The sequence below is a fragment of the Mercurialis annua genome, linkage group LG7, assembly GCF_937616625.2.
Source record: "Mercurialis annua linkage group LG7, ddMerAnnu1.2, whole genome shotgun sequence".
In the NCBI taxonomy this organism is placed as follows: domain Eukaryota; kingdom Viridiplantae; phylum Streptophyta; class Magnoliopsida; order Malpighiales; family Euphorbiaceae; genus Mercurialis; species Mercurialis annua.
The window spans coordinates 42,828,435-42,893,038 of record NC_065576.1 but is presented as its reverse complement, the minus strand read 5'-3'; the positions used below and the strand labels follow the sequence as shown (position 1 = coordinate 42,893,038).

General features: G+C 34.6%; 4 protein-coding genes across 4 annotated transcripts; 2 read left to right on the top strand and 2 right to left on the bottom strand.

The window, feature by feature from the left end:
• Nucleotides 1-8,063: 8,063 nt before the first annotated feature.
• LOC126657215 (uncharacterized) lies at nt 8,064-9,111 on the top strand. The gene is made up of 3 exons (XM_050351876.1): nt 8,064-8,180; nt 8,244-8,513; nt 8,593-9,111. Exons 1-3 carry the CDS (start codon nt 8,064-8,066, stop codon nt 9,085-9,087), a joined length of 882 nt encoding a protein of 293 aa, XP_050207833.1. The 3' UTR covers nt 9,088-9,111.
• A 6,533-nt stretch (nt 9,112-15,644) lies between these two features.
• On the top strand, nt 15,645-19,403 carry LOC126657639 (probable WRKY transcription factor 31). The gene is made up of 5 exons (XM_050352352.2): nt 15,645-16,115; nt 16,209-16,307; nt 16,409-16,870; nt 16,945-17,058; nt 18,476-19,403. Exons 1-5 carry the CDS (start codon nt 15,822-15,824, stop codon nt 19,193-19,195), a joined length of 1,689 nt encoding a protein of 562 aa, XP_050208309.1. The 5' UTR covers nt 15,645-15,821; the 3' UTR covers nt 19,196-19,403.
• A 7,508-nt stretch (nt 19,404-26,911) lies between these two features.
• On the bottom strand, nt 26,912-31,642 carry LOC126656032 (cyprosin-like). Its single transcript, XM_050350481.2, has 13 exons — nt 31,548-31,642; nt 31,127-31,468; nt 30,950-31,010; nt 30,603-30,697; nt 30,402-30,514; nt 30,076-30,244; nt 29,952-29,991; nt 29,769-29,833; nt 29,022-29,135; nt 28,768-28,832; nt 28,381-28,657; nt 27,607-27,695; nt 26,912-27,191 (listed from the first exon to the last, which is right to left on the bottom strand). The coding sequence occupies exons 2-13, from the start codon at nt 31,457-31,459 to the stop codon at nt 27,107-27,109; spliced, it is 1,506 nt and encodes a 501-aa protein (XP_050206438.1). The 5' UTR covers nt 31,460-31,468; nt 31,548-31,642; the 3' UTR covers nt 26,912-27,106.
• A 3,757-nt stretch (nt 31,643-35,399) lies between these two features.
• LOC126657214 (uncharacterized) lies at nt 35,400-36,169 on the bottom strand. The gene is made up of 2 exons (XM_050351874.1): nt 36,041-36,169; nt 35,400-35,660 (listed from the first exon to the last, which is right to left on the bottom strand). The coding sequence occupies exons 1-2, from the start codon at nt 36,167-36,169 to the stop codon at nt 35,400-35,402; spliced, it is 390 nt and encodes a 129-aa protein (XP_050207831.1).
• Between the last annotated feature and the right edge of the window lie 28,435 nt (nt 36,170-64,604).

The following is a 64,604-nucleotide window of genomic DNA, read 5'->3' as shown; positions in this document are numbered from 1 at the left end:
GACACCAGATTCTTTCGCATCATAGGAGTGTGCATGACATCCTTTAATATTAGCGTCTTTCCCGAAGTGAACTTCAGTTCGACACTTCCAATTCCAGCAACAATAGTGGTGTGAGTGTCACCCAACAACACTTTCTTGTCTTCAACAGCAGAGTATGTCTTAAACATAGTACGGTCCTGGCAGACATGGCGAGATGCACCAGTGTCTACCCACCACCCATCAGATCCACCAACAAGATTGATCTCAGACATCATCTCTGTGATCATAGCCACAAACGGCTCTTCAGTCAGGTTAGCCTGAGGGGCTGTGCCTGGTCTGTTCCGACACTTGCGTGCCATATGACCTGGTTTTCCACAGTTAAAACACAAAAATTGTGGCAGGTCATTTCTGACAGGTGGTTGCTGTCTCACATTCTGATTTCCATTCTGTTTAGCTTTGTTACTGTTCACAGATTGGTTTGAGTTCACATTGCGATTCTGATTCTTAAAATTTTTGCCTTTCGGCTTCAGAACCGCAGAACTGAACTTTCTAGTGCTGTTAGATACAACAAGCACTTCATCTTTCTGGTCCTGTTTTCTTGCCTCTTCTTCAATTCGAAGTCGAGTAATTAGACTTTCCAAAGAAAATTCCTTAGTTTTATGCCTTAGAGAATTCTTAAAATCCTTCCACGAAGGAGGCAACTTATCAATTAAAACAGCAACTTGAAATTGTTCGTCTAGTACCATACCTTCTGAAATGATCTCGTGAGCGATTTTCTGCACTTCATGAGATTGCGCCTCTACAGACTTATCATCCGTCATTTGATACTTGAGGTAGCGACTGACTGCATATTTTTTTGTCCCCGCTTCCTCGGTATCATACTTCTTTTGCAACGCTTCCCAAGTTTCCCTTGCAGATTTTCCATTATTGTAATAATCGTATAGATCATCACATAGAGCATTGAGAATGAAATTTTTGCACATGTAATCCATGTTCATCCAGTTTTGAATTTCTGCATTTTGTTTTTCTTTTTCTTCATCCGCAGCATCCTCATCAACCACTGGCATATCAGTGGTAAGCACAGCAGCAACTTTCTTCATTGTTAAGAAGAACTCAGTTTTTTGTCTCCACCGTTTGAAATGCAGACCTTCAAACCGGAATGGTTTGTTGGTATCAACGCCGGAGGAACCGAAGGCAGTGACCTCTTCAGAATTCATAGTAGCAATTGTTTAAGGGACGCGTCTAAAAATTGTTGGAACAATTGCTGTTGAAACTTATAATTCTGAAAAGGCTGAGTCGCGGACTAGGTCGCTCTCTTTTAGACGTTTCGCGGCTCAGCTCGAAGGTGCAAAGCTGACGATCAACCACGTCGTCCCCAGGATAAAACAGCCGAACTACTGTCACCACTGCACTGTGATGACAGCTCAAAAACACTTATTCTGATTGCTCAAGATCGGAATTATAAACACTGATGTGTTTTTCTTTACTCAAGACTGAGCTCTGGTTTCTGGTGTCTTTCACAAATGAGAGGACTGCCTCTATTTATAGGAAAGTTGAGGGGGACAAAACATTAAAAGCCAGTCAAATAAAATTAAATGTGAGGGAGCTGATTCAGGGATAATGTTTAGTTGCAAAAAATTCAAATAAAAACGTTACAAAAAATTAGTGCTCGAACCGAACCAACCAAACCAAACCAGGGCAGGCCGGCCGACCGGACGGACGGCGCGCGCGTGTGTGGTAAATCGGTAAGGATTTAACTCCTAACCCACTCACAAAACTGGGTACCCCTTGGGGCCCAAACCCAAGTGAGTAAACCACTCCATATAAACCCATGATAAGTCACACTCCTTACCAATGTGGGAATTAATGCACTTTCCTTATTTTGGATTTTTCACACTAAAGTGTGTTCACACACACTTATTTCAACAACTTGTTAACATAGCCGAGTCCAATCCGAAGTAGATCGCACATCGTTAGGTGATTCAAACTCAGACTTGGAGGCGATCATGACAAAAGGTGACAAGTCAGGGTTACAGCTGCTTGGGGACCTACGCACCCCCCGCTGGAACAATGGCCGTCGAGTTACAGCTGCTTGGGGACCTACGCACCCCCCGCTGCGACAAAGATCGTCGACCTCGGAGTCAAGTATCCGAACCAAGTACATGAGGAGGAGACAAATGACTATGTCCGCGACCTACCTCTCACTCGCTCCTCAAGGTCACGTGCCGATTTCATAAGTGTTATGAGATAGACGAAAAAATCGGCGGGTACTTGATGGGCGATGAATCAGATGGGTGAGGCCATCAAAACAATGATGAAACAAAGAGAGATAAAGGCGGATCTTGGTAGCTTAACAAGTGTTTATGAAATTATCGGCAAAATTTTATCAGGCCGATACATCGCCGAAACTGCCAATAAAATGGTCCAGTTGCTCCGAACATCAAATAGACTCGGAGTTCAAGGGCATCAAGGCAATGTCAGCAAATGAGTCAGAATACTGGGGGGCACGGCCTGTAATCATTCAAATTGTTAAACACTAATTAACTTGTGATTGTCGAGTCAATATGCTAGAGGACACTATTGAAGGGGCGATTCAAAATCAAGAGAATTTATTGCGAATAAAGATGACGTTAAAATGTGGGCAGACTTAATAAAAATGACGAGGATGATCTATCATTGCAGCAATCAACAGGTGGCATTTGAACTTTCATTATTGGAATGGATTGAGTGACAGGGGCGATAAATTGGTTGTCAGAGTAGGAATTATGATTAATCTGTTTTCTTAGCCAAAATGCATGGAAGATGGATATTGATCATATATCATAAGGTAGTGGACTTCAGATTAAAATTTTTATGCATTTAGGGCCAATTAGAAGGCTAGCCGTTTGGCTCACCTCGCCAATTGCAAAAAGAAATTTCAAGAGCATCAAAGTGGGCTATGCATGGATCGGCATAGTGATTTTCAATCAGGTCACATTCTAGTCGGCCAATTGTCTTTATTTTCACTTTATTGTGGCCGATCTAGTACTGTGAGGGACTATACTTATTGCCCGAGTATCGACTAGGACGATTTTGTGATCGTTGTTTTCAAGACACATGATAAAATTACGTCTCTTCACCTTCCTTGACATCCAGCTAAAAAGACGTGGGGGGCATTGTTTGCACTGGCCCAAAAAGAGCTCATATGGGCTAATTCGGGTTTTTGAGCCCAAAAGCCATCAACTATCCTTTTGTTCCTATCTTAGCTTAGTAGTTATCTTTTTTAGTTATTATCTTATTTTTAGTCATTATCTTAATTATTTAGTTTAGTATTATCTAAATAAGAGATTGTATCTCATTAGACTAGGTTTTCTATTTTAGGGTTTGTCCCCTATAAATAGCTAGCTTTAGGTTTGTATTCTCGACAACTCAAATCAATCAAAAAACAAACTTCAAAGCCCTGTGCTTTTCTATCCCCAACCTCCGCGGTTGGTTAATTTAGGAGTAGGAGTAGTTCAAACAATAATCTCGCCTGAGTTTCTTAACCTCCAGATTAATGTTTTAATTTAGATAAATCAAACCCTGTTCAACTTTTTAGACCGAACCGGTTAAAGCGTCGATCCACACGGTACCCATCTATAAATTCAAAGATTCGAGTTTGGAAATATTTTCCTGCAAACAATTATATATATAAAAAATAAAATAAAATAAAATAAAATTATTTGGTGATCTGACATGATACAAATATTTTGCATTATTATTTATTATGTCTAATTCGCATATCTACTTATAAAAATAAAAAATAAATTATTATTGTTTCGTTAAAAAGATGCAGTCTTCAATAAAAAAAGTTATTCATACAGTCATGACATCTGATTCAATCACCATTAAAAAGAAATTTATAAAAAAAATCTTCATAAAAAAACAACAATTCATTTTTTATGGAGAAAAAATTATGAATTTTACAATTTGAGCCTTATAGGTGTTGAATAAATTATGAATCCGCCTTTATGAGTAGCATGTCCTACATATGGCATACATTAATCCACGTTAACTCTTCTTAAATTTCAAACTTTTATTTAAATGGCAAAATTTATGTGTCACAGTATGAATATGTGAAGATATATATATGTATATATATATTGCCTAGTGTTTGACCTTATACAAACTTTTAAAATCGACGTTGCGTTATGTTAGGGTCCATTATGTGTAAATATTTCACGTGACTCACGTTTTTCCTTTATTTTATTTTTGGAATGAGGTTGAAGTTTGGTTATTTAAGCTTCTAATTTAAATCAAAAAATAAAATAAATTATATATAAACTCCACTACTTCATATTCCGAAAATGGTCACACTTAGGGGTGTAAATGAACCGAACTGATGTCAGCGTTCGAGTGTTTATGTTCAGCTCGTTTAACAAGCAAAGTGTTCATTCGGTTTATGTTCATTTGAACTTCGAACAGGGTGTTCGTGTTTATTTCGTCAGTGTTCATGTTCAGTTTGTGTCCAGCTCGTGTTCGTTCGTTGAGCTGCTAAAAGAAAAAGCTCACGAACATGCTCGATGAGTACCAAACGAGTTTGTTTGCGTATGAGCCCTTTCGTTTAACAGCTAAAACATATAAAATCCACGCACAAAAATACGTTAGTTTCTTATATTAAAACTACGTAATTTTGTTAAACTTGTAATTTTAGAATTATATAAGATATTTATATAAATTACTTTAAATTATGAGTCAGTTCACGAACACCTAATCGAGTTTTAAACGAGCTCGTTCACAAACTTTTATTCGAGCTCGTTTCACGAACCACTAATCAAACTGTTCGCTAATATAAATGAGTTGAACACCACTATGTTAATGTTTCGATTCGTTTAAATTAACGAATATAAAATCAAACTCGAGCTCAGTTCGTTTAAAATGCAAACAAACACGAACCGAGCTCTTATCGAGCTGAATACCGAGCTGCTCGGTTCATTTACGCCTCTAGTCACACTCACACCTTTTATATAACTTGGGTTCATCAAATTATGATACCATTAATTGTAAAATTAAATATATAACATCCACTAAAATACATAAATACGAATGTGATCAGAAAAAGCATATATATTAGTTTATTATTCATGTGGGACTGCTTAGGTTAGAGGAGAAGAAAGAAAAAGAAAATCAGAGAAGGGAGGCGAAGATTCTTTAAACCTAATTTTGACAAACTCTTTCAAAATGCGGTCCACTACTGCTATACTAACTACACTTAAATGTAACGAATTTAATTTAAATTGATTTTGTCAAATAAATTATATTTAAATTAATATACAATTTTTGAATATCTATGTATTTTAAAAATTAATCTTTTGACAATTTTAAATATATTTTTACATACGATTATCCATTAAATTAAAAGAGTGATAGCTTATAGATTAATTGTTTTTATTTTAATTAATTTTTAAATGAGAATTGTTGAAAACTATAGTAAATTTTCCTCTCACAGAAACTCACAAAAAATATTAAGTAATTAATTTTTTAAATATTTAAATTGTTAAATGAAATTTTAAATTAAATATATTTTATATCCAACATCTTTAAATAAAAAAATACTATTATTTAATTTTGGATGTAACTTCGAGGGCTGGAAGATTTAATTTTTATGTAGACTGATTTTTGTATTCAAAATGAACAAATCAAATAGGATAAATTCACTTTTAACTCGCTTATTTTTTCTGCGAGCCGACGGGTCAATCCGGTGTATAATGAACCAACCCAATCCTATGTGTCCAAAAAGTCCAAATGGTGGGACCCACACAACATTGAAAAACAAAAGTGGGGCCCAAGTAGGGAATGGTTGACTAGGGCAACCCTTTTTCAATGAGAAGCTAATAGGTGGGGCCAGTGGGAACGCGTCAATCTCCCACTTGATCTGATTTTGATGCATCAAACGGTTTCCGTTCGTCTTCTCCTATTTCTCTGTGGTCCCTACTGCCACTTGTCGTTCTATCTGTTTTATTTGACTGATCAATCTTTAATTACTACCCCGCCCTATTCTTCCTTAGAGAAGAGAGATTTTATTACTTAAACTAACAAAACAATTAAATAATACTGACTAATTATTACTGATGGAGTCTGCCTTCTGAACCGGTGAGTGAACCTGCAAAACAGGGTAGAAGCTAACCGGACGGTGGTTGTCCGATTAACTCTCCGATGCTAAAGTCAGTTTAGAGCTTTGAGCAGCGTTTTGAGTATATGAATGTAATTGTGATTCTAGGCATACCTCGTGCTCCTTTTATAGTAGTCGAATATACCTAGTAGAGTTGTATTAGGTAGGTGAATCCTACTTTGTAGGGATTCGGCCGTATCTTAAGGATTCTCCTGATTTGTCGAGATCTACCTTAATCTGATAAGAGTCCTATTTAGGAACGTCTTCCTAAATAGTCTTATCTTCCTAAAGTAGAGCTTATCCTTCCATATGTAGTGTTTGTGTCTAAATAGGACAAGGTTTCCATATTTAGTCGTTTATCCGAATCCCGGACCTGACGCGCTCTTGGCGGATCATGTGGGATTCGGTCTTTATTAGTGTATTACCGAATCTTAGAGATTCGGTATCTCCTTCATATCTTTCCGTCTTCAGGGGGAGTCCGGTGTCGCCTGAGAGTGGATCTCCTGCAACTCGGCTCCATTATACTTACAGTAGGATTCGGTATCCATCATTAGCCCCCCCGCAAATGAGCTGAAGTAGTCTGGCATTTATGCCTTAGTGGATTTTAGCTCTTTTGGAGCTGAGTTCTTTTATGCGGGCGAGTCGCTTTGTATTCCGGGCGAGTCGTTTCATATGTTTGTGGGTGACGTTTCTTCTTTAGTAAGATTCTGTATTGCCACGTGTTGTCCATCAGTAGAGGGTTATGACTGGATGAACGACAAGTGTCTTCGTGCGCCATTAGTATTATGGGATCTCGTCTTTTCAGTTTCTTTGGTTCAGGCTATATAATAGTTCATTTTCTTTCATTTTCTTTCTTTTCCAACCTTTGCTTTCTCTGCAACTGCTAACCTTCAATTTCTTCAAGCTTTTCGTGGGTTTCCTTCTTCTGCTGTCAAGATTCCTCGTTTTCAAGTTGCTCCTTACCTTTCTTTTGATCCTGCGTATTTGCTTGCGAGGTATTTTACCTTTTCTTTAATTTTAATTTCCTGGTAGTTCTTCGTTTTTGATTTTGTTCCTTCTGTTCTTGTTCTTCGCATTGTTCTTCGTCTTGTTCTCCTTCTTTTCCCTTCTTTTGATCTTTTAGAGTTTTAATTTTTTCATCATTCCGTGTTTCCCCCCCATTTAAAAATTTTAAAATGTCAGAAGTAACTGAGGGGGCGAAGGGTGCTCGTGATGAGCTAGAATATACGCGGAGCTCCTTGTCAAGAGAGCAGATACTCGGTTATGCCGAGGATTTTAGCTTCCCCGGGTCGTATGTTATTTTGAGGCCGGCGAAATCGTATCGGGCGAATCATAGCACGGATTCGCCTTCTAAGATAGTAATTTTTCACGAGCAACTTTTAGCGGGTCTTAGGTTTCCCTTAGAGTCTTTAATCGTAGAGGTCTGTCATAATTTAGGTGTTCCTTTGGGCCAACTGCATCCGAACGCGATTCGCCTTCTTTGTTCTTTTATGGAATCGTGCAGGGTTCGGATGCAGGAGCCTTCGCTTGCTCTTTTTAATTATTTTTATGTTTTCTCCCGCCGAAAGGGTGAGGAATTTATTTTTGCTGGTGGTCGACCGAATCGGTCTCTTTTTAGTCTTCCTTCTTCTTTGAAGGGCTGGACCCCTAAGTTTTTCTTGGTTCAACACTCTTCTTTCTCCTCTTTTTCGCGGAGTTTTACTTCTAGTAAGGTTTCGCTTACTAATGTACCTGATTTGGATGATGGGGAGAAGGACTTCGCCCTGTCTTTGCTGTCGGATTGTCGTTTTGACAAGCCCAAGCACAGCGTTCTTTTAGAGCAGTATTTAAGTCGCCGTGAAATACTTTTGGCGGATCTTCCTTTAGAAGGTATTTTTCTAATCTTTGTTGTTATGTTTTGTTTTGTAGGATGTCGACTTCTCTTGAACATTTGCTTGATAATTTTCATGTCGATATGACTGTAGATATGGGCGAGGTGACTAGCGGCGTTCCTAATCCCTCTACAACTGCTGTGCCGAATCCGACGCCTGATTCGGTGAATCCGGATCTTGATCCTGCTTCTGGAGATCAAGTTCCTGCTGCGACTTCCGAGTCGCCTCTGCTTCCTTCGAAGGAGTCAGGTCCTTCTCTGAAGGGGTTGCCTACCGCCGGCCAGAAGCGTCCTGCTGGGGACCAGGCTGGGGCTTCTACCAAGCGTCCCAAGAAGAAGAAATCTTCTGGGGTGTCTTTCGAGGAGGCACCTCGGTTTGCTGCTTGGGCGGACGCGCAAAATCCGCCTCGTCTTTCAAACGTCGCCATTCTTCATGCTTGCATGGAGAATATTATGATAAAAGAGGACATTGAGTCCATTGATCGCGAACATGGCGATAATTTGGCTGAGTTCGCCTGTCTCGGCGGTTTTTCGGTATGCTTCTTTCTTTTTTATATTATGATTTGTTTCTCTTTTTTCTTTTGTTTTTCTTATTTGTTGTTTTCTTTCGCAGGTGGTCCAGTCCATCGCTGTTTTGGAGCGCCGCCGAAGGGATGCGGTGGATCAATTGAAGAAACTCCAGAGAGATTCCGAATCCTGGCTCTCCGAGAAACAAAAGATGGAGGAGGAGGCTGGCGAGGCGACCGGTCTGATCCAACAGCTGAGGTCCTCCGTATCTACCAAGACTCGGGAGATTTCCGCTTTAGAGGCTCGGGTTCGAACTTTGTCCGAGGAAGTCGAGTCTCTACAATCTTCTTCAGGTGCTCTCGCTAAGGAGAGGGATGATCTGAAGAAAGAAGAGGGGCGTCTCCGCCGGCGATTGGGTGACTCTGGGAGCTTTTATTCCCAAGTCATGACTCAATACCGGTTGGCGATCGGGGCAAAGCTGCGGGAGCAGAATCCTGGCGTCGATCTTTCTGGAGTCAATCAGTTGGATCCTGCTTCTTTAGCGAAGGAGGTGAAGGCGAAGCTTGATAAGCAGAAGCAAGACGCTTTGAATAAGGCTTAGTTTTTATTTTCTCCTTTTTGTATTTTTTGCTTCTTTAGTATTTGTTGCTTTCGCCTCTCTTTTTTTGTATTGGATCGTGGGCGGATCCTTTGTAATTTTTCTTCTGTTAATATAATGATCTTTTGACCATTGCCTTTCTTTATTTGTAGAGTTAATCTAAACTCGTTTGTTATTTTGAGAAGTTAATCTAAACTTCTGCTGGTGTAATTTATTTGTAGGTCCGAATGGATCCTTTTATTTATTTGACTCGGACGAGTCTAAATTATTTTTTAACTAAGATTCAAACGATTCTTGTTAAGTTGTATGTATTAGGTCTCGAGCGAGCCTATAAGATTTGTTTCGCCGAATCGCTTTTTATTTCAAAAATGGGAACAAGTACAAGCCCTGAATTTATTGATAATACTTTCTCAGGTGTTCTATATTCCAATATCTGGGTACCATGGACCCAGTTATTGTCTTTAGTCTATATGCGCCTTTGCCAGTAGCTTCTTCTATGATGAAGGGGCCTTCCCAATTAGCTTGCATTTTCTTTACTCCTGCGTTTCCTCTGCCAACTTCCGCGTTTCGTAAGACCAGATCGCCTCTTTGAAATTCTCTAAAATTCATTCTTTTGTTATGGTATTTTGCGGCTTGCTTCTTGTATGTAGCGGCTCGGGCTACCGCTTCATTCCTTCTCTCTTCTAGTAGGTCTAGACATAGTCTTGTTCTAGCCTCATTGGTTTCTTCTTCTAGATAGTTTACTCTGATACTGGGTATTCCAATTTCTACTGGAATTACTGCTTCAGTGCCGTAGGCGAGCCTGAAAGGTGTTTCGCCAGTTCCTTTTCTAGGAGTTGTTCTGTATGCCCATAGAACGCTGTATAATTCTTCTACCCAGTTCTCCTTGTACTGAGAAAGTCTCTTTTTTATGCCTTGTGCTATGGTTCGGTTGGTGACTTCTGTCATTCCGTTTGTTTGGGGGTGCGCCACCGAAGTAAATTTCAAATTGATCATTAGTCCTTTGCAAAATGCCTTGAACCGCTTGCAATTGAATTGTTTGCCGTTGTCTGCTATTACAGTGTGGGGTATGCCGAATCGGCATATTACTTCGTTCTTGAAGAATTCCTCTACTTTGGCTGCGGTGATGGTTGCGACAGGTGCTACCTCTACCCATTTTGTGAAGTGCTCTATTGCGACGATTAGGAATTTCGCTTGATGTTTTCCCGTTTCGAACGGTCCAACTATGTCAATCCCCCAAGTGGCGAACGGCCATGGGCTTTCCATTGATCCTTGAGGTACTGCCGGTACACGACTGATGTTGTCGTGTCTTTGGCATTTATCACATTTCTTGACTAATGCTTTTGCGTCTTCTTTGATGGTTGGCCAGTAGTATCCCTGGAGTATTGTTTTTCTTGCTATGGTGACTGCTCCTTCGTGCGCGCCGCATATTCCTTCGTGGATTTCCTTTAGGATGGATTCTCCTGTCTGAGGCGAGACACACCTAGACCATGGATGAGTTAATGAGGTTCGGTAAAGAACTCCATTGTGAAAAGAGTAGTTGGCAGATTTTCTGATGGTGCGAATGGCTTCGACTTTGTCTATTGGTAACTCGCCGCAGTCTAGATATTTGATCAGTGGAGTCATCCAGGAGTCGGCTTCCTCGATTGCCATGACCTCTGTTTTTCTGGTGCTTGGTGACTCGAGAATTTCCTTTAGCTGCATTTTAGTGAATAGATCTCCGAGTTCTGACGCTGATTTGGCGATGGCGTCGGCTTCGGTGTTTTCCTCTCTCGGGATTTGAATGATTTCCCATTGTCCTCCTTGTGCTTCTAGCTGTTGAAGCTGTGTTTTGACTTGACTCAGGTATTCGATCATCCCTGTTTCTTTGGCTTGATATTCTCTCTTGACTTGATTTACCACCAGCTGGGAGTCGCTATAGATCTTTAGGATTTCCGTTCTTATTTCTAATGCGAGGCCGAGGCCTGCGATTAGGGCTTCATACTCAGCTACATTGTTGCTGGCGGCGAATTGGATGTTTACTCCATATTCAATCTTGATTTTGTCGGGTCCTTTGAGGATGGCTCCTGCTCCAGCTCCTTTTTCATTTGATGCTCCATCTACGTGGAGTTCCCATACCAAGGCTGGTTTGGGTTGGCCGGTCTCGGTTGGAGTTATTTCTGCTACGAAGTCCGCCAAAGCTTGTGCTTTCAGAGTTGGGCGAGGTTCGTATCTTATGTCGTGTTCGCTGAGTTGGATGGACCAGTGGACTAATCTTCCGGAGGTTTCTGGTCGTTGGATCGCCTTTCGCAATGGTTGATTTGTCCTTACTACAACATTGTGACTTTGGAAGTAGTATCTCAGCTTTTTAGCTGTGGTCAGTACGGCAAGTGCCATTTTTTCGATCTCGGGGTATCGTGTCTCCGCGCCCTTCAGGACTCGACTAATGTAGTAGATTGGCTTCATCTCGTTATCTTCTTCCCTTACCAGCACTGTCCCGATGGTCTCGTTCGTGGTGCTGATGTATAGGTATAGTGTCTCCCCTTTCAGCGGTCTGCTTAGCAATGGTGGGGTGACGAGGAATTTCTTTATTTCTTCAAAGGCGTTCTCGCAGTCTTCATTCCATTCAAATTTTTGTGTTCCTTTGAGGGCTTTGAAGAAAGGCAAGCATCTTTTTGCTGAGCAAGACATGAATCTACCGAGTGCTGTGATTCGCCCGTTGAGTTTTTGAACTTCATTTATGCTTCTTGGTGCCTTCATGTCCATAATTGCTTTGATCTTCTCGGGGTTCGCCTCTATTCCTCTTTGAGATATCATGAATCCCAGGAATTTCCCGCCTTGTACGCCGAACGTGCATTTGTCGGGGTTCAGCTTCATTCCAAACTTATTCAGTATGCTGAATGTTTCTTCAAGATCTTTTGCATGGGTTTCTTCCTTCTCGCTTTTGATGATTAGATCGTCTACATACACCTGGACTCGCTTTCCTATCTCGTCTTTGAACATGAAATTCATAAGTCTTTGGTACGTTGCTCCAGCATTTTTCAAGCCGAAAGGCATTGCCGTGTAGCAGTAAGTTCCTCCCTCCGTGATGAATGAAGTTTTTTCTTGGTCTTGCTCCTTCATCTGGATTTGGTGGTAGCCTTGAGCTGCGTCGGCTAGGCTATACATCGCGTGTCCAGCAGTAGAGTCCACTAGTTGGTCGATATCGGGGAGAGGGTAACTATCTTTAGGACACGCTTTGTTTAGATCGGTGTAATCCACACACATTCTATTTTTTCCGTTGGCTTTCTTTACGATAACTACGTTAGCTACCCATTCGGGGTAGTGGACTTCTCGTATGAATCCTGCTTTCTCCAGTTTTTCTACTTCTTCAGCGATTATTTTCTGTTTTTCTTCCGAGAACTTCCTTTTCTTTTGCTTCACTGGGTTCGCCGCTTCTGCTACATTTAGATCATGAGTAATGACGTGGGGGTCTATTCCGACTATTTCTGATGCGTTAGCAGCGAAGGTTTTGACGTTGTTTTTCAGCATGGCTGTGATTTCGCTTTCGATCTTTGGGTTCATGTTTGCGCCGAGATTTACTCTTTTCTCCTTGTCGAGTTGGAGTTTCTTTGTTTCGCCTTCGGGTGCTGTTTCTTTTTCTTCGATGTCGTGATTAAGGATTTCTTCTATTGCCATTGCTTCGCCTGATTCTCTTATTGCTTGTTCGTAGCACTTTTTCGCCTCGGCTCGGTTTCCTTGTATCGTGATAATTCCTTGTTTCGTCGGTATCTTCATGGTTAGCGCCTTTATGCTTGTCGCGGCGGCTGAGTCGTGGAGGAAAGGTCTCCCCAGTGTCGCGTTGTACGGCAGGTCGATTTCTACGACGCTAAACCGTGTAGGTAATTCCTCGCTTTTCCTTGTCCTTCCTAGCTTGACGTCGAGAGTAGTTGTTCCATTGGGCTTAATTGGCAAGCCCCCAAATCCTACCACAGGCGTGGCATTTCTCTTTAGTTTCGCTAGGTCTCCTCCTAGGCTTTCGTAGGCCTTTTTTGTTATCAGGTTTATTGCGCTTCCTTCATCGATTAGGATTCTCTCAACGTTCCAGTGTTCGATGATCATGGCCACTACCAGAGCTTCGTTGTGCTCTTCGGCTATTCTCCCGAAGTCCTCTCCGTCAAAAGTCACTGGAGGAGGAGTTGAGAGTTCTGTTGCTTTTCGTTTTCTCTGTGTCGTTTGATCTTTCAGGTTTACTCTTTCAGAAGTCATCTTCTTCAATGAGATTTGTTTTTGAGTTCAGAAAAGCTCCTTCTTTTGAAGTTTAGTTAAGCTTTTCCCACAGACGGCGCCAATTGATGGAGTCTGCCTTCTGAACCGGTGAGTGAACCTGCAAAACAGGGTAGAAGCTAACCGGACGGTGGTTGTCCGATTAACTCTCCGATGCTAAAGTCAGTTTAGAGCTTTGAGCAGCGTTTTGAGTATATGAATGTAATTGTGATTCTAGGCATACCTCGTGCTCCTTTTATAGTAGTCGAATATACCTAGTAGAGTTGTATTAGGTAGGTGAATCCTACTTTGTAGGGATTCGGCCGTATCTTAAGGATTCTCCTGATTTGTCGAGATCTACCTTAATCTGATAAGAGTCCTATTTAGGAACGTCTTCCTAAATAGTCTTATCTTCCTAAAGTAGAGCTTATCCTTCCATATGTAGTGTTTGTGTCCAAATAGGACAAGGTTTCCATATTTAGTCGTTTATCCGAATCCCGGACCTGACGCGCTCTTGGCGGATCATGTGGGATTCGGTCTTTATTAGTGTATTACCGAATCTTAGAGATTCGGTATCTCCTTCATATCTTTCCGTCTTCAGGGGGAGTCCGGTGTCGCCTGAGAGTGGATCTCCTGCAACTCGGCTCCATTATACTTACAGTAGGATTCGGTATCCATCAATTACAAAAATAGATTATTATTTTAAATATATTATAAATGTGAAATTTTGGTATAGTTTTCTTTGTAAAAATATGACAATATAAATGACGAAAAAAAAGCTCCCGTAAAGATAATTTATTGACAAAATTATTGTATTTAAATTCAAGAGTTTAATACACAAATTTTTATTTTAATAATTATAAAAAATGCTTTAAATAAACTAAAATATATGATGAATACAAAAAAATAAATAACTATAGATAACATAGAAACAACTACTATATGTTACAATGTGGTCACTATTAGTAATATATAGAGCTTATATGTTCACCTAATTGAGTCAAACTAATGATTCATTATGACACTAAAAAATTAGCAAAGAAAAAATGGCCTACTTTTATACATTATTTTTTTAAATATGAGTTAATTAAAATTCAAATTACATCATTCATTTAATTAGAGATATTCACATTCATAAGATTACTTCGTGTATATATAGTCGTTAATCTCATCAAATTATTATTTGTAGTAATTTTCAGCTTATTACTTTTAATTCATTGTTATAGTATTATACCCATTGTGCAATTTTTTTTAACATTATTATTTTTTGTTTAAATTTTAGTATTATTATTTAATTACTTATGACTTGCTGCTAATAAAAATATTCCTATTAATAATCAGAAAATCAATAAATACATAAATCTTTAAAATACTACCTACTTTATATAAAGATTTGATATATTTCAATAAATAGTTGTAGGTATATTTAATATACTAATAATTTTTCATAGCATAATAAATATATCGAATAATAACTTTTTATTAATTTTTGACCTTTTATTCTTAATTTTCAAAAAAAAAAACATTGCATAATAAATTTATCATCTCAAACAATTATAACATATCTTACACATAACTGAAATTAAATACAAATTTAAAATATTTTTATCAAAAAAGTATTAAATATAATTATAAATATATCTTTAAAAAGATTAATAAAAACTTTGTCTCTATCCTTATCAAATCTTACTAAATCTAAGTCATATATGACTTATTCATACTATATTCATTTTTTTAATTAAAATGATAATAATTATAAATAATTCAACACAATCAAATCTTAATAAATTATAAATTGATTTCAGTAATATGTTATTTAGATAGTAAACAATTAATTTAGTAAATTTAAATTACTATCTTGCTTAAATACACTATCTTGTAGCTATTCTATCTCTATGGAAAAAGTTTATAAATAAAAACTCAGAAAAAATTAATGTAATGTTATTAAAATTAAAAAAAATATGGGAATTATTAGAGTTAAACAATAAACTAAAAATAAACAAAAGTTGAATTTTTATACTTTACATTTTTTTTCTTGATCTCTTCATACTATAAGAAGTTTTCTAGTTGCTTTTATTATTTAATTATTTCATTCTTATCAATTCTTATTGTTCTTTAATTATTTCATTCTCATCAATTATTATTAAATTTCATATTTTTTTCTAATTTCTTCACAACAAGCAACTAATATTGAAAAGTAGAACAAGACAATAAATAAAGGAAAAGAGAAAAAAAGTGTATAGTAAGGTAATAGCTAAATTTGGTACAGTAGAATAGTCCAAATGTAACAAAAATTTCCAAATCCAAATCCCGAAAATGTACTTTTGTCTAACAAAATCCAAATGTAAAATCAAAATATACTCTAATATTACTTACTTACTTGCACAAGAGTGTTTTTTCTGTTGGGTCTTCTCTTCTCTAGAGTCTCTCTAACTCCTCCATCTTTATTGCCGAGTCCATTGCACCACATCTCTCTCTTTTTCTCTCACTTAGATCCATTTTTTTCTTCATTTATGGCCAGTGGACTCTCCATTGATTCAGATCTCATTACCTTCTTCCACAAGCCACCTCTAATTCTTAATTCCTTCTCTCAAACTCCCCATCAAACCATCACTAATAAGCTCAATTATATGGATTCCAATAATAATTCTTCTCCTTCAGGTTTTCAGTTTCCTGTTACCCTTAATTCTGATGATCGTAACCGGACCGTCAACGACGAAATGGATTTCTTCGCTGAGAAACACTGTAGTGATCATGATGTTAAGCCGGTCAATAACAATGATGATTATAAACAAGTGAATGTAAACGTGAGTTATACGGCCCGTTTTAAATTCTTGCTAAATCTTTCAGTTTTTTTTGGAGTTTTGTATAATTTTCTTGATTTTTTGTTTTGTTTGCAGACTGGTTTGAATCTTCTTACTACTAATACTAGTAGTGATCAATCCATGGTGGATGATGGAATTTCCACTAATATGGAAGATAAACGAGCAAAAAATGAGGTATGAACAAGAAAAAAAATACTGTTTAGCGCTTATATCATTTGAGTTATAACTTGTTGGTTGCTGATGAATTTTTGTTTCCGTGTGATGAAAATTCGCAGTTAGCGGTTTTACAAGCGGAGCTAGAAAGAATGAAAATGGAGAATATAAAGCTGAGAGATATGTTAACTCAAGTTACGACCGATTACGATGCACTGCAGATGCATTTAATGACAATTACTGATGAGGAAAACAAGAAAATACACAATAACAATAACGGAAATGGTGCACCGGTGGCTCCTCGGCAGTTCATGGATCTTGGTCCGGCTGCTGGTGGCGGAGGCGGAGGTGGTGATACAGATGAGCTTTCACTCTCTTCATCGGAAGGGAGGAGCGGGGACCGATCAAGGTCTCCGGGGAATAAGAATATCGAAGATGGAATTGAAAGAGAAGATGGTACGGATCAAGGGTGGGGGTGTAACAAGGTGGCGAGATTTAATCCGGCGAAAAATAGCGTTGATCAGACGGAGGCGACGATTCGGAAGGCTCGTGTTTCGGTCAGAGCTAGATCGGAAGCTCCCATGGTAGTGGAATTTTTAGTTGAATTTGAAGGTTTGTTGTGTGGGATTTAATGAAATTTGTGTGATTAATTGTGTAGATAAGTGATGGATGTCAATGGAGAAAATATGGGCAAAAAATGGCTAAGGGAAATCCTTGTCCTCGAGCTTATTATCGCTGCACCATGGCTGCTGGTTGCCCAGTTAGAAAACAGGTAATAATTCATAAATTAATTATTTCCTTTGGTAGATTTGGCATCATGTTTCATTAAATCGGATGAAAGTGGTACTCCAAGTGTTGCCAAAACTTTAATTTGTTATTAAATTTCTAATTTAATTTATATCAAAATAGTAGACTTAATTGCACTAAAAATCACAAACTTTCCGTATTTTTGGTATTTAACATAATTTTTTTTCTCATAAAAAATCATCAACTTTCACTTTTTAGCATATTCGTCCACATAACCATTTTATTTGAAAAATTAAGCGCAAAATGACCGTTTTTGCGCAAAACGGTGCCATAGTATATTAAAAACGGCGCCGTTTCACAACTCGTGGACTAATATGTAAAAAAATGAAAGTTGCTGATTTTTTATATTAAGAAAAAAAGACCATGTTAAATACTAAAAATGCGCGAAAATTTGTGATTTTTAATGCAATTAAGTCAAAATAGTATCATAATTTTTATTTCAAATCTATATATTTCAATTTGTTGTACATCAAAGTTGACATGTCAGTTGATGGCAACATGACGAATTATATGGCAACTGAATTAAAAAAATCTATTTAAACAATATACTTCACTTGATCACTATACTATATCAGAATGTAGTGAGTTACTGTCATAAAAATAATAAAAAGTAGACTTCTAATAATACTTTAATATGTATTGAAATTTTGATACCAAATTAAAATATGTGAAATATTTTATATAGGGTTAATTTCTATCAGCCTATAAATTTAAATTTGAAATATTATTTTTTCATGAATTTTAGAAAATTGTTATTTTCCCACTTTTTTTAACTAAAATTTTCTTGATATGTCGACCGACGTGACAATATTTTTTATAGGAAAAATAATTTAAAATATTCATAAATTTGACCTTTTTGACAAATGTATTTCAAAAAAAAATTGAACAGTTCGGTTCGTTAATTTAACAAGTCGGAATATTTATATTCAAAACCTCAATTCAATTAAAGTTATAAAGTTTCTTTTTTCTAATTGAACTTATTAAACAAATTAACGTCGGATCACGGAATTTTGAATATAATTATTTCAATTTGTAAAATTAACGGACCAAATTGTTAAAATATTTTTTTAAAAAATAATTCTATCAAAACATATACATAAAATTATTTTCTGTTCTAAAATATGTTTCACTATGTTGCTATATCATTTTAAAAGTGAAGATGTGTTATTATCTAACATAAAACCAATTAAATTAAAAAGTGATAGTGTAGTATAACTTGACATAAAAATTAAAAATCTGATACCACTTAGATATAAATTGATTTTTTGGTACTAAAAATTTGATACCGCTCAGACTTTTAATCCAAAAAACTAAGTTCTTGAGACGAGTTTAGTATCAATTTAGCTACATATATATTAAATTGGTTAGTTGTCTATGAACAGGTACAAAGATGTGCAGAAGATAGAACAATTCTGATAACAACATACGAGGGAACACACAACCATCCATTACCTCCGGCAGCAATGGCAATGGCCTCGACAACTTCATCGGCAGCACGAATGTTATTATCAGGATCAATGTCGAGTTCTGACGGACTAATGAATCCAAATTTTCTAACCAGAACAATCCTACCATGTTCCTCTAGCATGGCCACCATATCAGCTTCAGCTCCATTTCCGACCGTTACATTAGACCTAACCCAACAAAACCCTAATACAAATCCTTTACAGTTCCAGAAAAACCAAACACAGTTTCAACTCCCATTTGGTAATCAAAATCTTGCCAGTGCACAAGCTTTGTTGCCTCAGATTTTCGGACAAGCACTTTATAACAACCAGTCTAAGTTTTCAGGTCTGCAAATGTCTCAGGATATGGAAACAGGTAATAATAATAATAAATTAGGTCACCAGTCACAGCCTGCAATGCAGCAAAATTCATTGGCCGACACGTTGAGCGTGGCGAGTGCTGCTATTGCAGCTGATCCTAACTTCACTGCGGCTTTGGCAGCCGCGATTACTTCGATAATTGGTGGCGGTAGCGGCAGCGGCGGTAGTGGTGGCAGTTTAAGTAATGGTACTAATAACAACCACCTGCCAACTACCGGCAATAGCAATGGCAGCAATAAAATCACCAATTCAACTCCAAGGGATCAATTAAAATAAACTATTTCCTTTTTTTTCTTTAAATTTTTCTTTATTTTTTCTTTTCAGAAGTTTTTTTATTATTTTAATTTTTTGATGGAGAAAAATACAAAAAGTTATACATGTTCATTTGGAGATCAAGTAGCTATAGCTAGCTAAAATAATAATTTAAGTAAAAATGTTATACACTTTATTGTTAATAAATGGCATTCTTGATTTTTTGTTTCAATGGTATGTCAATACAAAGTCAATAAAGAGAAAAAGATAGAAGCCAAAATTTTGTGAATTGTTGTTTGGCCCTTTTGTATCTTTTCTGTAGATGAAACCAAAAATTGAGAAAGGAACAAAAATTGAAATTACAAATGAGAGAGAGATATCATAATTAAATATAATTAACTACTTAATTAAAATTATATTATATAAAAATATCATTTAATTATTATATTCAATAACATCACTATTATATAATTAAATAATTATTTATATCATACATAGTGAATGAATTAATCTATGTAAAATTGTCTCCATAAAAGAAGGAAGAGAAATGAATTAAATGTTTTTGTTGGAGTTACGTATACAAAATGGCATAGTCAAGAAAGGAGTCAAGAAAACCGTCTAAAATACATTACTAATGGTTAAAAAATATAAAAATAGGGTTTTAAAGATGTGTTTGACACGTAAAGAAAGAGATAGATTTGTAATTTGGATGTATAATTAATTTAGGCAGACACTTACATCCACTTGATGACAGTAGTTAGTAGATAGAAAGATAAGAATTTCAAAGTCTTTTAAGAGACTCAATTTCAATCAATATTCTTGGTTAAATGTCAATTTGCTTGAATTTGTATTTTGTTTATGAATTTTTGTCATGGTCTTGTACTGATGTTTTGATGCTTTTGAAGTGATGTTCATGCATGCAAAGTCATAATTATGATGTATGGTAAGGAAAAACTGATGGTCATATTATTTCCATTGCATCACTCGAGGTCACGGATTCGATTCAGACACTGACAGTCGGTTGTTTCAGATGTTTTAAAAAATAACACAGGTTTAACAATAATAATAACAACAAACCTTGCTAATCTCCGCTGATAAAAAGATCTTAATTTTGTTATTAAAAGCCTTTAATTAGTTATGCAAGTACATTATAATTTGAATGTAAAATTACTGGATATGATAACAATTCAAAGAAATCCGGTTTGTAGAGTGAGAAATAACCAATTTAAATCGCCATAAATCATTGAAAAAAGGGATATTCTCATACACTTTTGGGACTCATAAATCGTCGGCTCAGCGGTCGGTCCTCCTAAGCAAGCCGCTCATAGGGCTAGTTGAGAAAAAACAAGCTTTATGGTCACGGCCGGCTCCACAGCCAGCCCTATCCTCTAAAGCCAATTTTTGAATCGGTTGAGACCATAGATCTAGTTGGTTCAATGTCGGTTCAATGGAGTGAACCAACCACTAAACCAAATTGGTGATAGAGAATAATGTCGCTCCATACTAATTAATGAAAATAATATATAAGTTCTATGAATACACCATTTGAAGATTTTATTAGAAATTTCATATGATAAATAATTAAGGTAATCTCTTTATTACTCTTTTAATATTTTTTTGTCCATTATTTTGAGAGTTTGTAATAAAGAGTTTCCGGGCACTATAAAATTTTAAAAGTTTCATGACTATGCAACAAAAAAAGATATATACTATTTTTTTTAGTAGTAATAGTAAACATAAAATGATATACAATATTTGTAATTTAAAACAACATCATTTAGATTGAATTACAATACTCATAAATCAATTTTAATTGAAGCTAATTTGTTGAAAATTAATGTAACGTTTTGAACTCTCATTGCATGTTAGATAATTGTAATTTTTTACTTGAAGTTGGGGTCACTATGGGTACCAACAGTATATTTTTTTTGGGCGATTAAATTTTCATTTTTTTATTTTATTTTAATCACTAAATTTTCATTTTTTTTATTTCAAATGAGGTTTTTCTGGCAGAAATGCATACATGGCAGCTAAATTTTGACACGTGGCATTCATATGTTGCTAGTTTATCTTAAAAACTTATTTCATATACAGAGAGATTCTTAGGTAGACTCAGTCCACCACGTCATCCGTGGACTAAACCTATCATATAATGACACGTCATTAAAATGATGGCAATCTTGTAAATTCGTTTATTATTTATTTACACTTTTGAATAGTAATATTACAAGATTGTCATTATTTTAATGACGTGCCATTATGTAATAGGATTAGTCCACAGATGAAGTGGTGGACTGAGTCTAACTAAAAAATTTCTCTCATATACTTAATTTTATTTTAGAGAAAGTTTTTAGGCTAAAATGTGCATACATGACAAATTTTCAAGTTAAGAAAAGTATGACTGCTATATAAGAATTTTTGTATCTAAAATTCTCTCATTGAAATAAAATTAAAATTTAACAATCAAAATTAAAAAGAAATCAAAGTTTGCACCAAAATAAGAAAAAAAACAAGGGCTTTTTACATAAACAACCAACTTTCTCTTATATTTTACTTTTATACAGGTCTAACTTTTGTATCTCTAAAATACGGTACACGGGTGAAATAATATCTTTTATACAGTTCATATATATACCCTCCTCTCAAATAAACCCTCACAATTACAATTATTTTCTCTCTCCTCATATTTCTCTCTCATCTCTCTTTACTCAAATTTTTACAAAAAGCCTCTTCTTCTTCTCCATAATCATTTTTGTTCATCTTTAATTCAGTAGATTGGCATCTTCAGATCTATTATTCGTGCTTCATTTCCGCTGTTCCACCTTTGCCTCGCTATCGAAATCATTTTCTCCGCTCGTTTTTGCTATCGCCATTTTTTTATTTTGATTTCATCAGATCCGAAGTTTATCATTTCTATTTTTCTTCTTCATTTCAGATCTGCAATTTTTTTTCTACTTTTTTTATATAACAGTAATTTTTCATCATTAAACATGTGTAAAGATTATCTTTTCATGTTATATAAAATGATTTTATGATTTTATAGAATAAAAATCTGTTATTTCTGCATTTTTACTGTGTTTGGTTGTATTTCTGCATTTTTTTAGTTCTGCAGTAGGATTTGTTGATGATTGTTAATTGATGAATTATTGTAATGTCACAGTGTTGTTTATTTTGTATTGATATTGTATTGATAATCTGTTGATATTTTTTTAATTTTGACATTAACAAATAAGACAATATTATTCGTGAAATAAACTAAAAATATAAAAATTAAACTGAGACTGGATAATGATATGTTAGCATTGAGAAAATAATCATGTTGAATTATTGGAATGTTACAGTGTTGATATTGTGTTGATTTTCGGTTGATATTTTGTTGATTTTAGCGTTGGTGAAAAGCCAATAATAATGTTGAATTTTTGTAATGTTACAATATTGATCTTGTGTTGATATCGTGTTGATGTTATGTTGATATTTAGTTGATTATAGCATTAACAAAAAAGACCACATTGTACGTGAAATAAAATAAAAAAATAAAAATTAAATTTAAAAAATGATTAAAAAAATAAAAATAAGTGTAAAAAAAATTTAAAAAATTAAAATAGTTAGTTTTATAAATGTTGTTGATATTATGTTGATTTTGTGTTGATATTAAAACTGACGAAAAACATCAACAGTTAAAAAAAGTCAAAAGTTAAAAAAAGTCAAAAAAGTCAAAAAATTAAAATTAAAATATGTCATATATATTAAAAACAGAAATATAATGGTGAAAAAATAAATTAAAAATAATAAAATAAAATATTGAAAAATAAGGGTTAATATAGAAAGTAAAGTTTTTCAAAAAGTAGTATAAAAAAGAAAAGAAAGTTGGTATGCAAAGTAAAGATTTAGAAAGGGTACTAAAAAATTAAATGTTAGAGAAAAAACAGTATTTCATATAAAAAGCTCAAAAAACAATAGCTTTGAATGCCAATAGAAATAGTTACTCTAAAGTCAGTCTCATTAGAACCTGGATTTGGACATGCTTTCAAACTTGATTAATCGAATTAGATTTTAAAGCAATTTTGTTTAATTTCAAAATTTATTTACAATTTTAGATAGCATCTACTAGAAGTGGCCACGGTTCATAACTCGATAGTTCTGATTCAGGCCGGATCACGGTTCAAGAAAAAATGAAACCGGCCCAAAACCGTCTAAGTGACGTTCCATGCCGGTTCGGAACTGGACAGTTCCAGGTTCTAGGCGGTTCATAAAAAATTGAAAGTAAACTTAAAATTAACTTTAAAAAATTATAATTTGCATATAAAATAACACGTGAAGATAATATTGTAAAAAAATAATGAAATAAAATAAATTATAAATATTTTGTTAACAAAAAAAATTAACTAGAACAAATATAATATATATCTTACATAATATATATATTGAAATTAATTTAATTTTTTATAGACAGGTTCAACCCTTTGATCACCTGCTTCTACCCGGATCTGCTAGATCACGGTTCAAAAAATTTAAGAGAAAATTAGGAAAAATACTCTATTTTTTAAAATAATATGACTTCCTACCTCAATAAGGAAAAGATAGAAAAAATACCTCGCCCTTTTAATATAGTTATTTTTTTACTCTAAGACATGCTTACATTGTAATTATATCTACTTTTTATTATTATTTTACTTTAATCATATATCTTTTACTCTAACAATATTTTATCATAACACCTGTCATTTTTCTCTTTCTTTCTCTTTCTCTTCTCTTTCTTCTTCTTTCTCTTCTCTGGTTTCTTTTTTTCGCCATTTTTTCTTCTTCTTCTTTCTTCTTCTTTTCTTCTCTATTTTTTTCGTTGTCGTTCCTTCATCGATCCGCTGTCGCTCCGTCATCGTTTCAGCGTCGCTCCACCGTTCTTTAATATTTGATTTTTAGCGATTTTTTTCTTAATCCGTGGTGATAAATACAATTTATTTTAACTTTCAGATCTAAATAAATTACTCTTGATTTTTTCAACTTTAATCTAAAATTATGATGAAAAAACGATTTTCTGCACAAAAAAACGATTTTTTGCAAAAAAACTGCATCTAATTATCATATAATTATCACTGCATTATCATATCATTATCATAAAACTGAAGAGAAAAATATTTTTTTTTATAAAAACAACGTCTGATTATCATATGAGTATCACTGCATTATCATGTAGTTATCACAACATTGTAGAAAAAAGAAGATTTTATGCAGAAAATAATGTTTGATTATCATATCGTTATCATAACATTACCATGTAGTTATCATAACATTATCATATGATACCGAGATGATAATATTTATGGTACCTATATGATAATGTTATGATAATATCTATGATAATGTATGATAAAATAGTGTCTGATTATCATGTTAATATCACTATATTATCATGTCGTTATCATAACACTGCAGTATGATTACTAGATGATAATGAAGTATGATAATGTTATGATAATTGGATGATAACGTACGTGAAAATATAATTATAAAAAGATTTGTGATATCAGTGATAACCAAATGATAATAAAATAATAATAAAGTTATGATAATAGTATGATAATATGATACCTAATATGGAAAGACATTTCATAAAAATTATGATAACGATATGATAATGTGAAATAATAGTATGATAATGTTAATGATAAAATGATAATAGTATGATAATATGATATCTGCATGAAAAACAAATTACGAGAATAATTATGATAACGAGATGATAATGTGAAGATCATAATATGATAATGTTTTATGATAATAAAACGATAATAGTATGATAATATGACACCTTCATGAAAAATAATTACAAAAAAATTATGATAACGAGATGATAATGTGAAGATAATAGTATATGCTGATAATGTTAATAATAAAATGATAATAGTATGATAATATGATATTTGCATGAAAAAATAATTACAGAAAAATTATGATAACGAGATGATAATGTGAAGATAATAATATAATAAGATTTTATGATAACGTTTTATGATAATAGTATGATAATATGATACCTGCATGAACAAAAAATTATGATAACGAGATGATAATGTGAAAATAATAGTATGATAAGATTTTATGATAATAGTATGATAATATGATACATGCATGAAAAACAAATTACATATATAATTATTAAATAAAAAAATTAAATATTTTTAAACTAAATATATTCAAATATTTTATAAAAATTTATTTTTTATTATTAACATTCTTTTTAAGTAATTTAAAATTTAAAAAATAAACTGTATTACTTTTTGTGAAAATATTATGATTATATTATTTTGAAAAGTTAAAGAGATAAAGAAAAAAAAGATATCATGTAATTAAAAAAAATATTTATAATTAGTTTAAAGAATAAAAGAAAATAAAGAAATGAAAAAATTGAACAAATAAAAAAAATGTCAACAAGTAATTTAAAAAGGAAAAAAAATACCAACAGATAAGTAATATAAAGATGAGTAAAAAAAATTGGTAATTAAAAAGAATAAAAGAACTATGTCTTGCATGTGTAAAGGCTGACGCGCAGAGAGAGAAAGAGTGTGAGAGAGAAAATTGCATAGAGAGTATAATGACAAATATTTAGTACACGGGGAGTAAAATTCAAAAACAGTTAAAACTCTGATGTATTTGTATTGACTTTTTCATGTTGAGGTATAAAATTCTATTATTTTATTATTTTAGGTAAATTTCTAAATCTCTCAAAATTTAAAACCGGCTCGGAACCGGTCTTTCCACGATTCTGGGCCGGTTTTGCTCCAGTTCCAGATTTGACCGGTTTTGGGCCGGTTCACGGGCTGACCCGGCCCATAGCCAGCTGTAGCATCTACTTCTATGCAAGAATATTAGTTAATTTGTATTTTTTTCAAGCAAATGTTTTTTTTACAACTCAATAAATATTTGTTATTTCCACTTGTTAACAGATTGATCGTCAAATTATGATTATGAGCGAGTATTAGTCATTAGATTATTCGAAGAACAAAATGCATAATGAGGTGGTTAGGATAATAATAATAATAAATGTTCAACAAGAACAATATCTCATATAATGTTTCCATTACACATATGTTAATACTCCTTCCGGTTCATTATATTTGTCGCATTTGAAAATTTTATTTGGTTCAAATATTTGTCACTTTAAAATAAAAGAATATTATTGCTATTTTTTTGAATTTATCCTTCATTAATTTATTGAAAGAATATAATAATACAAATATAAAAAAAATATAAATGTTAATAAATTACAAAATAGATTTAATTTAATAAAAGTATTAATAAATTAAGATTTAATAATTGCTTTCTTAATCCACTTTATTTGTCACTTTTTTTATATTCAAACTTATTAAAATACATAAATGTCATATAATTTCCTTTTATATCTCATCTTTATCTTGAATATATGATGTAATCAACTACTTCCTTAATTTTACCGACTAAATTATACTATATCAAAGTAATTAAAGATTAAGGAAAATATGTGTTGCTAATACAAAATGTGACATTATTTTCAGAACATTAAAAAGTAAAAAAGAGTGACAAATAAAATGGGACGGATTGGGTATTTTTTTTAATTTTTATGTCAAAATCAAATGCAACAAATATTATAAACCGAAAAGAGTATGTCGGGGTGTCAATTATACAGTGATGACAATAGAGTTGAAAATGGCGATTACCATACTACGACTTTCAAGAATTGTATAGAAGCTAGCCGAGACTAGGTAATCACAATGTGGTCACGCATTCAAGTTGACATTAAGATCTGTGTGATGCATAATATTTCAAGCACAAACAACTTGCCAACAAGTTTTTGGCTTTACTCTTTAATTATCGATTTTGTTTCCATCACTGGTACATTAGCCAAATAGGTTCGAGAAAATAAGTTACTGTACATATTGGTGGCCGGAAGACAGCTATTTAGGCCGCCTCAGCAAATCCGACTCGTAGATTTCCATAGTCGAACACCGTGTGATAAACACCCATGAATACATCTCCCAGAATCCTGCATCATAACAGCACCACTAGTATAATAAGACTGCATCCTCATAGCATTTACAAGTTTTTTATTTAAGGCCCTATGATTTCAAGGAACTCTAAAAATTTACCGCTTTTATCGATTACAACTACTTGTTTAATCAAGAATAGCCTGATTTTTTTAAAAGATTTTGGTTTAATTAAAGCCAACTCTGGTCAATTAAATCAATTGAGTCTGATTTTACTCATTTGGCAACCATCGAATAGTTATCTTTTCTCGTATTTATGCTAGATGAGTCTATATGAACTGATTTCTATGATTATGAAGTCATGCAAGATTTGTCAGCACTAGGTACTATTACTTACTATGCTCATCTAAAATAAATAATAAGATAAATTTAAAAGATGATATAATAAGAGGCAATAATGGGAGAAAATATTACCAAAGTGGTCCACGAGGAGGGGGCACATCCAAAGCAATAAATCCGCTGATGCATTGAGCTGCGGCTCCTTCTCCAACTTTGAGAACGTACTGTTCCATGGCACCGCCATTGGAAACGTTATCAAACAGAAAAATGGATAAATGAAATCAAGATAATAGCAGAAACATATGATATGAGTTAAATTAAGTTGACTTGATCGATTTAAATGATCTCCATGTTGTCGTTTTACATGGTAATACATTCATGTTTCTTGAAAGCTCTCATATTGGTGTGAGAATGGCATATAAGTGCGGACGATAAGTGCATTTTAAACATTTAATTTAGTTAATTTTCAAGCTTTAATTGGTATAAATGTGCTTATTGTGTACTCATTTGATCATGTAAATGTCCTTATATTTGCATTTGTATGATCATTATAGATGAATTCGAGAAGATTCGGACCAAAAAGCCGATCAAAATCGAGGAAATGCAGTATGATGCAGGCCAAACCAGGTGAATCGGCGTTGAAGAAAGTGCAAACCGGCACTAGTCGTGATTCGTGAATGGTTAGAAGAGATTGGTACGTGTTTAATGTAGGACAGATTAGAGAAAACTATTCTACTTATCTTTTAGTAAAATTCAGCAGAGACAAACTTTATAAATGTGGTTTCAGGTCTGGAAATTTAAAGGAAAATAAGAAGAACAGTGAAAAAATATATCTCCATTTAGTTTTTAGATCTTTTCACTTTTTTCATTAAATGCAAGAAATTTAGCATTCATGGCATAATAACATACCTGATCTGGAGTCAGCTTAAAAGCTTTACCACCAATTGTAAATGAGACACTAGGCAAGGTCGATAGACTGCTACAATCAACTGCCGATTCTCCATTGGGACTCGGCAACCTCTCACATAGCTGATTCACATAATTCAAGATCTGATCTTCAGTATCATTTAGCTTCAAACGATTTTGCATCCACACGACCAACATCTCACAAGCAGTACATGCGGCATCTTGCATACCATCAGATGCCCTCTCTTTGCTTTCATCCACCACATTCTGAATGTTTGTACTGTAAGAAGAGAATGAATTTATTTGCGATGTCGTAGATGTAACACAATTAATAAATTAGGTGACATATAAAAATCCTAAATCTAGTGGCGAAACTAGGTTCAAACTAACCTAACACCTCGAGTCCCGTCAAAGGTACAAAATCCAATTTGAGAGCATATCTTCCCTGGTCGTGCCTGCGTTAGCCAAGGGGATGAAAAAGAATGGGAAAAAAATGCAATAGTTCATTAAAAGGAGATTGAAGTTATGAGTCAGGTAACAAAACGAGTGTTCTAGCAGGTGGGAAGATGTCTACCTTTATGGAAAGTTATAAAATGGAAAAGACCACGAGAGCTATTACAAAATTAAAAAGTGATATTGTTTACCTGAGATAACAGCATTTCCAGAATGACTTTTCCGTACTGTTCTACCACTGTCTTGCATTGTTGGCTTACAATACCAGAGGCTCCAATGGCATGATTTATTTGAGTAATCACAGTCTAAGGATATGAAACAAAATGTAAAAATGACAATCAAATGCAATTTTATTTCAATCAAATTATAATTGCAAGATCATAATGAAGCCAATCAAAATTCAACTTATGCATAATAGAACCATGCAGAAAATTGTCCAAGTTTGCATTTGAATTGAACCTTTCGTATTCTTTAAAAATGGATTTGATGATCAACCCATAGAGAACAGACGCTGAAAATGGCTATGTCAAACCCAACATGTTGCTTAATAATCATGTAGCTTAACTGCTGCATTGCTCAGAAAGAAAATAAAAACTAGAATTGTGATCAAAATGATCATGCAATTAGAGTTACTTGAAATAAATATCAGATGAATCATGGCTTCTTGTAGCTCCGCAAAGTAGTAAATCTTATATTTTTAGCGAAACAAAAAGAAACAAGACCAAAGCACCATATCAGACTATCAGTAGTTCCTTTCACATCAAACTGGCCTAGAAAAGGCTAAATTATGAAGATGGAACTCATCTACATTACCAAATTTTGCAATAACTAGAATCCTATAATTTATGAGCGATTTATCCACATCCATGTTTGGCGTTAGCTGCTCAACTTAGCAAGTAGGAGCTAAAGTAAAACGAAATAGAGATTGTGGTACATACTGTCGGGCCTGCTAGCAAAGAGGTTCCAGAATCAGCAATTGCCTTACAGCCATCAGCGCATAATCCTGACAAGCAGTAGATACATCCAACTTACTTAATATCACAAGCAAAATGGCTAGCACCGTAAAGGAAAACTTAGAGCTGCGTGATAATGATAATAGTAGGCAAAAAATTATATGTTACCAGTTGTTTCATTTCCAATTAATACTTCTCCCATATCAAACTGCAAATCGCAGAAACACATCGTTATGAAATTTGATGAGGAAACATCTCAGCAGCAAGATATAATTCAAGTTGGTAAACTAACCTGCCAGTATCCTTTTTGAGTCACAGGAACATAAGTGTGCTGACCCTTGTGATGATTAGGATCTACCCCACCAAAAACAATTTCTCCCCCTTTTTCTCCTCCAACTATACGATTTAACCAAAATGAAAAAACTTGCTCTTTAACAAGACCTTGATCAACCATACTATACCTGTTAAAATACAATAAGTTTAAGTATAATAACAAAAGATCAAATATAAAAATACGCAAATCAATTTACTCTTTTCATAAGATGACGATGCTCATGTAATATGTAATTTTCAAGCTAGTAATTCTCAGAATTACACTGCTGAAATGAATTTACTTACCAAACTGGAATGGCTTTCCCAACTGAGATCTCTTGGAACCCTAGTCCGAGTATACCATCAAACTTCGAAGCCAAGAATGTGATACCTGGCTCTTTTGTTGCCTCAATGAAATCCTAACGGTCAGAAACATTATCATTAATAAATCTAACCTGCAATATTACTTTAATGCCACCAAAAATGTGTTTTTGTTTCCAGCATTACCTGATTCCTAACAACAAGATCCCCAACTTTTACGTTGTCCTGGCTAAAGAAGCCAGAAATTGAACCAGTCCCGTAACGGATGGCAGCAGATGTACCTGCATCAAAGAGGTTAAAGAGACAGATATCAGAGAACTTTCTCGTCTATAACAATGAAATCGTAAGATTGATCCTCTTTTAAGCATGAACTAACAAATTTTCATTTATGGGAATATACATGATTTCATACAATAAACTGAAAGGGCCATTTATTGGAGTACATCAAAAACTCCTAAGGGTGCAAAAAGTGATCACTATCCTGGCCTAATCAAAACACAATTAAACCAAGATAAAGGAATCATAATTCATACCATTCTCCGCGTAACTTCTTGATTCACTAGCCTTGTACTTAGAATGGAAATAGCAAGCAAGCTGCACAATTCATGAAAAAAAAACCCAAATTCTTTTCTCAATGAATCACAACAACAAAACCCATAAAACACTTCAATAATCAACTCGAAACATCAGAAAATACCCTAAAAACATACCGAAAAATGACATTTGGAAGAGGGTACCCAAAGATTAGAGCTTCCTGTATCAAACACCACAGTAAAAGTCTGTGGAGGAGTACCAATAGCAATCTCACCATAGTACTGAGCATCCAAATAATTCTTCAATGCAACAATATCACTGTCCTCAGAATTTCCAAAAACATCATTATTATACCTTTTATATGCATTTTTTCCATCAGGGTTTTTGATTTGATGATCAAAAGTTTTCTTTTTTAATCCAACTCTAAACAACCCATCATCATTAACACACATAATCACAGGGAGTAATAGAATCAAACCAGCCAAAACAGCACTCAATTTAGTTCCCATGTTCGAAAACTGCAAAAAGATTACAAATTTACAAAAATTGCATTAATAATTTGGAATAATATTTAAGAAATAATTAAAATTTACATACCTGAGAATTGTAAGAGAATTTAAATTTCTTGAAAATAACGTTTTGAAGAGAAGTGGAGACAGAGTTTGGTATCTTTTGTTTAGAAGAGTGATTGTGTGCGGTTTAATTAGAATGAGATCGTTTTGACTGTTTATATCTAGCGGTTATCAAGTGTTTAAGATTTTTTAGGGCCTTGATTTAGTTATGTGGGGTCTTTTAATTGGCTGAGTATTTGAGATTTGTGAGCAGTGAAGCACTGTAATGAATCTTTGTACTAGTCTATGTCTTAACTACTAGTCCACTCCCCAAGTAAGTTGATGAATGTGATGTTTGAATGGAGGCAAATTTGGGAATGGGATACATGAACTTTAGTCATATTTACAATTCTATACTTCAACTTTCATATTGTTTAATTGGATCAATTTATCATTTATGAATTTACACATCATTTATATTATTTCTTAATTACACTACTTTTGTCCTTCAAAATAGAAAATAAAAGAAATTAATTTGTTTATTATTAAATATTAAAAGATTTTTAAAATATTCTTTGAATATATATGAAGTTAATAGTTATGGATAAAAATGTTGTATATATAAATGTTGTCCAATAAATAAGTTTACATATCATTTGCAATTATATTTTTTTGTTACACAATAAATGCTGTATAAATTATTGTCCAATAAAAATTGTATAATTTCAATATTTTTAAAATATCAAGATGTAAGTTCATGCAAAATTGAATTTAACAAGGATTAAAAAAGTACTTTTTGTCGTTCTCATACGAAATAGAGACGAAAAAAGAAGAAGAAAAAGAATAGTTTGAGCGTGAATTTACACTGATCTAAAAGATAATTTGCTAATAATAGTGTATCCCGCAGAATATAACAAACTCGTTTAGTATATCAAATTAAAAGTAGAAGCATCAAAAGTTAGTGTATGATAATACATAGCTAAAACTAATCCAGCAATTAGGGTTTTAAAGTTAAACAAATAACGTTACAAGAGAAAGTTCAAACGTGGTTAAAAATCTGATAACCAAAAACGTGTAAAACATTTTAGAGATAAGATGACGGGAGTAGATACACTCCTATTTTTCATTTTATCATGTGAATTTGCACGTTTGTTATATTTTTTTAGCTTCATTGTCTTATTATTTTTCTTAAGCTATTTCGGGACTACTTGTGCAAGATCAAAATGTTTGGGGGCATATTTGAAGTATTTTGGAGTTTCGAAGATCAACCGGGAATAAGCGGAAACATTGAGAGGACAATTGGTGACTTGCAATCCTGATTCCAATGCATTAAACGATAATTTTAGAATTTTTAGAGGCTTCTAATGGATTTCTGTTCTTCATGAGAAATATATTATACATTCTAAGCTTTACATAGACTCAAGAATCAACTCTTTCCGACATGTTTATTGAGAGTTATGAAGTTCTGAAGTTGGTGCTTACGTATGCCTCGCGATTGCAAGGATATCTTGACCCTGCTGCATTGATTGAAGACTTTTGGAAACTTCAAGACTTCTATTGAACTCATGTTCTTCACAAGAAATAAAGTAGACATCCCGAGCTTTCCAAAGATTCAACAACCAACTCATTCTGATGTGTCTACAATATTTATGAAGTTCTGAAGTTGGGCATCGTCGGAGCCTGTGTGCTTGCACCAGAATAGGGTGCTCACACGAGGCACCAGCTCTGGTGCGAGTGCGAGCACAGCTTAATTTTTGAGCTGCTCGCACCAAATGACCGAGAGTTTCACAAAAAGGTGGTTCGCTCTTGGGGTGCTTGCACCACTTCGAGACCAGCTTCAAAAGGTGTTAGAAAAATATGTCTTTTGGTTCTCTCAACCCCTACATTTGAGGACATATTGGTCTATCTTCATGTTGGCCCTAATTCAAGGTTCGAGTGCTATAAAAGGACCTCTTTTCAAGCTTTGATGATCACCACCTACCTTCACAATATCCTCTCTACTCCATGACCCCCCCACTTTCTGAAGGACCTTCACCAACAGCCCTGGTAGCCACTGGTGTAACCCTTACCTTTCTCACGGGAGTGGGATACACGTAAGTGTCATTGGATTTTGGTATCTCCTCAAGTACAACATGTGGGGGCGACGGGGGATGAGGGACTAAAGACTCAAGGTCTTTAATTGTCAGTTTCCTCACATAGACATCCACTTCTCCATCCCTCTTCCCAGCCCTAGCCATTTCCATGACACCGTCTTCGTGATTTATCGGTCTTATCCAAACGTGAAATTCCTTGTCTTTTTCTTTCCAATGATAATCAACCAATCCTTTAACTTTCTGTTTTTTCACCCATCTATCTAATTTCCTCATAGCCATATCGGCTGCAAAATAAGTGTTGGTCAACACTTCCCCATCATGGTAGCCCCACTCCCCCAATTCCCCATTAATGTGAAGGTTGATTTGAAAGAATTCTAACCCTCCTGGTGACACTGCAAACAGACAAATATTTAAACACACCAACACCCATCAAGCAACGCAACAAGAATAGTAAATGCCAATCAACAAAAATGTGGAAAAAAATACAAGTCGTACAAAGATTAAACAAATCAAATCAACTAGTGGTCCTACAGTAGTAAATAAACAAAAGCAATAAACAAATAAAATTATACAATAACAAACATTTACATAAATATATCAAAGTACTGATGTGGTCCTAGTAAAACAAAATCCACCAAAACAAACAAAATAGGGTCAGAATTGACATACCTTCCACTACATCGTCACTATCGCTCTCATTCCTTTGATTTTCAGGAGTTCCAGTTGGTCCCGTTCGTTCTCTTTCCTTTGATTTTCCCTTTTTTTTCATTTCTTTAATTCCTTCACTATAAAAACCTGTGACATAGAGAGCACATTAATCAAACCCTAAACCACATGAACCAGACAACAAGAGTAAAAATAAATCTTTCTTACTCTAAATTTCTGTTTTGTTCCTTCGTTATTTTTTCTTCTTCGCAATGCAAGAACAAAGAAAGAATAGAAGATGAAGAATGGTGTTAGAACAGGAAATCGAAGCAACAATTGTGGTGGGAAACGGAGAGTTCGAGAAGAAAGAGAGGGAAGGAAGTGTATGTCAGAATGAAGATGAAAGAGATACAAAAGTTACTGAGCGGTTACTTTTTTTTTTTGTAATTTAAATTTAAAAAGTCAAACTGCATCTCTGAGGGATGAACTGATGAATCTGACTGAGGGAGAGGGTCACGTGGGAGACAGGTGGCGAGGAAAAGGCATGAAAATCGATTTAATCGTTGGCGGCGCCGCAATTTTCGTTTTTGTTTATCAGGAGGGCCATGGATGGAGCCACTAGAAAGGTCAGGGGGTTTAGGGAAGTTTTTGAAAGGTCAGGGGGTTTAGGGAAGTTTAGGGTAAAGGTCGAGGACCGTTGGTGATTATTACATTTTAGGAAGTTAGCTTTCAAAACTAACAAAAAGTTACAGCATTAATTATCAAAGACTGATCATCTCAAACAAGCATTCATAAATTCCAAATTGCAGTACATAAATAAGCATACTAATACATCCAAATTGCAGTACTTAAGCCCCTCTGGGATGTAAAATATATCTCTTCTCACCATCCCCATAGTGTATGAGACATCAAATACATCACAATTGAAGTACTTAATATGTCCAACATAATACAATCCTAATTAAACAACACATAAATATTCATACTAATACATCACATAATATTGATAGTAACACTCCTACTTGCCATTGACAACTAAAGTGACCAACAACACAACAAGTGCAATGACAAGGTAATTACAGAACTCCTTCTGTTTCTTCACATTCTTAACCTCATTCTCATACTCCAGTATCTCAGCCAATTTCTTATTCAGCTCCATCTTAAAGCTCCTTGTTCAGGTCATCCACTCTAGTCTCTAATATGGCTTTGTCAGCGTTCACCTCTTCCAAGCTCTTCTCCATCCCAGTTGCATCAAGAGTGCTAGCATGATCCATCAAATATTTTAGGCGGAAAACATCACCCCTCAAATACTCAGTCTCCTTCGTCAATACTCTTTCTTGATTTTTCAAATGCCTCAACATGACTTTGATGTGGTGTGCATACTCCTCATCGAACCACATAAAATATGAGCACAAGTTTACCTAAGAAACAAGAAACAATCCGCTGTCAATAAACTCAAATAATAGAGGCATAAACCTTAAAAAATAAAAGCAAACCATTCAAACACCCTATATCAAGTTAGGGTTAACAAACCCTGAAACAATTAACCAAATACTTGAACCCCTAAATTAATTTAAAACTAACAAACCCTAAAACAACCAAACAATTCAAAATCCTAAATCAGTTTAGGGTTAGCAAACCCTAAAACAACCTAACAATTAAAAATCTAAAATCAGTTTAGGGTTTAAGAAACCCTAAAATAACCAAAAACTTCAAAATCCTAAATCAGTTTAGGGTTAACAAACTGTGGGAAAAATTATCTGTAAAACAAGTACAAAACAAATTAAATTTATCACGTTACCTCACATCGGAAAAATCTCCTTCCAGGATTCTTATTGGACCATAAAACCAGCATTTTAGCCTTCTTCCCGCACTTACAGTTACTGTGTTCACTTACAGGGACGACGCCATCAAACGATTCTTCCGGCATTTCAGACATGATAAACGGGAAAGATGAGGAAAGGCAAGTAAGACAAACTCGGAAAGAAATAATAAGAAACGGGAAGGAAGAACTGAGAAAGAAATGATAAGAAATTAAAATAATTAACTTAGGGTTTTTTGGATTATGATTGTCACGTCATTTCCACGTTTCACCTATTTTCCACCGTGTCCTATTATATATATTACAATTAAATGACATGTAAATGTTTAACGGAGACTAACGGTGATTGAAACTCGCGCAGAATTTGTCGTCCTTGTAAGGGCCTCACAATGTCAAAAAATAAAAGTAAAGGGACCCAGCCGTGATGAACTTTGGTGCAGGGGCTTCTCGAGTCCAAATGGTAAAGTAGAGGGGCCTTTGAATGAGTGTAGCTGTCACGACCCGAATTCCACCCTAATCCAAGTCACGACCGGCGCTAGGGAATGGGAATGATTGTTCCGAAACCCGTAGCAAGCCTAGAACCTCTAGAAATTTTTCGCAAATAATATTAAAAGATCGCACCTCGCGTACGATCCGTTTTCAGAAAATACCGTTAAAACTTTTCTCTTTTAACGTAACACGATTTCTGAAAATACACATATACGCAAAATCTGGTTTCAGAAATACTGTTTGGATCAGTGTTTTAAAAACCGAACCGGTGGCCGAACCGGTGAGGCCACCGGTTTCCGGTTCAACCGGTTGAACCAGTTCAATGACCGGTTCAACCGGTTTGATAAATTTAAGAAAAATTAAAAAAAATTCTGATTCACCGGTTTTTTACCGGTTCAATCCGGTCCGATCCGGTTCAACATCCGGTTTTTTACCGGTTCAATCCGGTTCAACCGGTCCAACCCGGTCCAACCAAAAAATCCGGTTTTTCGCAGTTTCAGACCGGACCACTAGCCGGTTCGCGGTTCAACCTGTCCGACCGGCCGGTCTGTTCCGGTTTTTAAAACACTTGGTTGGATAACCTCGTTATCTCAACCCTTGCTTCCTTCTGAAAACCTAGCGTGGTAGGTACTGGAAACCAGAGACTTATCTTTCGCTTGCCTTAACACATTGGCAGCCCCGTTCCAAACCACACGCCACCGTTAATATGTTTAATAAAAATAAGCGGACACCTCTGCGTCTCGCAGCGGTGGTATTAAACATATTAAAATACACAGCGGACCGGTTACACATAGCCGGCGTATATAAAACATACTGTGTTTGACCCTCACAAAAACACACGAGGCCGACTCGGTAACTAGATACAATATGCCACTAAGCAGCCACCCAAAAGGTGCACACACGTGCAATAGATCCTATCAGAGTATCTAAACAAAGGACTAGTGGCATGGCTGCTGGCACATTACACTTATACTATTGCAGCATACTAAGAGTACAAAATCCTATGTACATTACCAAAGAAGAGCTTTCCTGAAGAAGGGATGTGGAAGCTCGACTGACCTCAAAGCTCATTTCCTGAAAATGGGATAACAACAACGGGGTCAGAAATATAAATATTTCAGAGTGAGTAGACAGTTTACAGATAAATACCAAAATCGCATAATATATATAAAACAGTTATATGTATAAAATATTACCAATGCGTCGATCTATATGAAACCCTAGCCCACAATCTTTCTTACAGACACACTCTTATCACGAGCTTATAGACAACAGAATAAAGACTGTGACCCGAGTCACTGCCGTCCAATTCTGTATCTCTGGTACCTGGACCGTAATCATGAAACTGCCATCGCGGTTTGACCCGCGACCGTAACTGTATTACTGTCGTTTCAGGGTTTACCCGTGAAGTCAGGGCATCTACTTTCCCAATGACTTACACGACAGACATACCTCTATACCTCGACAGAAGTACATCTAAAAATCTGTGTTGGTGATCACGCAACCCTATTGCTGCCCAATAGGTAGCTCGTTCCAATGGACCTTTCTTGGCTAGTTTATACTACTGCGATTTATGGATTTAAAATAGTTGAATAATGATATTCAAAAGTAAACACGTAAACTCACAGTACTGCTAAGTAACTACTTAGCCCTGCCGTATGTGTGACAGACTCCCTGGAGTCCTGGTCTGACTGCTGGACAGCTAGTCGGATCAAACATACAAAATACACAAGACAATACATCAATACCCATTTCTGGTATAAAAATCTAGGTCCTGAAACCTAGGTTTAATCTAACATATAACACATAGCACGTATGGTCTCTTTCTCTTTAAAAACTATTTAAACCGTTTTCACCTCGAGAAAACGTTTAGACTTCGCTCTAGAAGTCATTTTAGGTATAGGAATACCTAATTAAAATCATTTACTAGTATCGACTTGATTGCCAAAACAATTCACAGTCGACTACTAATTAGTTAGCAACATCGTTTGCTAAATCTTTTAAACCGGTTAAACGTCGACTTTAACTCTTTTAAAATCCTTTTTAAACGTTTAACTTTACTTTTAAAATCATATTTTAAAAGTCTTTAGCTTAGGTTTAAAAACTCTTTTCACTTTCTTTCAAAAGAAGTTATCGTTTTTAAACGTTTTAGTTCGACGAAACTACGTCAAACAGATAGGGCAAAAAGCCCCAAAAGAATTGCCCCTTCGGCGTCGGCCTGGTGCACGTCCGTGCTCCTTGGGTGCACGTTCGTGCATCCCTGGCTAGTGCACGATCGTGCACCATTGTGCACGGTCGTGCACCCTGGATGGTGCACGTTCGTGCACCTCCAGATTGGTGCACGTCCGTGCACCAACGTGCACAGCCCCGGGGAAACTCGATTCCCGGGGCATTCCGACGTGTTTCAACCTCGTTTTTCTGCTCCTAACACATATACACAATCCAATCTATCCATATTCACATTCGAAACGTAAAAATAATAGGTATACGTTCGATTCGATACGGTAACCGTTTATAAACGAATATATATTCGAAATATATCGAAATATATTATAATAAACGTTTAATACGGAATTAATACCTCGATTACTTGAGTAATCGTCGAAGAAGCGGAGTTAAAATCGAGAAACGGACGGATCGGCGCGAGACCTAATTCTCGCCTGCTTCTCAAAGAGCAAGCAGCTCTCTTATTTCTTTCAAATGAAAGAAATGGGCGTTGATGCCCTATTTTGGTTATGAAATGTTATATATATAATAATGGTTAAAGTGCAGTTTAGTACTAGTTCAATCATGCACTTTAAGCCAACTTCTAAACTAGTCGTCCGTAGGCTAAACGGAAACGACTTCCGAATTTCGTGAAAATTTACCCACAAATCTTATAAAACATAAAAAGAATAAAAATATAATTTTTATTTTCATCCGACTTATATTTTATTTTTAATAAATCATTTTTGATTTATTAGGTCCGCATTGACCGCGCTTGATAAAATTTCTACTTCCAAATTTTATCAAATTTTCACGATAACCTTTTAAAATTATCCCGAGAATATTGACACCAAAAATATTCACACGGGACTTATGAATTATTCTGCACCCAATTCATAAGTTTATATTATCCCCGTTAACTATATAAATATTCAAATTTAAACTTTTAAAATTTAAATTTGATATCCTATTGCCACAATATACTTTTAGGGACATTCGTAAACTAAATTTATCTTTAAATTTAATTTACCTATTCCCGTCTAATAAAATATTAGACACGTGGCAATATTTTATTCTTTAAAATTCCGGGTTATTACAGTAGCCTAAAAATTACATCATTTGCCACTTTGGTAATATATTTACATTCTTGATATATCTCTTCATTACATTATGTGTTTTTTAACACCACAAATAGCCTTAAATGCCAAATTAAGAGTATGGACTACATAAGGTGTCCAATAAATAGTTGGAAACTCACTTGAGCAACCCAGCTAAAAAGTGGAGCATTATCAGTAATTACTTGTACAATATTGTTCTCTTCAACAAGTTTGATTTGCTATTTAATTAAATAGATAACAAATAACTAATCTTTATACTCACCTTCACAATTAACGGCTTTCAAGATCATAAGACCATTTTTGTATGTCGCCATAAAATTCATAATCGGCCTTCTTTGAGGTTTGGTCCAACCATCGGAAATCAAGTCCAAACCGTGCTCCACCTACTTCATCTTGGTTGGTTGCAATTTCAATATTTACTCTTTCTTTTTGAAGCAATGTTATACGCAATAATTTGCATCTGTAAGGCAAGTATACAATGATATTGTTGTTGGCCACATAAGTGTATGACCTAACATAATATGAGTTTTTAGCAAGATGAAAAGGAAGCCCGTTGGTGTAAAATATTCTAGCGATCTCACTATGTAAATAGTGCACACGTTCATCATTCACTCGCTTTTTTAAAGTACTCAAATATGTTTATTTTGTCTTCTTTTGAACTAAATGATTCAACTCTCTCTAATCATAAACTACTAGTCCCTGATGTTCTTTCTAACCTATATAAAGGACTAGAAAAAAAAATTATTTTGAAAAATTGAAGTCGGTAAAGGCACTTTTTAGGTTGATTTTTTTTGCCTCTAATTTGACCACCTCTAATTATTTTTGCAATTATTAATGAATCTCTCTACTAATGTCACGACCCAATCTCAAGGCCGAGACCGGCGCTAGGGAATGGGAGTGGTTGCTCCGAAACCCGTAGCAAGCCTAAAAACGTAAAATAATTTTTCGCAAACGTAAACGTCATGCATGACATATATAAACACGTGTCATGCAGAAGCACACATGCCAGGCACATATATCCTCTGGCAGTCACAATATAAGTAACGCAGCAAGCGTAAAACGTTTAAAACTTTAAAACGATAAAGTTATATTTACAGAAAACTATATATACAAGCCGACTCGCAAAATACTTATCTACTGCAGCTCTAAGAGTAAAGTACTGTTTCTTTACATACTAAAAAATACAGACTTCTGGAAGTAGGATAGAAGTCCGTTGCTTCAAAGCGTCTTTATCCTGAAAGGAAATCTGTGAGGGGTCAGTATATTGGGATATACTGAGTGAGTTCATACATTTACTGATAAGTATTCAAATAAAACATAAAATCGTAATCAATCATATGCAGCCAAGTACAGGATCCGATTGAAACCTTAATCCTCAAACATACTAATAATCAATCGATCAACCCAATCATAAATATCAATCGCGAGTCCAACTCGCTGGTGGCCCAGCCACTAGATACGGGGACTTCCAGGCTACACCGTAGCCGAGTTCACTCTGCGTATCTAAATCATAACCCAATCGTAAATCTCATATTCATCATCAGCTCCCAGCTGAGTCATATCAAAACTGGTGATCACACAGTCCTATTGTCGCCCAATAGGTAGCACGTTCCATCGGATCAATACCGGTTTCAAATCAAACATATGCGCAATTCATAAAAGTGTTTCGCATATAAAACATGAAATTCAAATATAAAGCAATATAAAATAATTGTTTAGATAAATACTTTAAAAGCAAATCGTATAAACTCACAGAAAACGCTTATCCAAAAATACGTCGGGGCTTTAGAACGTCAAGCTTCCCGAACTCCTGGTCCAGCTCCTTCTGGCCTCGCTGGATCTAAAGCAATATAAAAACATTTGATTCACATCAGAATCCTATTCTAAGATTGACTCTAGACTCGAGATTCGACACGTTTTACTTTCATTAATCGTCGTGCTTCTCACGTATATACCGATAAACGATATCAAACTCGTTTACGGACCGTATACCACTTCAAAATCCATTCACGTTTAACCTCATTAGGTTAACTATTCAAGTTAATCGATAACTAATCGATTCCGACAATCCTACGCGAAACGGGGTAAGATTTGGAAATAAAACGGTCGGGCGAACTGCTGTGCGAGAGCACGTCCCACTGTGCGTTCGCACAGCAGACTGTGCGTTCGCACAGTTGACTGTGCGTTCGCACAGTTGACTGTGCGTTCGCACAGTCTGTTTCAGACTGTGCGATCGCACAGTCTTGCTGTGCGTTCGCACAGCACCTGTGCGAACGCACAGGGTGCTGTGCGTTCGCACAGTACGGGTTTTTCAACCCCGGACCCGATTCCGACATGCTTTCAACGATTCGACATCCAAACGAAGCGTAAACGTGCCAAAAACACTAATTCTAAACTCTAAACGCTATAATCGAATCCAATAATCAATAAAACGATAAAATCGTTTCGTGGCATAAAACTTTGAATCGATATAACTCAAAATATAATCAACGAAACGGTAAAACGTCAAGCTTACCGTGATTCGCCTCGTGAATACGATCAATTCGAGCTATTAAACGTCGAAAATGGACGAGAAACGGAATCGAGCGACGGAAACGACGATGAACGAAACGAGAGAAATGAAAGATGAAGATGAAGGTCTGGATCCTTCATCTGAAGGGTTTTTAATGTATAACGGTCAATTTACACTTTGGTCCTTGAAATTTTTCAAAAGTTTCAATTCAGTCCAAAACCTATTCGCGTCCAAATTTTAAACGGTCTCCGATTGACTTGAAACTTTTACCATAAATACTATAAAATATTTCGCGGACTTTGGCGAAATAAAATTCCTTACGGGATTTATAAATTATTTTATATTAATTTCCAAACTTAAATCCTCAAATCCCGCTATTTAACTTATTCAAATTTATTCAAATTTCCCGATATAATTAAATTAAATTCTTCTTAATTTAATTTATCGGAAATCACGACACGTGGCACGACGTAATTATCTTAAAATATTTTGGGGTATTACAACTAACTTTAGAACAATTTCTAATCACACAATCTTGATCTTCAACAAATGTGCATGAATTTTAGTGTAAGACCTATTAAATTACAAACTACAAAAATGACAAATAAACCTTTTGTTCCCCCTTTTTTCTTTAAATTTATCAAGTATGATTACATGATTATAAAGAGGAGAGTTATCTTTAAATGCTTTTGATACATTATCATCATAAGTTTTGAAATTGGAAGAAGAAAAATCCATGAAAAAAATAAGTTAGGGTTGTAAGCTGCTGTGTTTTTATACTGAGAGAAATTCTTATTTCTGTTTTCTAAAATAAAGGTTGTTATTTCTTTTTTTCATAGAGGTTGCTGCTTTTATTTTTCAACATAAGGGTTGCTTCTTTTATTTTCTTTAATAGGGACAGCTGATATTTTTTGTAGATTAGAATTAGAGTTTAGTTTAGTTTATTATCTAATTGCATTTGGATTTAGACCCATTTACTTATGGTTCTTATAAAAAAGAATCCTTGCAAAAAAAAAGACTTTAAATTAACTAAAATGTCACTCGAAGTGTCTTTGTCGTGTCCCCTCTCTTTGCACGGATAAAGTGTCAGCGCCGTGTTCTTTTAGATACGAAACTCTAGAGGAGTGTCAGCACTTCATAACACTCTATATCATTTATGCATTGCTCCATAAATTCTTCAGTACTGCTTATTTCACAAAGACAGCAATAACAAAACACTAATTAAAAATTAAAATATGGATGATAAAAAATAAATTAAAGGCAGATTCAGGATAGATTTGAAGTCGCCAATTGAGAAGCGGCGAGCACGGATAATTCAGACTGCAAATAGATAGTGGAATTATGTGCATTCTTCTCATATACTAATGGATCTAATATAAGTGTCTGGATTTTTTCTCCAGGATACTTGGAAAAGGAGGTTTAAAATGAAAATATAAGGAATTTAACGGGCACATAATGCTCATTTTATAAATTTCGCGATAGGGCAAAAGCCTTTTCTCAAACTTATATTTGAAAATGTGATTGTTAAACAAGAACTTTGAGACTAAAAGCAATGAAAGTACAACAACAACAATTATTGAGAAATTGTTTTGACTATTAACCAACAATCCTCTATAATTAGACAAAATTCAGAACAGACGGCAAAAATGTTCTAACCAACTCAATCAAATGGAAAATAATCAAACACCAAGACTAAGCACCTCAAACATTAAATTTAAAAACTAAGGAATTTAATATGGAGCGAAGTATTTAGGCACTGTTACTCTCTTATTAATACGTTGCATAAGAGTACTAGACATCAAACATGAAGAAGTGAAGTGAGTACACCACTAATAACAATTGAATTTTTTTTATTATGTACTCTATTTTTAATTACATTTTCATCCATCAGCTTACTAGTAAAAACTGTATTTTTTATATTTAAGTACAAATTTTACCATGACCATGCGTTGAATAAGGAACTACTCGAAAGATAATCATTTCAAGATCATCAATCAAGGATCACAAAGAGCATGCTAAAAGGAAACACCGAAAAAAAACCATTAAAAAATACTCCCTCCGTCCGATAGGCAGTTTACGACAAATACAACTATTAAGAAATTTAATAAACCTATGCAAAATGAGTAATTCTATAAAAACATACCACATTTACCCTTATTTAATACAGTGTTGACTTTGGTTATTAGTGAATTTTCCTCTCTTTTTAATGTAATATATTATAATTAATGAGGGTATATATGTCATTTAAGCATTTAAGCAATAAATTGCTGCCCATAATTTGGGACAAATAAATTCAAAATAGTGCATATCAATTTGGGATGGAGGGAGTATCATATAAAGATTAACAACAAAAGACACAAATTTGACAGAAACACAAAACATTTGGTTCCAATATCAACAAAACCCATAATAATTCATAATTAAATAAAAAAATTACAATAATAAAGAAAAGGTTAATTGCAAATTAATACACGAACGTTAGCTGATTTACAATTACAACACAAATTTTAAAACTTGAAAAATAATTAGTATATCAACTTAGGTCAATTCCATAAAAAATCAAGACCATTATACGAAATTTCACTTTAATCACAACCTTTAAAAATTGGCATTTAAAGGCACAACATTTCATTTTATTTCAAATCTATCATCAAAGTAAAATTTGGTGTATTTTTTCTGACGAGAAATTACTAATCCTAAATACTCTAGCCGAAAGATAATAATATATCGTATCGATTTATAATTTGAGTCTTTAATAATGAAGAACTTGGTAAAAAACACACTAAAATAGTAGATTTGAAAGAAAAAAAAAAGATCGTGATTTTATATGGCAACTTTTAAAGGTCATGATTAAAATGAAATTTCGTGTAAAGGTATTAATTTTTTATAGAATTAACCCTACCAACTTTCATTTTTTTAGAAAATTGGTACACCGACCAATCACGTGGATATACATTATAATGTCCATGTTAGTAGTTTTCTTGTTCGGTGTACCGATTTGGCAAAAAATAAAAGTTGGTCTAGCAATTTGTCAAGTTTTAAAGTTCGTATTGTAATTGCAAATTAGGATAAAATTCGTGTATTATTTTAATAAAAAATTAAAAAGGTCCCACATTTGATTAGGAAGAAGATGGAGAAATAAAATAAAAAAATCGAGTCCAATATGAAAAGATTAGAAAAAATGGAAAGTAAGTTATCCTTTCTTTAGTGACTATCTATTCTCATCTTATTCTTCTTATTATACGATAATTATAAAATTTGTAAATGTTTTAAATATTAAGGGTATTTTAGATCTTTTATTTGCACCAAAAATAAGTTTAGGGGCTGTCTAGTCCTTCCGGAGAAATTTGGAGAGTTTTTTTTGTACTTTTTACCTTTTTTTAAAAAAAAATTGACAGTTGCCTAAAAAAGACGATGCCATGGGTATTGTTGTCCATAAGGGCCGAGAATGAGCGTCGTCATCTGATGCATTTTGAAGTAGGGGGGTTTCTGATAGGAAGGGCAAAATAGAAGGACCACGATTGATTATTAGCCTAATTCTAATAGTAAAAAAACTTTCAACAAAGGTTGATTTTACTTTCTTAATTCGGCACGAAATATCAATTAAGAATAAGTTTATGGTTTTAGACAAAAACACCTACAACTTGGCTAATTTAACTCATTTTTGCCCTCTTATAGAGGTGGCACAAAATGATTGGTGCAATTTGAGTCAGCAATAAATTATTGGATTATTTTGAAGTCGAAGGGGTAAAACGAGTCAAAACGGCTATTTTAGGGGTGTTTTGTCTAAAATGTCTATTTTAAGATTATTTTTGTCCAAAATGTCTGTTTTAAGGGTGTTTTTGTTTACAATTATGAGTTTGACCTTATTTAATCTTTCGTTTCAAGTTTAAAGGGCAAAAATACACATTTATTGAAATTTTTAATTTTATTTTAATTCAAATCGAATTGAAAAATTGATGAACTGACTAGTTTCTTAGAACTTTTTTTTGTTTATCCCTTTCTACACTTATTGGCGTAAATAATTTACATCCTTCGATTGATAAAACGAATAAATACAAGAAATATAAATAATTATCTTTCTTACATACTTATCAATATTTTTAGATTAATAAAAATTAAATTAAAAAACATAAAAGATACAGTGAAATATGAAATTATGTTTATATTTATGTGTCAGTATTACAATTCTCTTATATGAACAATAGTTGTAGATGATACTACTACATCAACTTTTGTTCATTGATATATATATATATATATATATATATATATATATATATATATATATATATATATATATATATATATATATATATATATATATATATATGTGTGTGTGTGTGTGTGTGTGTGTGTGTGTGTGTGTGTGTGTGTATGTGTGTGTGTGATTAAAAAAAATTAAGTCATCATGATAGTTGTTTTTAACCAAATCATTATAATAATTAAAGTTCACATATTTGTTTGTAGGATTTTATTTTATTTACGTGTCATCTGATGTGGATCTTGCATGGATAATAATTCAAAGATTTAGTTGTAAATTTTAATACATGCCATATAGTTTTGAGAAAATAATAAAAATATTCAAAAAGAGGAAGAAAATAATAAAAATGCTAATTTTGCTGAAAATTTACATGAGCACCTAAAAAGGCTAAATGTTTACATTTAATACATTCTCAATGAGGATGCAACACATGACGCACCCAAAACAAATAAAAAAAGTCAAAAACGCGTCAGAATGTGTCAAAAACGCGTCAGAAACGCGTCAGACATGCATTTGACACGCGCGCTAGTCACGCGTCAGTTTTTAAAAATTATTCACATGTATCATTTATGTATCCGCGATGTATCTGATGTGTATCAAGGACATATTTGATTACTATATTTTTTATATTTCTAAAATAAAAATAAATAAATAAATAAATAAATATATTATTAATATGTATTATTTATGTGTCTCTAAGATGTATGGATAATATATTTTAAATTAAAAAATATATATATCACGTGCTTTAATTAAAATTCACGCATCAAATAATAATATCAATAAGTTTTTGATATGTTACTATCCACTATAAATTGAAGCATAAAAACAATAAGTTATGATTTTTTTTAACTCAACTTTTATCAATATAAACATTTTTATATACATGTGATATACAAAAAAAATAACTAATAACAATATTTATCCCCTTCATTAGATTTATCGCCATAGATAAAAATACTATATATATTATTTATATGTATTATTTATATCTCACTGTAATACCCCAAATATTTTAGAATAATTAAGTCGTGCCACGTGTCGTGAATTTTGATAAATTAAGTCAAGAGGGATTTAATTTAATGATATCGGGAATTTAAAGTAATTTTTATTGAACGGATTATTGGGATTAAAGGAAAAGGGTTAGAAAATTAATATAAAATAAATTATAAATCCCGAGATAAGAATTAGTTCGCCAAGGTCCGCGAAATATTTTATAGTATTTGTGATAAACGTTTCGGGTCAATTGGAGACCTTTTAAAATTTGGACGCGGATGTGTTTAGGACTAAATTGTAAATTTTGAAAGTTTAAGGGCTAAAGTGTAAATTAGCCAATTAAGCCAGAAAATAGCGATTAAAAGATTATTAATAGAAAATAATAATTTTGGAATCGTATTATTTATTTAGGTATAAATAATACGTACGTAATTGAGTTAAAGTAAATAAGTAATTGTTAAGTTAAAATAGAAAGTTTAATAGAGAATTGGTTTAAGTTAAAGAGTTTAAGGACTAAAAGTGACATTTAGCCAAAAGATATGAAACCTTCCAGACGAAGGATTGTCCAGAAATGGGAGCAGTGGAATCAAAAAGAGAGAGCGAGAGGAAAATGGAGATAACGCCGTTCCGTCGCTCGATCTTCGTTTCTCGCCCATTTCCGACGTTCTATAACTCCAAACGATCGTATTTCGACGGGTAATCACGGTAAGCTTGACGTTTTACCGTTTAAACGAATATATTTTAAGTTATATCGATTCAAAGTTTTAGGCCACGAAACGATTTTATCGTTTTATCGAGTATAGGATTGATATATAGCGTTTTGAGCTTAGAATACGCGTTTTGGCTGAGTTTGGAGCGTTTTTACGTATATAGCAGGTCAGAAACCCCGGAAATCGATTCCGGGGGATCGTGCACGACTGTACACGATCGTGTACTGTGGTACACGAACGTGTACTTGAGGTACACGAACGTGTACCATCAATGGTACACGAACGTGTACTAAAGTACACGAACGTGTACCATCATATGGTACACGAACGTGTACCAAGGTACACGAACGTGTACCTCCCTGCACGGGCGTGCACCCTTCGATTCTCGCACCCTGACTCTTCGTACCTCGATTGAATTAATTACGCGTATTGAATCGGAAATCGAATAGTAGTTAACCTAATGAGGTTATAAGAAGATTGAATTGGAAGTAATTTGCGATCCGTAAACGAGTTTGATATCGTTTAATGGGATATGCGTGAGAAGCACGACGATTAGTAAGAGTTCAATGTGTCGAGTCTCGAGTCTAGAGTCAATCTTAGAATAGGATTCTGATGTGAGTCAAATGTTTTGAAATTGTTTTAGATCCAGCGAGGCAAGAAGGAGCTGGACCAGGAGCTCGGGAAGCTTGACGTTTCTAAAGCCCCGACGTATTTTTGGATAAGCGTTTTCTGTGAGTTTATACGATTTGCTTTTAAAGTATTTATCAAAGCAACTATTTTATATTGCTTTATATTGGAATTGCATGTTTTATATGCGAAACGTTTTTATGATTTGCGCATATTTTTGATTTGAAACCGGTATTGATCCGATGGAACGTGCTACCTATTGGGCAACAATAGGACTGTGTGATCACCAGTTTTGATATAACTCAGCTGGGAGCTGATGATGAATATGAGATTTACGATTGGGTTATAATTTAGATACGCAGAGTGAACTCGGCTACGGTGTAGCCTGGAAGTCCCCGTATCTAGTGGCTGGGCCACCAGCGAGTTGGACTCGCGATTGATATTTATGATTGGGTTGATCGATTGATTATTAGTATGTTTGAGGATTAAGGTTTCAATCGGATCCTGTACTTGGCTGCACGAGGTTTGAACGCTATTGCATTGTTTTACGCTTTATGTTTTATATGGATACTTATTAGTAAATGTATAAACTCACTCAGTATATTCCCATATACTGACCCCTCACAGTCTTCCTTTCAGGTTAAAGCATTTTGAAGGACGGACTTCCTCCTTCTTGTTCTGGAAGTCCACAATAGTGAAAGGTCACGTTAAAGAACGTCTTCTTCGTAGAGCTGCAGTAGTCGGTAGATGTCTGTATGAGATGTAAGATTTATATTCAAACGGTTTATTTAAATGGGCAACTCTGATTTGAGATTAAAGTATATATATTATTTATTTATAAAGATCATATTTTAACCGTTTGATTTCTTTAACCAATTGCCATAAAGTGGAATTGGTTACGATTATGATTAGAGACAGGGCAGAGCTGGACAAGAGGTGTCGCTCGGTAAGACCCTAGTCTATAATAATGATTCGCGATGATTTTCAGAAAGTAGTAAAGATGTTTTGGTATTTATAATAATAAAGTTTAAAAAGATTTTATAAAAATGTTTTATATAATTCGCGAAAAAAAAATTTATAGTGGTTTTAGGCTTGCTACGGGTTCCGGAGCTACCACTCCCGTTCCCTAGCGCCGGTCTCGGCTCAATAAATTGGGTCGTGACAATTGTGGTATCAGAGCAGTTGGTCCAGTTACCTCTGCTAAGTATGAGTTATCAGAGCAGTTGGTCCAGGATACCACTGTTTTTGTGTGTGAGTCTACCTAGGAACTACTGCAGCACATAGGGATTCGAGTCATGTCTTGATCAGTTTTCGTTTGATCTTTAGATTTTAACTCTCCTCCCTACGATCTGAGTTTGTTAGTACGATCAATAGGATTGTTATACGATATATGTATGCGAAAGTATTTTGTTTACGTAAGAATGATCGATATATTATAAGATCGTTGCATATGATCACGTACGAGGTGGACAGTCGACATTATGCAACGCGATGACGAGGCTAGCGTGCTAAGTATCATATGGCATTGTGATACCATTAAAGTTATGCGATATAAGCGCTACTAGATGATCGATAATGAAACGTGGATCCAGAGGAATGGAAGAATTTCCCAAGTTACAGAGTTTAAGGTTTAGAGAACTTACAAGGTGAAAGATTTGTGATTTACAAAGATTAATTGTTTTAATGATTTTGAAAGTATAATTGTGCCTAGATTCGATATAGTAATATACTATTGCCATGACATGAATAGAATTGCATCACTACATACACATTAAATGAAAAGAATAGAACTGAATTCATACATTAGTAGGACATGCATCATATGCACTATGTTCAGATGAAAGGTAAGTTATGGCAACTCTTTGGGGATGAGAGACGTCATCACCCTAGTGCACAATTATACTAATGCTTAAAGAATTTGAACATGAATTTTATAAAAGAGCTAATTTCTTGGGATTTCAAAGATTTCGAAATGGTTGCAACCATAATTGTTTTGATGTGAGTAGACCTAGACTAGAACTCTGTAACGAAGGGGAAATGTTCGAGATCTACCTACCAGCAATTCTCGAAGGTACAAAGAACATGTACGAGAACACGAACAAGAAGTTATGCTTTGGGAAGATACGCTTGGATGATGAAGTGAAATTCATTGACTAGTGAACTAAGATGTCTTTATCTTGAACGAGGTGATTAGAACTCTATATGTTACAAGACGATAGAAGTGTGGAAGAGGATGATTGAACTTAGAAAGCTATTATTGGTTGAACATTAAAGATATAAAGACAATCTCTATGTATGGATAACGCAAGTTTTACGCGATGTCAGAAGATTGTTAAACCAATATGTCTTTTGATTGAACCGTTGGATTGGTTCAATATTGGAATATGATATTCCTAAGAAGGTTGATTAAGAGTTGACCGTTGTGATCGTCGAACGGAGAACTAAGCGACAGCTTCATAAGACTCTTCATAGGAGACTTGTACGGCTAGAAATAACCAATCTAGCCAACATACTATGGGAATATAAGAAGTAAAGACGTAAGATATGTAGCAAATGAGAATGGGGTGATAAATAGGATTAATAAAGTTAAAGGATGGATTGTACATGTGATTGTGTGAACTATGTTAAGAAGTTAGAGATCCGTGTAAAAAGCTGTGCGGTTGTACATTCTGACCAACAAATTAAAGGATAAAGACAGGTACACGAAGTATAAGGTCACGAGATGAGGATAAGAAAGATGAAGCGCGAAGAGCATAGTACGATAGCTATGCAATGTTGATAATGATGACTTTCAAAGGAAGACATGAACGCTGCATGTGAAAGAAGGGCACATGTTTCATGATGAAGATGGTACTAGGCATATACGAATTAAGAGCCCCATATTTTAGGACTGGCGGATAGATTGAAGTAAGTAACACTTAGGATATGTAATATGTTACGAACAGAGATGCCTAGACAAGGATTTTATGATAAACGAAGAAAGCGAGACAACGATGTACAAAAGGGAGTTAAGCTATGAAATGAGTAAAAGAGAAAGAAAACTATATAGTCAATAAAGACAAACAGATCCTGAAGTTTGATACGAGAAATGATGACGAATGAGGAATGTTATGATGGATTAAGTACACGGTTATAGGAATACCTCCCATTGGATATAAACGAGCAAATGGATAGAAAGATATATATAATGAAAAAGTTAAAAGAAGAAGAACATGAACAGTTAAGAGCAGAATGTCGAGAGTGAAGTTGTAATTCAAGGATATTGATTGAAGTTCAAGGTATACTAGCTAATTACAAAAGAGGACATCGTATCCAAAGACGAAATGATGAGTTTGACATCATGTAGTTTCAAGATTAAGCGTTATATTAACTGTATCTAGATTAGAATGGCTAATAATGATATAGATCATTTTGGAGTATGATCAAAAGATTATTAACGATTTATAAGTATTTAGAACGAAAAGAAACAATACGTGAAACGTTAATGATTGGTATTTCAACTTTCAAGAGACATCTGGGACGAATCAAGGTGATTAAATAAACAAGTGACTAGTATGAGGAAAAGATACAAAAAGTGTTACAAAGGTCAAGTATAAGATTCAACATGGATTTTGCACGAAGAATCAAGAAGTTTTAAAGAAATGCGATAATAGGAGATTGAAATTAGCCTCACTGACAAGACAAACATCAGTATTGAATGTATCCAATAAGTATGACTGAATATTGAAGCATTGGATCTTAAAGTAATCTAGAGGAAGTAACGTCTAAGATTTTCATTAATGATTGGACAGATAACAACAAAAAGTGGAATGTGAGGACAACGACAAAGGAGTATGTGGAAGGAATTACGAAAATTACACGAGAGATAGTACTAATGGATGAAATTAAGAGATATGAAAAGAAGTAATGGGTTGCAATAAGAATGAATCGTAAGTATAAGTATTTATATAGAGTGTGAGTACAAGGAAAAGTACAAGAAGGAAACGAAAGGTTACTATAAAAGTTTATAAACATCATTTTTGCGATTTTAAGCATAAAGCTATCTACGGATTTATAAATCAACATGAGGTGAATGGTTTTAATAGAGGACGTGTAATGAAGGGGAGGCAAAGTATCTATCAAAAATGATAGATAGTTGGATAGTAGGATTGACTAGTTAAGTCTAGTATCCTCTTAGAACCAAAGAACTAATGAAGGATCGAACCAGGAATGTTCAAGAATTTACAAGATCAGTAACGACATAAGAGTATAGCAATGTGAAGATTAGGATCGGATTAACGTTAAGTGTCATTAGATAAGGAATGTCTAATGAAAACAATAAGTTATAAGGATAAATAGCTGTTGAAAGAATATGAAGAATAACGATACCTCGAGAGGTAGATTAAAGAAACATGAAGAATGCTTGTAACTATTGACAAGGATAAGCTAAAAAAAAAACTAATTTACGAATTTGGAAATTTGAAATAGAATCTCAAATGAAGAGAAAGTAATACTAACCAGAGAAGTGAATAGAATCGAAAGATCAAGAAATAAGATACATTAGAGAAGGCATATGTTAAATATATCAAGTGATACTAAGAGTGCACTCAACTTCATGAGATTAAGAAATCATGAAGTGTGAAAAGGAAATAAGGATTTAGATGATACAAGTTTGAGAAAACGTATGCGAACAGCACGATAAAAACAAACATTCAAAAGAGATTTGACTTATGATATAAGATCATGAAGTCAATAAGCTAACCAAGCAGAGTGTTGATAAGAAACAAGGACATAGTATCATTTTCTCTCTACGATCAACTAGAGTGAAATTGTGTATCATAAGAAGATAGATGGTAATAAAATAACAAACATAAGATTGAGAGTAGTAAAACTACTAGTAAAACAATTACTGTGGATAAGTAATTCGAGTAATGCAAGCAAGGAATCTTGCTACAGAAAAGTAGGTAGTAAGCCGTAAGAAACAACAAAACACAGAAGTTCAAAGAACATGAGAGGTTATGAGGACGACAATTTGTAGTATCCATAAGAGATTAAGTGCCGGAACCTACAAGCAAAGTAGTAAGAGCATAAAGAACAAGATTTTTAGTAATTCCAGTAAAAGAACGACCGCGGTACGCCAGAAAGATTAGTGATAGTCGTATGTAAACGACGTCAAATATATGGAAAAGAAGTAGGCGTACAATGTAACGGATGACATAACATTTGAACACATTTCTGCTAATAATAGATCATTAGAATGGCCAGCTAAAGGCAAGTGATTTCGAGAAAGAGGTATCAAATCCTTCTCGAATAATTCAACCGCAAGCGACGGAAGTGACCAAAGAGCCTGTCATATGAAGAAAAGTCAGTAAAGAGCATCAGTATGCAAGTATGAAAGTTGCGGATAAAGAAGGTACCTACGGTAAGAGCTCCTAGAAGAAGCTAGCCCGTAAGAAGAGTACACATGAGCAGCAGAAGAAGATATGAGTTAGAAATATTCGTATTAGTTTATCTTAGATACGTGGCAAAAGTTTTAAATTCGAGGACGAATTTATTTTAAGGGGGGGTGAATGTAATACCCCAAATATTTTAGAATAATTAAGTCGTGCCACGTGTCGTGAATTTTGATAAATTAAGTCAAGAGGGATTTAATTTAATGATATCGGGAATTTAAAGTAATTTTTATTGAACGGATTATTGGGATTAAAGGAAAAGGGTTAGAAAATTAATATAAAATAAATTATAAATCCCGAGATAAGAATTAGTTCGCCAAGGTCCGCGAAATATTTTATAGTATTTGTGATAAACGTTTCGGGTCAATTGGAGACCTTTTAAAATTTGGACGCGGATGTGTTTAGGACTAAATTGTAAATTTTGAAAGTTTAAGGGCTAAAGTGTAAATTAGCCAATTAAGCCAGAAAATAGCGATTAAAAGATTATTAATAGAAAATAATAATTTTGGAATCGTATTATTTATTTAGGTATAAATAATACGTATGTAATTGAGTTAAAGTAAATAAGTAATTGTTAAGTTAAAATAGAAAGTTTAATAGAGAATTGGTTTAAGTTAAAGAGTTTAAGGACTAAAAGTGACATTTAGCCAAAAGATATGAAACCTTCCAGACGAAGGATTGTCCAGAAATGGGAGCAGTGGAATCAAAAAGAGAGAGCGAGAGGAAAATGGAGATAACGCCGTTCCGTCGCTCGATCTTCGTTTCTCGCCCATTTCCGACGTTCTATAACTCCAAACGATCGTATTTCGACGGGTAATCACGGTAAGCTTGACGTTTTACCGTTTAAACGAATATATTTTAAGTTATATCGATTCAAAGTTTTAGGCCACGAAACGATTTTATCGTTTTATCGAGTATAGGATTGATATATAGCGTTTTGAGCTTAGAATACGCGTTTTGGCTGAGTTTGGAGCGTTTTTACGTATATAGCAGGTCGGAAACCCCAGAAATCGATTCTGGGGGATCGTGCACGACTGTACACGATCGTGTACTGTGGTACACGAACGTGTACTTGAGGTACACGAACGTGTACCATCAATGGTACACGAACGTGTACCATCATATGGTACACGAACGTGTACCAAGGTACACGAACGTGTACCTCCCTGCACGGGCGTGCACCCTTCGATTCTCGCACCCTGACTCTTCGTACCTCGATTGAATTAATTACGCGTATTGAATCGGAAATCGAATAGTAGTTAACCTAATGAGGTTATAAGAAGATTGAATTGGAAGTAATTTGCGATCCGTAAACGAGTTTGATATCGTTTAATGGGATATGCGTGAGAAGCACGACGATTAGTAAGAGTTCAATGTGTCGAGTCTCGAGTCTAGAGTCAATCTTAGAATAGGATTCTGATGTGAGTCAAATGTTTTGAAATTGTTTTAGATCCAGCGAGGCAAGAAGGAGCTGGACCAGGAGCTCGGGAAGCTTGACGTTTCTAAAGCCCCGACGTATTTTTGGATAAGCGTTTTCTGTGAGTTTATACGATTTGCTTTTAAAGTATTTATCAAAGCAACTATTTTATATTGCTTTATATTGGAATTGCATGTTTTATATGCGAAACGTTTTTATGATTTGCGCATATTTTTGATTTGAAACCGGTATTGATCCGATGGAACGTGCTACCTATTGGGCGACAATAGGACTGTGTGATCACCAGTTTTGATATAACTCAGCTGGGAGCTGATGATGAATATGAGATTTACGATTGGGTTATAATTTAGATACGCAGAGTGAACTCGGCTACGGTGTAGCCTGGAAGTCCCCGTATCTAGTGGCTGGGCCACCAGCGAGTTGGACTCGCGATTGATATTTATGATTGGGTTGATCGATTGATTATTAGTATGTTTGAGGATTAAGGTTTCAATCGGATCCTGTACTTGGCTGCACGAGGTTTGAACGCTATTGCATTGTTTTACGCTTTATGTTTTATATGGATACTTATTAGTAAATGTATAAACTCACTCAGTATATTCCCATATACTGACCCCTCACAGTCTTCCTTTCAGGTTAAAGCATTTTGAAGGACGGACTTCCTCCTTCTTGTTCTGGAAGTCCACAATAGTGAAAGGTCACGTTAAAGAACGTCTTCTTCGTAGAGCTGCAGTAGTCGGTAGATGTCTGTATGAGATGTAAGATTTATATTCAAACGGTTTATTTAAATGGGCAACTCTGATTTGAGATTAAAGTATATATATTATTTATTTATAAAGATCATATTTTAACCGTTTGATTTCTTTAACCAATTGCCATAAAGTGGAATTGGTTACGATTATGATTAGAGACAGGGCAGAGCTGGACAAGAGGTGTCGCTCGGTAAGACCCTAGTCTATAATAATGATTCGCGATGATTTTCAGAAAGTAGTAAAGATGTTTTGGTATTTATAATAATAAAGTTTAAAAAGATTTTATAAAAATGTTTTATATAATTCGCGAAAAAAAAATTTATAGTGGTTTTAGGCTTGCTACGGGTTCCGGAGCTACCACTCCCGTTCCCTAGCGCCGGTCTCGGCTCAATAAATTGGGTCGTGACACTCACAAAACTATTGTTAATATGTATTATTTATGTATTACAAAAACTATTTAAACGAACACAATTTACTTCACGGCTTTTTTCATTTACTAGCTCTAATAAATTACAACCACTACTATCCACAATGTATCAGAGATCTATCGATAATTTATCAGCGAATTGGAGTTCAATCCATGAAATTTTAGAAACAACTCGGATACATTTTGTGTTCATCTCAAAGACAATTTAGATACATTCTCTAAAAATAATACGGTATACTAAACTTCTCACTAAATAATTTGTTGAAATCATAAATTAGAAATAAAAATAAAAATATGAGAGAAATTAACAAATAATAATTTTAATACTACATCTCAAAATAGACACATAATACATATATTAAAATAAAAAATATATGCCTAAACTATTTCTGATATGTACAAAAGATGTATCGAATATGTATACTATTTGTATTTGAGTTATATATTTAACGCATTGGATATATAACTTACGGGTAGTTGAAATGTATTTATAACATATATTGAAATGTAATACCCCGTATTTTATAAGCCACGTGTAAAGCTTTTATTAGTCGGGAATATGTAAATTAAATTTAAGCGTAAATTTAATTTATAAGTATCCCTAAAAATATATCGTAATAATAGAAGTTTAAAATTTAAATCGGAGATTTAAATTTTAATAAAGGGATATGAACGAGACTAATAGAATAAGAAATATGACTGGAGTCGTAAGATAAAAATATATTGATAATTAATATATCAATATACCACTCTTATCGGAGAGTTTAATATTTCGGATAAAACCCCGAAATTAAAATGTCGAAACTAGGAAGTCTCGACGAGTAATTAACGAATATAAGTTAAGATATATATATATATATATATATATATATATATATATATATATATATATATATTAAAAAAAATAATAATAAGAATATAAGAGGGCGGTGGAATGCGTGGTGAGCAAGAAGGAAAAATATTTCCTTTGGTCCTTAGATTCTTTAACTTAATTAGTTTTAATTATAAATTAATTAAGTATTATTCGTTAGTCCAAATTAAAATAAAATAATATATAAGTCCCGAGCGAATAATTTTAGTGTCATTATTCGCGAAATAATTTGACGAAGCTATCGTCAAAGTTTCAGAGAATTTGGGCGTAGTAATTTTAGTCAAGTGAGACTAATTTGGACCTAATAACTCTTCAGAGATTTATTAAGAATAAAATATAAGTCGGATAAGAATAAAAATTATATTTTTATTCTTATTATATTTTATTAAATTTTTGGGTAAAGTTTCACGAAATTTAAAAATCGTTTCCGTTTGGGTTACGGACGACTAGTTTAGAAGTTGGTTTAAAGTGCATGATTGAGCTAGTACTAAATTGCACTTTGACCAAATCTATATATATATGTTATAACATGAATTAAAAATGGACACAGCAACCATTTTTGCTCATTTCATATTTTGAAAGAGCTGCTTAGCTCTCTGAATAGTGCGAGAGTTAGGGTTTCGCGTGGATTCGTCCATTTCTCGATTCTAACTCCGTTTTTTCGACGATTACTCGAATAATCGAGGTATTAATCCCGTATTAAACGTTTATTTTAATATATTTCGATATATTTCGAATATATATTCGTTTATAAACGGTTACCGTATCGAACGATTAAAATATACGTTCGAATTGTGATTGGATTGTGTATACGTGTAGTAGGACGTTAAAATAGGGCGTTTTTGACATTTTTGGAAAAAAAGGAACACGTCGGAATAGCCCGGGAATTGAAATTCCCGGGGCTGACTTGCTGTGCGAACGCACAGCAAGGTGCTGTGCGAACGCACAGCAAGGTGCTGTGCGAACGCACAGCACGAGCTGTACGAACGCACGGCTAGTCAGCTGTGCGAACGCACAGCTGGCTGTGCGAACGCACAGCCAGTCACGTGCGGACGCACAGTGACTTAGCGGGACGTGTGCGTAGGGACTTTTCCGGACCTATTCATCAGACTTTCGAGAGGCGATTCCAAGATGTTTTCGCCTAGTAACTCGACGTGTTGTCTGACCGAACCTAAAATATTTTAAATAAATATTTTTAAACCTAAGCCAAAGACTTTTAAAATGAGATCTTAAAAGTAAAGTTAAACGTTTAAAAAAGGACTTTAAAAGAGTTAAAGCCGACGTTTAACTGGTTTAAAAGATTTAGCAAATGTTGCTAAATATTTAGTATATGACTGTGAATTGTTTTGGCAATCAAGTCTATGTTATTAAATGATTTTACATAGGTATTGCTATACCTAAAATGACTTTTAGAGTAAAGTCTAAACGTTTTCTCGCGGTGAAAACGGTTTAAATGGTTTTTAAAGAAAAAAAGACCATACATGCTATGTGTTATGTGAATTGAATGATTTGATTAAACCTAGGTTTCAGGACCTAGAAGTTTATACCATAAATGGGTATTGATGTATTGTCTTGTGTGTTTTGTATGTTTGATCCGACTAGCTGTCGAGCAGTCAGACCAGGACTCAGGGGAGTCTGTCACATCTACGACGGTGCTAAGTAGTAACTTAGCAGTACAGTGAGTTTACGTGTTTACTTTTGAATATCAGTATTCAATTATTTTAAATCCATAAATCGCAGTAGTATAAACTAGCCAAGAGAGGTCCATTGGAACGAGCTACCTATTGGGCAGCAATAGGGTTGCGTGATCACCAACACCGATTTTTAGATGTACTTCTGTCGAGGTATAGAGGTATGCATGTCGTGTAAGTCATTGGGAAAGTAGATGCCCTGACTTCATGGGTAAACCCTGAGACGGCAGTAATACAGTTACGGTCGCGGAATAAACCGCGAAGGCAGTTTCTGATTACGGTCCAGGTACCAGAGATACAGAATTGGACGACAGTGATTCAGTTCACGGTCTTTATTCTGTTGTTTATAAGCTCATGAGATTAATGTGTCTGTTAGGACAATTGTGGAATAGGGTTTCAGATGGATCGATAAATTGGTAATATTTTATATATAACTGTTTTATATATATGATGCGATTTTGGTATTTACCTGTAAACTGTCTACTCACTCAAAAATATTTATATTTCTGACCCCGTTGTTGTTTCCTATTTTCAGGAAACAAACTTTGAGGTCAGTCGAGCTTCCACATCCCTACTTCAGGAAAGCTCTTCTTTGGTAATGTACATAGGATTTTGTACTCTTAGTATGCTGCAATAGTATAAGTGTGATGTGCCAGCAGCCGTGCCACTAGTCCTTTGTTTAGATACTCTGATAGGATCTAGTGCATGTGTATACCTTTTGGGTGGCTGTTTAGTGGCATATTGTATCTAGTTACCGAGTCGGCCTCGTGTGCTTTTATGAGGGTCAAAAACAGTATGCTTTATATATTCCGGCTATGTGTAACCGGTCCGCTGTGTATTTTAATATGTTTAATACCACCGTTGCGAGACGCAAGGTGTCCGCTTATTTTATTAAACATATTAACAGTGGCGTATGGTTGGGAACGGGGATGCCTGTGTGTTGAGGCAAGCGAAAGATAAGTCCCTGGCTTTCCAATGCCTATACGCCAGGTTTTCGGAAGGAAGCGAGGGTTGAGATAACGAGGTTATCTAACCAGTACTTCTGAAACCTAGATTTCGCTTATATGTATATTTTCAGAAATGTGTTTGCGTAAAACGAGAAAAGAATAACGGTATTTTCTGAAAACGGATCGTACGCGAGGTACGATCCAGTAATAGTATTTGCGAAAAATTTCTAGAGGTTCTAGGCTTGCTACGGGTTTCGGAACAACCATTCCTATTCCCTAGCGCCGGTCGTGACTTGGAGTAGGGTTGTCACGACCCAAATTATTGAGCCGAGACCGGCGCTAGGGAATGGGAGTGGTAGCTCCAAAACCCGTAGCAAGCCTAAAACCACTAATAATTTTTCGCAAATAAAAGTATAATACATAATACGTATTAAAACATTTCCAGGAAAACCCTTTCGGATAATACACTTATAGATATTAAAATATCATATTAAAGTTTACAATATAAAAATACTGTTTGAAGTCAAAAAGTTTATCTAGTACTGACACCTACTGACTACTGCAGCTTTAGAAACTCATACTTGTGCAAGTCCACTGACTTCTGGCACAGTGGAGATGGTTTGTCTGATCCGACTCTGCCTACCTGCAAACATCAGAGTGAGGGGTCAGTATTTGGGAAAATACTGAGTGAGTTTGCAAGTTACTAACGATATTATTAAATTGATAATATCGCATACTCAAAATATTATTCATGACTTTTCATTTCATAACTATCGTACTTAATCTCATCCTCCTGACATCGATAGCGAAGCCAACCGACGTATCTTACATGCCTGACATCGATAGCGAAGCCAACCGATGTATCCTATATGCCTGACATCGATAGCAAAGCCAACCGATGTATCTCATACATCTGACATCGATAGCAAAGCCAACCGATGTATCGGATAAGTCTGACATCGATAGCAAAGCCAACCGATGTATCCGATTTAACTCACACAAACCAATCTAATATATATCATGCAGGTCATAAACATCACCACAAGGTTGATGTATCAAAGCAATCAAACATAACAAAAGCCCATACAAACAAATCATATAAATGCGATGTATAGATATCAACACTCACAATATATGAAAATAACTTTTATAATAATAATAATACGCGAAAGTAAATTGCCACTCACAGTGACCGCTATCCAAAACTGCACTATTATAATCCCGCAAGCGTAAGCTCCATGCATTGTCCAATCACGTAAACACTTCGGCCCAATGGCTTGGTAGCTCGTCGATACGTCAGTTACTTAGTCGAGTTACCTGTACGTTTAATCCATAAACGTAGGCTTAATATCAAAACCCTAAGTTATAAACTTAGGTTAATATAATCGTAGTTCAAATACGACTTTTAACCTTGATCGTATTCTAATATTTAGTCGAGATACTTGTTATATCTCTTAGTCGTATTCCAATACGTATGATACCTTCAAACTTTAGGGTTTAGTTTCATTCCGTTGAAGTTTCAAGTAGTTTTCAGGACAATTCGCAGGTGCTGCCTGCGCACTGACACTGTTTAGTAAAACGACGATCTCTCCCAATTGAACCGTTGGATCGAGATAAAATTGGACAGAGGCGTTCCTAAGAGGCAAATCTATAAACTGACCGTAGGGTTTCTGAATCTGGCAACTTTTAGGTAGTGTGCGAACGCACACAATGAGTGTGCAAACGCACACCCTAAATTTCAAGGAGTGTGCGATCGCACACTCAATGTGTGCGAACGCACACCCTTGACAGCCCCCGGAAAAGTCATTTTCCGGGCGCTTCGCCGCTTTCCGGCACTCCCGACATGCTTCCGCTTCATTTTATCATATAACCCAACACAATTCTCACTAAAAACGGCTATAGAAACGCGATTACAATTCGTTTAATTCGTTAAAACGATATAACCCTAATTTACTAATTCTCACAATAAAAACGTCAAGCTTACCTCGATTTGAAGCTTAACGATGATAGAGGATCGAATTCTGGACGAATCGATATAAAGAACTCGCGATTTGGACGAGAAACGGCGAAACCGCGGCGGATCGCAATCGATCGTCGAAAACCCTTCGTCTGTTCTTTCTTTCCATTCTCTGATCATTCCTTCTTCTTAAGGAATCATTTATATATCTTGGTTAATTGTTCCTTTTAATCCTTCATTTCTTTAGCTCAAACCATTTCTCTTTTAAACTTTCTAATTTAACCAAATGGTTAAATTATTCTTTTAACTCAATTACTTACGTATTATTTATATCCAAATGAATAATACTAATCCATAATTATTATTTCCCGTCAATAATCTTTTAATTACTATTCTTGAGATTTATTTGGCTAATTTACGTTTTGGCCCTTGAACTTTTCAAAAGTTGTAATTTAGCCCAAAACGTATCCGCGTCCAAATTTTAAAAGGTCTCCGATTGACCCGAAACTTTTACCACATATACTATAAAATATTTCGCGGACTTTGGCAAAGTAAATTTCCATTTTCGGGGCATAGTGGCTAAATTACCACTTTAGTCCCTGCACTTTGTTCTGGGACTTTCTTGACATTTTTCCCTTTAATTCCAATTCTAACTTAAGTACTGAGATATAATACTAAATTCTTTACTATAATCTCTTTCAAAACCGATCTACTAAAACTTATTTATCTTACTTTTATCGGAAGACTTTCCGATATCGCCACTTTGGCGACTCAAAACTGGACACGTGGCCCAATTAGATAATTAAACATTTTGGGGTATTACATTCTTCCCCCCTTATAAAAATTCGTCCTCGAATTTTCTTATTCTTTTCTTCCTTTAATCCCATCTACATCTAGAATTCTTATTCATAGTAGGAATACCGTGTTCGTCTTACGACACTGATTAGCGTAAGGAATCGTTGTCTCACTTTCTGTACCTTTTGCACTTTGACGTCAGGTATCATTGACAATCTATCTTTGATCTCTTCTTTTTATTCTACAGCACAATCCATGTGTTTGACATTTATTACTATAAACACTTATAGTCGTACTTGAACTTTCAGTTCCTTACTGATGTTCAATGATAGCTTATCTTAATGATATTTTATCATTAAGAATGATAATCTTCGTCACTAAGCTTCCTCATTTAGACAATCCGTTAACCTTTTCTATTTGGTCGTTGTCACGACTTGATCTTATGCTCCAACACCGCCTAATCTTATTATTGTTTCTTGTTGAGTGATGTGGAGACTTAAGCAACTCGTGCTTTACTACTTACGTAGTTTCTCTTGTATGACTGTTGCCGTCGTCCGATTGTTATTTGTAGTAGCGCTAGGAACTTATCCCATTATCCGCTATTCTCTCTTGTCTCATTACTTTACTTCTCGTATGAAGATTCTTTCGCTATCGTCATCAATCATGGTTATCTATAAGGTGAATCCTCAGGATATATCCTTATGAGGTCTTTATTTACTTTCTTTGTAAAGCTTATTTACTTTTCTTCTTGCATCTTGATATCTCGTATACCTCTTTATCTGTTTGCATATTCATTGATCTATTTCCTTTAAGCATGACGTACTATTCTTTGAAACTCTTTGTCTCTTCTTACCTTACATCAATCTGTTTCATTAATCTGATTTTCAGCCAGATAGGATCGTCATATTGGTCGCTGAATTCTTATTTTAATAAGACAGCGTGTGACCAATGTTCTGGTAAGCTTTCTTTGCTTATAATCCTTAAATGAGGATCTTAATCTTCTTCTACTTATATACTTACATCAGAATGTCCTCTGATGACGTCGTTACTTATTCCATGCTTGATCTTTTTATTCATCATTCTATCATGCTTCATCTATGTTTTCTTTTCTTTGTCGTCTTTTTGACATTCAAAGATGCTTTTAGCATTTATCGCCATAATCCAACTCTTTCTTATATATATCTTCCTTCCAATTCTTAATCTTAGTTTGGCTTTTAGCTTCCAAATCATTTCTCTTTATTATCACGTAGTACTAAACTTACTTCTCATTACTATTCATGATCCTTCCATTTCACTTGTTATTCCTACTTCT

Excerpts from the sequence above, each read along its gene's own strand:
- LOC126657639 (XM_050352352.2), top strand. The coding sequence starts at position 15,822 with ATGGCCAGTGGACTCTCCATTGATTCAGATCTCATTACCTTCTTCCAC. Across the intron at positions 16,116-16,208 it reads ATAAACAAGTGAATGTAAAC|ACTGGTTTGAATCTTCTTAC; the intron begins GTGAGTTATACG and ends TTTTGTTTGCAG. Across the intron at positions 17,059-18,475 it reads GTTGCCCAGTTAGAAAACAG|GTACAAAGATGTGCAGAAGA; the intron begins GTAATAATTCAT and ends GTCTATGAACAG.
- LOC126656032 (XM_050350481.2), bottom strand. The coding sequence starts at position 31,459 with ATGGGAACTAAATTGAGTGCTGTTTTGGCTGGTTTGATTCTATTACTC. Across the intron at positions 30,698-30,949 it reads AAGAAGTTACGCGGAGAATG|GTACATCTGCTGCCATCCGT; the intron begins GTATGAATTATG and ends TCTTTGATGCAG. Across the intron at positions 29,992-30,075 it reads CTCAAAAAGGATACTGGCAG|TTTGATATGGGAGAAGTATT; the intron begins GTTAGTTTACCA and ends TGCGATTTGCAG.
- LOC126657214 (XM_050351874.1), bottom strand. The coding sequence starts at position 36,169 with ATGCCGGAAGAATCGTTTGATGGCGTCGTCCCTGTAAGTGAACACAGT. Across the intron at positions 35,661-36,040 it reads GGAGATTTTTCCGATGTGAG|GTAAACTTGTGCTCATATTT; the intron begins GTAACGTGATAA and ends CTTGTTTCTTAG.
- LOC126657215 (XM_050351876.1), top strand. The coding sequence starts at position 8,064 with ATGACTGTAGATATGGGCGAGGTGACTAGCGGCGTTCCTAATCCCTCT. Across the intron at positions 8,181-8,243 it reads ATCCTGCTTCTGGAGATCAA|GGGTTGCCTACCGCCGGCCA; the intron begins GTTCCTGCTGCG and ends CCTTCTCTGAAG. Across the intron at positions 8,514-8,592 it reads CCTGTCTCGGCGGTTTTTCG|GTGGTCCAGTCCATCGCTGT; the intron begins GTATGCTTCTTT and ends TTTCTTTCGCAG.